Source organism: Girardinichthys multiradiatus, chromosome 8 (genome assembly GCF_021462225.1).
Source record: "Girardinichthys multiradiatus isolate DD_20200921_A chromosome 8, DD_fGirMul_XY1, whole genome shotgun sequence".
NCBI lineage: Eukaryota > Metazoa > Chordata > Actinopteri > Cyprinodontiformes > Goodeidae > Girardinichthys > Girardinichthys multiradiatus.
In genome coordinates, this window is record NC_061801.1 from 41,803,849 (window position 1) to 41,864,796 (window position 60,948).

The 60,948-nt window shown below is 39.9% G+C and overlaps 1 protein-coding gene across 1 annotated transcript; it reads left to right on the forward strand.

Moving 5' to 3' along the window:
- The first annotated feature begins 22,746 nt into the window (after positions 1-22,746).
- LOC124872348 lies at positions 22,747-57,894 on the forward strand. Its single transcript, XM_047372236.1, has 5 exons — positions 22,747-22,855; positions 29,814-29,951; positions 34,944-35,081; positions 40,936-41,073; positions 55,510-57,894. Exons 1-5 carry the CDS (start codon positions 22,845-22,847, stop codon positions 57,092-57,094), a joined length of 2,010 nt encoding a protein of 669 aa, XP_047228192.1. The 5' UTR covers positions 22,747-22,844; the 3' UTR covers positions 57,095-57,894.
- The last annotated feature ends 3,054 nt before the right edge of the window (positions 57,895-60,948 follow it).

Consider the following 60,948-nt stretch of genomic DNA (forward strand, 5'->3'; position numbering starts at 1 on the left):
ACAGAATGTTAGAGCTGTTAGCCATTGTGTATGGATGTGAAAAATTCCACCAGTATGTATATGGGAGACTTATCCAAGTAGAAACTGACCACAAACCATTGGAGAGCATCTTCAAGAAGCCGCTTAATCAAGCTCCTATGAGGATGGTGCCGCTTTTTTAAAAGTACCGCTTGTTTGTCACGTACAAGCCGAGGAAAGACCTTCACATAGCGGATGCATTAAGCTGTTGGGATTATGAATCTGAGAATATTATTTAATATTAATATTTTAATATTTTATCAAATAATATTTGGGTCTGTTAAGGGTTGTCCTGTGAATACCAGCCCAGTAAGGCGATGGTATTAGGACAAAATAGAAAGGTGTGAGACGAGCTCTGACATTATTGAACAGCAAAACTCTGCACACATGGAATGAATTCACACAATTTCTTAAAATACAACAATTTATTAACAAAAATAAGTCAACTCAAAGTCAAACATATTTCAATCAACAAACTCTTTACTTTGCTAAAACAATCCAACTAAACTACCAAGCAGAATTAAAGAATAATGAAGACTAATGGACTATGTACAATATAAACAAGTTGATTAAGATGATTAGAAATCATGACCGAAAGAGTGATGCAACATTACCATGCAATGTTTATGTTTGAGAACCAAGGATTATCTTGAAGAATCTGGAAATAAAGTTAAGTTAGTCTTGGAACCAACTTAGAAAATAATTAGCAAACATTTAGACAACCATTCACAATGCAAGATCAGATAAAATATTATTTTAATAAAATAATGTTTTAAATAATGATCTGCTGAATAAAACCAACCTTCTGGATGACTAATTCTCAACGGTGTCTAATTAACTGCCTTTATTTATTGAAATAATATTCCAAGAAATATTATTAAGGGAATATTTTTGGAAAAGAGCCAAATCTTTCTGGAAAAATGGGGCTTAATGGTGTTTACTTAGTTATCAAATTTAGTAAAATTATATTAGGGACACATTATTTACTGGATTGAAAACTAAACCTTTCTGGGTAAATATTCTTTAGCAGCAAGCACATGTCCTTAGCTGTTAGCCATTGAAGCTAACAAAGAAGCTGATAGCTTAGCACCAGAATTAAACACACACCTTTAAAATTACCGTTGATAAAAGGGTTAAAATGCATAAGCGCGGACGGCGCATTATGATCCATCTTCTGTTTAAAATCACCCTTTAATAAAGTGTGTCTTAACTTTAAAAACACACAAACAGAACATGTGTGCTGCAGACAGCTTGCAGCACCAAGATAGCTGAGTTCAACACAAACAAAACCAAACTTCATAAAATAAAAAACGTTTAGATCATTTTAATCTAAATTTTCTATATTATTCTGCTCAAACACTTAACCTCATGAACTGTGGTGAGGAATGTTGTCCAAGGCGGAGAAGTTTGAAGAAACGTCCACAGTCTTTAAACGGTTAGCTACAGCTAACCTCCTTAGCTGTGGGGTGTGGCGGCTGTTCTGTCGGCCGGTCTGTGAACAAACGGTTAGCTTCTAGCTAACCTCCGTGGCTGTGGATGAAAGACGGCCCGTTCTGTCCGCCAACCACTCTGCACGTTACCGTTACCACGGTGATGGGGTCTCTGCTGTCTTCCTTCCAGACTGGGAGACCGCTCTGCTCGGCTTCGTAGAGACCGCTTCTCCGGAGGGAACTTCTCTGGGACAGTTTGCTTCTGCAGGCCTCAGAGAGAAAGTAAGCAATTCTTACACCTTAATTTCCCCGTTCATGAATGAAAATACCGGATACACAGACAGTATTTCATTCGTACTTAACTTTGCATATGATCGATGATCGTATGACATCCTTGGAAGAGTTTATGTCTGTTTGCCAGCAAAGTGACATTAGCGCGCTGTTCCCCTCCTATCCCGATGAACACCGGTTGAAGGGATTGGCTTGTTGGAGAGGGGGTGCTCTTGTTCAGACAGTGGCATCATGGAAAGTCTGATGCTACGCCCCTTTCCTCAGCTGCTGGAAGTCAGTTAAATGCAATTTATTTTGAAAGTTCCAGAAAAGTGTGTACCGGAGTTTTAATGTTGTTTCCATGGGTGGGTCCCAACAAAGCCGTGCATTCCTTAAAGACCACTCCTCAAGAAAGAGCGGCAGATCACTTGGTTCAGTTACCTAACTCAGAAAGAAAAACTGGAAATGTTGAGAGAAGCAACATCACTTGACCCAGTTCTTCAGGAGCTAAAAAATATGTCATTATATGGGTGGCCAAGAGACAGATCCACTGTGCCAGCCTGTATTCAACTGTTTTGAATGTTCAGAGAAGAAGTCAGTTTTGCCTCAGGGTTGCTGTTTAAAGCAGAGAAGCTCATTGTACCACAGCAGCTGAGACCACTGTGATGGTAAACTTTGAAAGTGCCTTTGTTCTTCTTAGGTGACACTCTGTCTGGCCTGACAAATGTTTTTGCTCTCATTGTGGTTGAATGACGCTCTCCTAACTATTTAGTTAGAGGGAAGGCGCTTAGAGTGCCAGAAAGCTCTAAAGTCCTGTGGAAACATCTGCAGGTTTTAAGAAATATTCCCTCATTACCCAGACGTATAATAGGCCAGACAAGTTCTAAGGAAACATCTCCTCCTCCTCAGGGAAAAATGTTTGACTACATGGAAAAAAAAAATGGACTGAAAATGAATGGATTAAAGAATATAATTTTACCCCTAACTGTACTTTTGCAAAATCAGACACCCCTTCTTCTGTTTCTCACTCTTTATATCCTGATGTGGGAGCTTTGATGACTCTGGCAGCTATGGTGGATCAAGACCTGGACACCTGTGTCTTTGCCAGACCAACAGAGAATAGGCAGCAGCCTGACAGCACCTCCTCTGCTAGACCAGCAGCCTCCAGACTTCAAGCAGCAGGAACAGCCACACCTACAGACCCACAGCAACAACACTCACTGAAGGCAAGGCAAGTTTATTTATACAGCATTTTCAGTAGCAAGACAATTCAAAGTGCTTCACATGATGGAAAAAAAAAAAGAAAAACATAATAGGCAATGTACATTGCAGTGACAAAAATGCAATTAAAAAAATAAAGAGAATAGAATGATGGATAAGAAAATGAAAGGAAAGTTGGTTCTGGTTCTGCAGAGTAGATTTGAGCCAGAAGACCTGAGAGGTCCGGGTGGTTGATACACTGACAACAAGTCTGTAATGTATTTTGGTGCTAAGCCATTCAGTGATTTATAGACTAACAGAAATATTTTAAAGTCTATTCTCTGAGCTACAGGGAGCCAGTGTAGGGACTTTAGAACCGGGCCGATGTGCTCCACTTTCTTAGTTCTAGTGAGGACGTGGGCAGCAGCGTTCTGGATCAAATGCAGAAATGCATCAAATGTCTGATTGACTTTTTAGGCAGACCTGTGAAGACACCGTTACAGTAATCAATTCTACTAAAGATGAACGAATTAATTAGTTTTTCAAGGTCCTGCTGAGACATTAATCCTGGAGATGTTCTTTAGGTGATAGAAGGCCGACCTAGTTACTGTCTTTATGTTCCTCTGAAGGTTCAGGTCTGAGTCCATCTCTACACCCAGGTTTCCAGCCTGACTGGTGGTTTCTAGCTGTATTAACTGAAGTTGTGTGCTAACTTTTAAACGCTCTTCCTTTGGTCCAAAGATTATTACTTCAATTTTGTTTTGATTCAGCTGAAGAAAATGTAGGCCCATCCATGCATTGATTTCTTCTAAGCATTTACCCAGCGCTTGAATGGGTTCATGGTCACCTGGTGACATCGTAACGTATAGCTGTGTGTCGTCTGCATAGTTATGATAACTTACATTGTTGTTTATTAAAATCTGAGTTAGGGGGAGCATGTAGATATTGAATAGGAGGGGCCCTAAGATGGACCCTTGGGGAACGCCACATGTGATTTTTGTGCTCTCTGATGTAAAGTTACCTACTGACACAAAAAAGTCCCTGTACTTCAAGTAGGATTTAAACCAGTTGAGTGCTGTACCAGAAAGGCCGACCCAGTTTTCCAGGCGCTCTAATAAAATGGAGTGATCAACAGTGACGAATGCTGCACTAAGGTCCAATAATACCAGCACCGTGGTTCTTCCACAGTCTGCATTTATACGGATGTCATTGAACACCTTTACAAGAGCAGTCTCTGTACTGTGGTGAGCAGGAAGCCTGACTGGAAGACATCGAAGCAGTTGGTCGTTGTCAGGAAGTTGTTTAACTGCTGAAACACAGATTTTTCAATAATCTTACTGATGAAGAGGAGGTTTGATATAGGCCTGTAGTTCTGTAGTAGCAGCTTGTCCAAGTTGCTCTTTTTCAATAAAGGTTTGATAATTGCTGTTTTCAAGGCCTGGGGGAAAACACCTGACAAAAGGGACGTGTTTATTATTTGTGTTAAATCAGATGTTATTACGGGCAATACTTTCTGGAGGAAAGCTGTGGGTAAAACATCGAGACAGCAGGAAGAAGAACTTAGTTGCTGTACGATTTCTTCTAAGTTTTTGTAGTTTATTTGGTGAAATTGGGAAATTTGTCAAAATCAGTTCTAGTTGGAGACATCATTGGTCCTGGAGTTGATGTGGATGTGCTGACTGCCTCTCTGATCTTTTGGGTTTTTTCAGTGAAGAAGTTAACAAATTAATTGCAGGTCCTGGTAGAGTGGAGTTCAGATGCTACAGTTACAGGAGGGTTTGTTAACCTGTCGACCGTGGCAAATAATGCACCAGCATTGTTAATGTTTTTGCTGATGATCTCAGAAAAGAAAGATTCTCTTGCATTTTTCAGTTGTAGGTTATATCTGTATAGTCTCTCTTTATAGATAATATAGTGAACCTGGAGTCCAGTCTTTCGCCACCTGCATTCAGCTTTTCAACACTCCTTTTTTTCACTTCTGACTGGTGGAGCACTTCTCCATGGAGACATTTTCTTCCCAGAAACGACTTTCACTTTAATTGGAGCAATTGAATCGATGATGTCTGAGATTTTAGAATGAAAGTTATCTACCAGCTCATCTACAGTGTTACAGGGCAAAGTGGAGGTAGAAGAGTAAATCTGGTTAAAGGTTTCAGCAGCACCGTCCTTAAAGATGCGTTTTCTTATCATGTCTCTTTGGCAAACTGAGTCATTGCAGATGATGCTTTCAAAAATAACAGAAAAGTGGTCAGATAGAACAACATCAGTTACAGACACCTTGGAAATGTTTAGACCCTTAGTGATGATCAAGTCCAAAATATGTCCCTGTTTGTGCGTTTGCTGTTTAACATGTTGAGTCAAACCAACATTTCTAAGAGTGTCACATAGATCTATTGGACTTCTGTCTTCAGGATTGTCCATGTGAATGTTGAAGTCTCCCACAATAATTAAACAGTCATAATCAACACATATCACAGATAAAAGCTCATTAAAATCACTGATAAAGTTTGTTTTGGACTTAGGAGGCCTGTAAATATTGAAGAACATGGTTCGGACCGGGTTCTTTACCTGGAGAGCCAAATATTCAAAAGAGTCAAATCTGCCCAGAAATACTTTTTTACCCTGTAATAAATCTTTAAACAAAGTGGCCCCTCCACCTTTTCTTTGCTGTCTGCTCTCACAAAGAAAATTGTAGTTTGGAGGCGTCGCCTCTATCAGAATGGGAGCTTCATTAAATTCATGTAACCATGTTTCTGTTAAAAACAGAACATCAAGATCGTGGTCAGTAATGAAGTCAATGATTAAAAATGATTTTCCTGACAAAGATCTAATGTTCAATAAAGCCAGTTTATATGACTTAGTTGCTGCTATTAACTCTGTGTCTGGTTGTACCTGACGGTTTATGGCTTTTTTTGATTGTTTATTACTGTCTCATCCTTTTAGCTTTGTTCTGTCACATAAGCACAGAGATTTTACAACTATCTCCTATTAGGGGCCCAAGTTTTTCCTGGACATGATCATTTCTGATAGAGTTACCACTGGAGCCCAGACTGTATCACAGAGAAGTGATTTGTATCTCTGCTCTGTTCTCTCAAATCTCCAATCGGTCGTGGCAGATGGCCGCTCACACTGAGCCTGGTTCTGGTTCTGCTGGAGGTTTCTTCCTGTTAAAAGGGAGTTTTTCCTCTCCACTGTCGCTACATGCATGCTCAGTATGAGGGATTGCTGCAAAGTCAACGCCAGTGACTGTCCACTGTCTCTACATGCTCATCCAGGAGGAGTGAATGCTGCAAGTCACTGACTGGATGCAATCTGCTGGGTTTCCTTAGATAGAAAAACTTTTTATCCAATTTGAATAAAACTGAATCTGACTGAACTGTTCAATGGTTACGATTAATTGGAATGTATGAACCTGACTGTTGTGAAGTGCCTTGAGACGACATGTGTTGTGAATTGGAGCTATATAAATAAATTGAATTGAATTGAATTGAATTGATTTGAAGGTCCTGATTAGGAGGAGATAGATTAGGAGGTGGTGGGGCTCTGCGGCATTTGGAAGATTTTGGTTTAGTAGCAGGGCCTCGGCCATGGGGGGTGTTGAATGGAGAAGATGTCAGAGCCATTTGGGTCCCGATTGTAAGAGCTCCTTTCATGTTATCAGAATACAGTAAAGCAAAAGCCGGGCTCAGTGGGGAGATGGGAGAGTTCTGTGCGGTCTGGGTCGGGATCTGGGGTGAGGGGGGTTTAACGGGGAGATCGGTGTGGGTCTGGGTTTGGGGATGCAAAAACGAATGTGATTGGGCAGTGGTACTACACAATTCTAATCTTATGTTTTTTAAGACACTGTGCATTGTCAAAGAAATGTTCAATTGATCCCAGAAGGTGATCTTTTTTTCAAGCATGGCTCATTTGCTGAAATTGACATCACAACACACCCATTGTTGGCCCAGGTGCCTGCTGGCCTGTGGGCAAAAGCAAATACAATGTCGTACTAATAAAATGGTGTGAACCTGTTGCTGTGACTCCTAAATCTAATTACAGACCCTACGCAAAACAGCACCCACTCAAATCTGAAGCCATATTAGGGATCAACCCTGTTTTTGAATCACATTTGATAAAATGAATTATCATTCCTTGTGAAAGTTCTGCAAGAACTCCTCTTTTCCTTGTTAAAAATATCAAAAATAAAGGGGAACCTGATGAATGGAGTTATGTGCAAGATTTACAAGCTGTAAATACATCGGTCCAGCCCAGAGCACCTATAGTTCCAAATCCACACACAATTTTGTCACAAGTTCCTCCAGATGCAAAGTCTTTTTCTGTGGTTGATCTCTGAAATTTATTTTTAGTGTACCTGTTGATGAGAAGAGTCCATTTTGGTTTGCTTTTGAGTGTGAAGGGAAACCTTACACTTTCACTTGTCTGTGTCAAGGTTATTGTGAAAGCCCAACCATAAATAATGCCGCATCAAAGCTAATCTTGAGCCATTAGAGTTGACCCCTATGCTCTTCCTTGTTACAGTATGTTGATGACATCCAGTTTTGTTGTCTAACTAAGGAGCAATGTGAAAAAGACACTGTCAATCTACTAGGATATTTGCATTCAGAGGTGCATAAGGCCTTTCTCTCTCTAAACTTCAGTTTGTCCAGCCAAGTAACCTTTTTAGGTCATGTCATTTCTGCTTAAGTTAGAAGGCCTTTTTCAAAGCATGTGTCTGCAAAATATTCCTAAACCTGTTACAAAAAAACAGTTGATGTCTTCCCTGGGCTTGACCTCATATTGCAGGAATTTTAGGACTCCAACTTTAGGACTACCCGAATCCTAACAAACCTTTTGTTCATTCTGTTGATGAGAAGCATGGATGCCTGATATCAGTACTTCTCCAGGATCATGGGTGTTAACAGCGACCTGTTGCCTATTTTTCTGCTAAATTAGAACCTGTTGCTGCAGGACTTCCTGGCTGTCTTCGTGCTGTGGCAGCTCCAAAAAAAGCGGTGTTAGCTTCTCAAGACATTGTTGGGTACACAGACCTCACTGTTTTGGTTCTGTTGCTATTATTCTTGAACAAAAAAACATCTCACCTTTCTGCTGCTTGCTGGCTGAGCTACACATCAATTCTCCAGGAGATGCCAAATAGAACAGTTAAAAGGTGTACTGTACTTAACCCAGCAACACTTCTCCCCACTCCACATGATGGGGAGCCTCATAATGATACTGTGTATCAGTACTGGAAGAAGTTTGCACATCCCGACCTGACCTTTCTGAAGTATCTCTGGAGAATCCAGAGATGCTTTTATTTGCAGATGGTTCTGCTTTTTGAAATCCTGATGCTGGTGTGAATCAGGTGGGTTTTGCTGTGTGTTCTTTACATGAAACTCTTGTTTCTGGCTCATTGCCCAAACACTTCTCTGCCCAAGCTGCTGAGCTTGCTGCTTTAACTGAAGTGTGTAAATTAGGTGGAAGAAAGAGTGTAAACGTATTCACTGATTCCAAGTACGGATTCAGAGTTGCCCACGATTTCGGGGCATTGTGAAAGCACAGAGGGTTTCTTAAATCTGATGCAAAGCCTATTTTGAACTATGTTCAGGTTTCTAACCTGAATGAAGCAATTCTTCTACCAAAAGCTATCTCTGTGTGTAAATGCGCAGCACACACATCTTCTATAGACTTTGTTTCTTGCGGAAACAACAAAGCTGATTTAGCTGCTAATTTGGCAGCTTTCTCTGCTCCTCTCTTCACAGTTAGGGTTAGTTTTACACACACACACAAGGACACCTCCCCCTCTCCACCCCTGCATGATTTGAAAGCACTGCAGAGCTTTGCCTTTGCAATAGAGAACAATGGAGAGCACTGATGGAGTCTGGATCGGCCCTTTGAAGGAATATTCAAAGATTTCCAGCAACAATGGCACTCATATGTAAAGGAGGTGAGTAAGTTTGTGGGGTTTGACCTAAGAACACACTGTGCACATCACCCATAAAGTGGTGGCGCATTGGAGCATGAAAATGGGTCTGGCTTACCTTGGACAAAGGCCCTGCCTATTGTTCTCACTAACATGGGAATGTGACAAAGAGCATGAGTCAACCTTAGTCCTTTAGAAGTGACGTTTGGCAGGCCTCCTAATTTGGGCATGGGAATATTGCTAAAACCATTGCCCTCCGCATCTTTGCATGAAGATAGGATGTTGTCTTACTGTCAAAACCTCTCTATTGTGCTTTCTCACGTTTCAAACTGCATTCAATGTACAATTTAGCTTTTATAGTATTTTTATGAAATGTATTGTAATAGTTATTTTGTTTATGTAAATATGTAGTTTTACTCTTATTCTTTTATGGTGACTTTTACCAACTGTGGGAGTTGCAGGTGAAAAAGTGCCTTCTGGCCAACTCTGGCATATTGACAGAAATGTTATTAATATGCACTGTCCCTGTAATAAATAAATAAATAATGAGAGACTCATGGGAACACACAGGGAAGACCTCTACACATTGCACATAACCTTTATCCAACATGATGAACTGGCGACGTCTGCCGCGGAGAGAATGTCAAGCTTACACCACAATCCTTATTCTCTTTTTTTCATTTGGTGGCTACTAGGCGCTCCTTTGCCTCGACAAAATGGTTTGCGGCGGGAAGCAAAGAGTGTGTTCACCCCAGCAGTGACAATCCAGAAAATGTTTTACTGTTTCTGCTAGATTTGAACTATGTGATGTTGTGAAGTGTGGTAGTTTATCAAGAGGATCATCCTTGTATGATGTTTATATCTGTGTTTTTTCACTGGGTCAGCCTACATCTAACTGGTGCCCTTCCTGGCCGAATGTTAATTGGAACTAATTCTAAGGGTATACTTATCAACCTGGTTCCTCTAAATGGCAACAATTTATGCAACAGGTAGCAATCATCAAGGATCATTCAGGATGTCCTGAACTAGGAACTAAGCATAATCCTCTAATTCTTACATTTAAACCAATGTCTGCCAGCCCCTGGGATGGCTGTGATTTTATACTGGTTCTAGGTGTTGATGTACAAGGAGCAGCCCCACAAGCTCTCATAAAGGTGCAGCTCAGTCCCTCTTTTCCTACTGCACAATCTTCCACCCCATCTAATATTTCCTACTCTTCCTACTTTACAAAAGGCTTTAGTTACTTACCTATACCTATCAGCCCACAACAACCACTCCAAATTGAAACAGGTTATGCTGATACAAACACTTGGTTAGATTGTTGTCAGGATCTGTCTGGGTTAGGTTTTTGTGCTTGTTTACTTTCTGCTTTCCCAGGTACTTTTCTGTCTATTCAGGTTTGTTAGATTGCTTCTGTTTAGTTTTATTACTTCCTGGATTCTTGTGTTATGTGTTAGTTTATATTTCCTTATAGATTATATTTTCTCTTAGCTTTGTCATCTAGTTTGGTATCTTTGTTTACCTTTTGTTTAGTTAGTCCTCTCCCTGTTTTTCCCCTTCTCAATCAGGTCCAGTTAATCACTCCGTCTGCACTCTGTCCATTCCTAGAACTGATTTATTTTGGTATTGTGGAGGTAAAACCTTGTTAAATATCTTACCACCCTCGTGGAGTGGAGTTTGCACATTAGTGAGGTTAGTCATTTCCATCACTTTGCTTAGACCGCATTGAATTTCCTCCACTAGATTTCATCATCTCTTAAAGCATTTATCTGATTTTGATCTGACTTAAAATACTCCTACTAATAATGCCACTGATGGTTCTGTAACTCTAGATGACCTTTGAACTCTGTGAAGTCCTATGACTGAATATTCTGGCATGGAGGATCCACTTGGTGATTGGTTTACAGGTATGCTAGGTAAATACAAGGGTTTAGGTTTAGCAGCTCTAACTTCCCTTGAGGTGTTTGCAGCAACGTTAACCTGTTGAGGCTGCTGTCTCATTACTTGCTTGAGAAACGTGATTAATAAACTTATTATGACTGCTCTATCAAAAGAAAACTCCACCTTTTAGATGCTGTTGCTTATGGGCTCCCACTTTGACAGCAACACTGACTCTGAGGAGGAAACCACGGATGTACTTGTTTAACTTTTATGTTTCTCTTCTTAATTGACATTCATCCTTATGGCATTATTAAAAATGTGAAGCCTAACTTCCAAAATAATGGAGTACTTGTTTCTAAACATATTTATGAAGGTGGTTCCTTGGCCCTTATGACTCTGACAACTTCAATAACTCTCATAATGGTGATTATTTTTGATTATTTTACCACTGTTTAATCTCCATTTATTTAAATGATGATTTCCTTATTGTTTTGCGAACATTATATTCATCATTTATTCATTTAACATTTCTTGATTCTAATGATGCTTCTGTAGATGAGTAATGAACACAAAGTGTTGATGATTTGGTAATCGTGTTTCTTTGTTTTATTTCTTATTTCATTTTTGTTTTATTGTTGCTTTTTCTTTTATTTCTGGTCATTTCTTTACCATATAGGCGACCGCATTTACGGAAGGGTCATGTGAGTATTTTGAGCTGATTTTTTGTTAATGCACAAATGTGTTTTAAGGTCTGACTGACAGGTTTTTCGCTCATACAGATGATGACTATGTCATTTTTTTTTCTTTTATTATTGTAGGTATTTATCTAGTCAAAACTAGCTTTTTGTTGTTTTTTATTATTTTCTTTTTCCTTTAATCGATGTTGATCACACATAAAACAAGTTTCATTTATAATTGAAAGGGTGGTATGTGATGGTAAACTTTGAAAGTGCATTTTGTTCTTCTGAGTCTGTCTGGCCTGACAAATGTTTTCGCTTCCCCTTCTGCTCCCTCCTCCTGGACATACCTACTGTAAAATACAAGATGAAGGGAACATTTATTTGCTGAGGAGCTGGGGCGTCTGGGTGAGAATTGAATTAATTCCTACCTCTGTTCTTCCTGAGGGGGGCCATGCTACATGGGGCTTAACAATACTGATATAGGGTGGTGGTTTCCTTTGTCTGGTCAGAACAGATTCGGCTCAGCTCAGTAGCACGTCTGATGCTGGAAACTTTCTCCCTTATAAGGCGAAATTAATAAAGCAGATGTAGTAATGATCATTGATCTCTTTCTGTGGTAAATACAATTTTCCACAACACCACAAATGCTCACAAAAATACATGAGTCCCACTTGGGAGTCATCAAATGTAAGGACAGGACCAGAGATGTACTGTACTGGCCAGGCATGTCCACACAGATTGAACAGCTGGCTGCAATAAAAATAAAAACAGCAACCAAGAAGAGCAATAATCTCACATTCTTTACCAACAAGGCCATGACAGATGGTCGGCACTTATCTGTTTCACTGCGAGGGTTCAGAATTTCTTCTGTGTGTCGACTACTTCTCCAAATATCCTGAGATAATGAAGCTACTGGATACGACAAGCAAGGGTGTAATAAAAGCCATGAAGTCAATTTTCGCTAGACATGGAATCCCAGACATTGTTATCTCTGACAGTTGTTCTCAATATGCTAGTGAGAGGTTCAGGAACTATGCTTGAAACTGGGAGTTTGTGCATCTTACTTCCGTTACAGTTTGTAAAATAAGTCAATTGGAGCAGACAGCGTGTGTGATGCTTATTTTCATCCCAGATGTTATGTAATGATCATAAGCATTTTTTATGGAACTGTAACAAATCTCTTAGAAAGTTGAGATTGTGTTAAAATAAAAACATAAAACACACAGCCATTAAGAATCTCGAATCATAGCCAATGTCACCTAGAGACAAACTACATCCTCCACACCTTTGAAAAGCTCGCTACACCTCTGGAATAAAGTTTGGAGCTGATCCAAATAAAATGAAATGGGAAAGATGATATAGATGATACAAGGCACCCAGGGGAAAGTTTTGAGCAGAAAACAAAATCTCCCAGTCTTCCATTTGTTGTCTATAACATCCCAAGTTTGAAATTTCCTTATCTGGCTTCTGACTGATCCTTCTCATCCGCTTGAAAACTAAGGATTATCAGCAGGGCTGTCGTGGGGCTACAGATAAAACATGAGAAGCTGCTTTGCAAAAAAGAAAATTAGAAAAGCTATGATGTGCATGCTTGGTAACTGGACATCTTCATAAAAAACAGAATATATAGTTATACCCAAGCAGTTTGACGCTTGCCTCACTTAATGTAATAAGATCAACTTAAACAATACATGTTTTTTAATGAGTTTTGATTACGTCTTCTAGGAAATTCAGAAAAGTTAACAACTGTCAGTTCATCGTGTTGTGAGAGACTGTTTAGGCTTCAGATACTCAACTTAATAGGTATGCACAAGGGCTGACCAATATAGACCAAAAAAAAATCTCTGTATCTTACGTTGAATGGTGATACAGAGTACATATCTCCGTATTTTCAGCAGTTATATTTAGTTGAAAGTAAAAGCCAATGACATGTCAGAAACAATCTTATTAAAAAACAGATACCAAAATAGAATACCAAGATATGGTTTTCTTCCCTGTTTGAACATACTGTAATTGAAAAGTTATATAAATTAATTAGCCTATATATTAAAAAACAGGCCTGTCACTCAGAATTGTCATTCAGTTGTTTTCAACATAGACTGAAAAACAAGTGTGGAGCAGTCTTATCTATTTAGTTAAAGGATGCTCACATTGTTTTTTGTTTATGTGTTTTTTGCTCCTTTTGCGGCCACAATGAATGGAGTCATCACTCGCTATGAGAATGCCCTGAAGAGACTTACTAAGTTTGGATCCATGAAAAAGGCCCTCACCAATATTAACGTTGACTGCAACACCAATGCAAGAACAGCTGTGATCGCTGAACTAGCGATCACATTTCCAGACACTTTCAAGGAGCTGCTCCCGGGCAACAAAGATGATGAGAAGATCTCCCAGTTTGCAGAGCGCTGCAGGAAGGCTTTAACAAAGAAGATGGCTGAAACGATCATAGCAAAAAAATAAATAAAAAAACATAAGTAGGAAGCTCCCAATAATGTAAAAGTACACTTAGAATTAGGACTGTTGAAACAACTTTTTTTCAAGTTAAAGAACAAGTCAGACGAGATCAGGCGTGTTCAGGGTGGTATGGCTTACGGCCATACCACCCTGAACACGCCTATGAAGAATAAAATATCGAGCCACGTGACGTTGCCCGGTACGGCGGAGCCGGGGTCCCACCCTGGAGCCAGGCCTGGGGTCGGGACTCGTCGGAGAGCGCCTGGTGGCCGGGTTGCTCCTCGCGGGACCTGGCCGGGCCAAGCCCGCACGAGAGATGCGAGGCCATCCCCCAGTGGGCCCACCACCTGCAGGGGGAACTGTGAGGGACCGGTGCAAAGAGGATTGGGTGGCGGACGAAGGTGGAGACCTCAGCGGCCCGATCCCCGGATGCTTAGGCTGGCTCTAGGGACGTGGAATGTCACCTCGCTGGGGGTCAAGGAGCCTGAGCTTGTGCAGGAGGTCGAGAGATATCGACTAGAAATAGTCGGGCTCGCCTCCACGCACAGCGTGGGCTCTGGAACCCATCTCCTTGAGAGGGGTTGGACTCTGTTCTACTCTGGAGTGGCCCACGGGGAGAGGCGGCGGGCTGGTGTGGGTTTGCTTGTTGCCCCCCAGCTCAGCCGTCTCGTGTTGGGGTTTACCCCAGTGGATGAGAGGGTCGCATCCCTGCGCCTTCGGGTTGGGGAGAGGTCTCTGACTATCATTTCAGCCTACGGGCCGAGTGGCAGTGCAGAGTACCTGGCCTTCTTGGCGTCCCTGTCGGGGGTGCTGGATAGTGCCCCTCCCGGGGACTCCATTATTCTGCTGGGGGACTTCAACGCCCACGTGGGGAACGACAGTGACACCTGGAGAGGCGTGATCGGGAGGAATGGCCTCCCTGATCTGAATCCGAGTGGTGTTTTGTTATTGGACTTCTTTGCTAGTCACGGATTGTCCATAACGAACACCATGTTCAAACATAAGGGTGTCCATCAGTGCACTTGGCACCAGGACACCCTAGGCAGGAGGTCGATGATCGACTTTGTTGTCGTATCATCAGACCTTCGGCCGCATGTTTTGGACACTCGGGTGAAGAGAGGGGCTGAGCTGTCCACTGATCATCACCTGGTGGTGAGTTGGATCCGCTGGAGGAGGAGAAAGCCGGACAGACTCGGCAGGCCCAAGCGCATAGTGAGGGTCTGCTGGGAACGCCTGGCAGAGCCCTCGGCCAGGGATGTATTCAACTCCCACCTCCGGGAGAGCTTCGACCAGATCCCGGGGGATGTTGGAGACATAGAGTCTGAGTGGACCATGTTCTCCGCATCTATTGTCGATGCTGCTGCCCGTAGCTGCGGCCGTAAGGTCTGCGGTGCCTGTCGCGGCGGCAATCCCAGAACCCGGTGGTGGACACCGGCAGTAAGGGATGCTGTTAAGCTGAAGAAGGAGTCCTATCGGCTGTGGTTGGCTTGTGGGACTCCTGAGGCAGCTGACGGGTACCGTGGGGCCAAGCGTGCTGCGGCCCGGGCTGTGGCAGAGGCAAAAACTCGGACCTGGGAGGAGTTCGGTGAGGCCATGGAGTCTGCTGCCCCCGCGACCCGGTCCCGGATAAGCGGAAGACGACGAGTACGACGAGAACAAGTCATTCTCTTTAAAAAAAAATTTTTAATTAATTTTTCAAAAGTATAATATGCTGAACCGGATGTTGAACCTCTGTTTAAGGAAGAACAAGTAGTGCAAGTATTGTGCAAAACAAATAAAAGGAGTGTATCTTTTCAATTGCTGATTAGTTTGGTTCAGGTATTTAAAGGAATTTCTCAGTGTAATAACACTTCATGACATCTTTATGACAAGTCTAAATTGTTGTATTGTAACTGAGGTCAAAGAAGATATTAACGACACTGTTGTTAAAGCAAAATAATATCATTTTACCTAGGGAAAATATTAATGACACAATTATAATGTTCTCAGGACAGCCAAAGTTGAGACCAACCACATATGACATGTTAATGTTGACAAATTAAGCTAAATAACTTTTTAAAGTTTGATAATTAGACCTGTTATGACATATTTATGACAGGTTATGATTTCTTGTTTAATGTCAAGTTGTCATAAGAAAGACATTTTAAACATTGTCAACACTGCATTAAAAGTGTCATAATTTACCAAATGAAACTTAATGACAACAGTCAGAAACATTCATAAAGACGTCTTCATGCTTATGATAGTGACATGTCAGTTTGACACCAACCAGAACATGGTGTTTCAGTCCAGTGGTTCTGAATGAAACCACGGTCCTCTGACTCTGCACACAAACAAGATAATGTTGTCATGTTAAAACCAAGAGGGCAGCTGAAAATACTTTTAGTTTCTCTTTACTAAAGCGAAAATATGTTGTTACAGTGAGACAATAGATAAAAATCATAAATCTATGTGGATCAGAACCAGACATATAACATCTGATGTAAAGTTTGTGTGAATAAGTGTCTGCAGCTGCTTTATGAATCAATCTGCAGAATCAAGGCAACTTAAAGACAGAAGCAATGTCCTCTGCTGTTCTCTGACCGTCTGAAACCTGGACTCAAGTTCCAAAGACCATTGATTTGGACATGTCCTCAAAAGACTCACGACTGGAGACAGACACAAGGTTTGAGACGTTTTAACTACTCATCACAGAGAAGACAGACATAAGCAATGTTCTCTGTCTCAGGGACATTGCTGGAATATCTGCTGTACTACGGCAGCCCGAAACCTGGACTCAGGTAATGATTAGCTTTTCTCGTCACTTATAAGAATAAAGTTTTTGTACAACGACCAAAGTGGGAGATGAAGATGAAGTAAAACAAAGATAAACATCTCATGAAAACCAACACTCACTGGCAGAAATATTTCAGGACTGCATGTTTGAAGTGTCGGATAAAATAACACAATAAAACATTGGTTGTCAGCTACACCCTACTCAACCTGCTGAGTGGAACTACTCAACATTTCTCACACATTTCTGTCACATTTTGGTGCAACACGTCAGACTGCTGCTGGCGGCAGGACAAGAAACCCTGAAACCACCTTTAGAACATAACTGATAAATAATACAACTTACAGCAAGTCATCCAGGTGTTGAAATAGCAACACAACCCCACACCACCACACTTCCACCTCCATGCTTGACTGTTGATGTTATTCATCTGAAATGCTCTTAGTTTTTAATGTGTTCTGTTGAGTCAGCAGTGGTTCTGGCCTTGGAACTCTCTCATGGAGGTCATTGTGGCCCAGTCTCTCTTTTTTATTGTTGAATCCTGACCTCTGACCTTAACTGAGACAGTGAGACATGCAGAGCTTCAGATGTTGTTCTGGGTCCTTCTGGGACCTCTTGGAGGAGTTTTTGAAGAGCTCTTGGAGTGATTTTGGTAGGTCAGCCTCTCCTGGGATGGTGCTCCACTGTCCCATGTTTTCTCTATTTGTGGATAATGATTCTCACTGTGGTTCTCCAGAATCCAAATCCTTATAAAGAAACTAAACTATTTAGATCTTGTCTAAATTCTCTGGTTCGTTAGTGTGTAATGCAAAGCAGCGTGCCACTGCTGCCTAGTTAGTCAGTCACTCAGACAAAATGGCAGAAACTGAGTCATGTTTGTATCTATTTCAGCTTCACTAACAGCCGCAGATTGTGATGTTTGTGGAAAAACAGTGAGGAGCTGTGGCAACACAACAGACCTTGTGAAACACCTCAGGTTAAACCACAACATTTATGATGAGACGGACAGAAGAGGAGAGCTCAGTGTCAGGTGCTGCTTGGGTAAGACAGATGTCTCTGGTGGAGGCCTTCGGTACTGCATGCAGGACCTACCCAGGTACAGAGAGAGAAAATGTGGATAAGTGCAAGTGGAGCAAAAGACTGTTGCTGTTGTTCAAATTAATTATTATGTTTACAAAATAAGGAACAAAATAAATTCATGCTTAAGCAAATAGCTACACGAGTTTAGCTTGGAGTAATAATAGGTGTATAACTGAAATAATCTCATAGGCAAAAAAGGCTAGATTCAAGTAAGGTTTCCTAAAAAAATATTATTTAAAGTGTATTACATGAACTAGGTGTCATTAAATTATACAGAGCAATTACAAAAAAACAGCTATGGTGAACGTAAAGAAAATATATACAAGAAGAGACATCATTGCAGGTCATTGTGTTCATTCCAGTATGTCCTATCTGAATAAACCATTCCCAGTGCAGCACTGTTGAATGAAACCACAGTCTAGCAGACCAATGAGGTACGTTCTGTAAAAGGAGGGTTTAAAAATCTTCAGTTTCAGTTTACCGACCGGATCATGTTCGGTTGCATAGGAGGAAAAATCTTAGATTTTCCGCTGATCAACATACTAAAGTAAAATGTATTTATTTTCAGCTTTGTATGAAATAAAAACTATAAAGTTCTTCAGAATATACAAAAACGATAAAATCCATATGAACAAATGTGCATGTAGAAGATCCAACAGAAGTCATTTCTCCTCTTTGCTGAGCAAAGAAAAGCTTTTCTTGTTGGAAATCTCCTTCCACATAATCAGATCCTTGTCAGCAAGTTGGCTTTTCTTTCCAGTCGCCAGAAACACATTTCTGGAAGTTTGCATAATTTCTCACAGAAGAATAAAGAAAATAAAGATGATGATTTTAACATCTCAATATGTGCTAAGATCCCTAAATATAACAAATAAAGTGTTTTCATTGTAAGGTGTGTGTTTTAGCTCATTCATTCATTCATTCATTAAACTCACAAGGAAAAGGATGGTAATTAAAACGTTTTAATGATGCGTGATTTCATGGTTATTTCTTTTTTTCTTGACAGTCTTACAAGTTTATTTCAAATAAAACTAAAGTATGAGTTTACCGAACAGCTACAGGACAGGCTTCATCAATCAAACCAGGCAACAAACGGGGCAGAGGTCAAATAAAGGTTGAGTGAATCATGTGACCAAAGTTTTACCTCCTCCTCCCACAGAATATAAAACTCAGCCTTCTCAGCCTCACTGAACGTTGAGAAGTTTGACAACGCAGGTAGGAAAACTTCCTGATATCAGAACCTGAACTTAGGAGTTTAGATTAGAAACCTACGCTGACATATATGTTTTTATGCTGGTGCTTTAAAGAAATCAGTTAAATTACAGTGCTGGAAAAATAATTAGATCTAAATAATTAGTTGAACATTAATTTATGTTTTTACAGCTGATTTTGTCTCTGAAAACCCAACAAGAGCTTCAATGTGTCATGATCTGTTTGTGTTAAGTGTTTGTATTTTGAGTTTCTTGCCTATTTCTCTGCACTTTCCTGTTGAGTTGCTGTTATTCAGATTCATTGTTCATTCTTGTGTTTAGATTACTTCGTTGGATTCCTCTGTGTTAGGTGTTTTAGTTTCAATGTTGTTATAGACTTGTTTCTTTACTGTTCATGTTCTTTAGTTCATCTCATTGTTTACTGTCAAAATGAGGTGAGATCCTTCCATGTATCCATGCAGAAATTAATTAAACGCTTATAATTAGATCAATGAAATATACAGCAGTAAATGTTCACATTTTAAAGCTATGAAGTATGGCAGGCCCATTTGGTGTGTGTTTTAATTCTTCTTTCTTTTGCGGACGTGTATCACTATGATTGAGTTTAACAATAATCACATATGATGAAATAAGAGCCTAATCTTTAGAGTATCAAATAAATAATGATCATATTTCATGGATAAGATGTCAGGAAACAGTAAAATGAGTATATCTTCACACTCTAGAACTGAGGACTGAAGAGGCCTTTATGGAGTTACACATTAACTGTGACTGTCTTATCTTTTTCAGAAAACTATAAAAGTATAATCAAAGAAAAATGTAAGATGATTTTCAGTTTTTCTACATTAGCTGTTACTGACCCCTGCAAAAGCATAACGAAAGCATATAAAATTCTAGATTTATTGTGGACAGTCAATTATTTTTGGGTTTTTAAGTTGGTGGTAAAACGTCTTGTTGCCTGATTCCAAATGATTTTAGGAGGTTTTTATAGGTTGCCTTAAGCCAAATTTGTTAAAACAGCGCCCTTGGGCCTCGTGCCAAGCCACTAAAATCAACCTAACCCATATACCAATTGCAAGTTGTAAAATAGGGAATCAGCAGCTGTTAACAGAAGTGACTGTCGAGGTGTGAATGACAGCTGTGGGGTACTCGGTCGAACAGACCAACAGCTGAAGAAGGGCGAGACTTTTGGATGCAGGCTGTGAGGGTTTAGGCGTGTCATTTCCCAACACCAGCTTAAACAGATTTTCCAGTAAACCTGCTTATTAAGACCTTCCAGGTTTAGGGAAGTCCGGACCCGTTGGATGGAGAGCTGGATTGAGCAATCCCCTTAGAAATAGGGAAGTAGGAGGGAGGGGTTAGCTCATCGGACAACGAAATTACTTATTTAGAGTTCTGTTAGATTCCTTCTTGTATTTCTCCAAGTCCCTGCTCTTCTCTGTTAGTCCATCCTTCAGTCGCCTTGCATTCTCTCCTTCTCAGCTGCTCCTGTTTTCTACTGATTAGCTCCCATTGTTCATTGGTCCATAGTCCATCTTACATCTGTATTCACACCCTCTGCTTTTCATTGTTCTCCATTGGTTCCTCATGTTAACTACCCACTCCATGTCACCATTGGTTTTCCTGCTGTATGTCCATTACCTCCCTGTGTTCCTTATCCTGTATGTTATTTATTCATCCATTATTGTTAAAAGACTTTACTCAACATGCTCTTGTTCACATGTTGGTCCTGCACAACCTCTGCTGTTTATGACAGCCACTTGGGTCAAACGAGCAATAGAGCCACTGAGCTGGTCCGGTGAATACGGCAGCCAGAGGCCAGGGCTTTGAATGACAAGGAGATTCTGCTTTCTCCCCTGTTGCTGGAGGAGATGTAAGAGACTTCTGGGGGTTCCAAGCTTGTGCAGGAGCCATCGGGGTATGGACTGGGTAAGAACTGCTTCTCTCTGCCTCCACCATCTCCTGTCTCAGCATTTCCCACCTTGGTTCCTGCCTTAGTGGATCCGGTTGACGTTTCCTGCTGACCTGCCGCTGCTTCTTCCTCGTGCCATAGGTACCGCCGTCACCAGCTTTCCATGTCCACAGCAGAGCCTTCCACGTCAGCAGCTACAGAGCTGTCTAATCCACACCAAGACCAAGCAGACAACCTCATTTTGGACCAGCTTGGCAAAGCCTACAAATATGGCCAAGTCATCATGTCTTTATTCCAATGGCTACTCAACTCAAATAGTTCACCCTGGAGGAGATTGGATATGGCTAATCGTTTGAGGGCCTAGACAGAGGAATGGGGAAGTATTTTACCTCAAGACAAGCTTAACAAACTGGAGAATACACACCTCCATCTCCTTCGTGGGTTCAAGCCTGTATGTCTGCAGTTAAATCATCTTCATCACCTCTATCTACAATCCTGACTCAGTCATTATCTTCATCGCTGCCATGTGTTCCTCCTGACCAATCATCTTCGTCGCCATCTACACTTATGGCTCCGCCATATCATCATTATCATCATCACCGCCAATATCTTCTCCTGATAAGCCATCATCTTCTTCTGCTTACCCCACTGAAGGTCAGAGTGACTCCTCAGCTTCTGGATTTGAGGGTCAGCCTGACGCCTCAGCCTCGGCCTCAGCCTCTGCCTCTGAATGTCTGCCCGACACTTCAACCTCTACCTCTGAGGGTCTGCCTGATGTCTCTGAGGGGTTTGTGGACAAAGTACCTCCTACTCCTGGTCCAGAGTTTAAAAAGAAGGGAGTCCAGGTGGACCAGCCTCTGTTTACGGCACCAGGGCCTCGTCGAGGGTTCCATTGCAGGTCCTCAGTGTTCTGTCAATTGTTTGATCGGTTACTGCATTTCTCTCTTGAGCCTTGCCAAGAGTTCAATTGGCTTCCATGGCTTCTCCAAGACCTTGCCAAGGGTTCCACACTGCTCCACAGGGACTCGTTGAGGGTTAAACAGCGGGTTCCACAGCCGTTCTCCAAAGATCCATCGTGGTTTCCACAATCATTCTCCAGAGCACCATTGTGGCTTTCACGGCCGTTCTCCAGATTCCTTCGGGGATTCAAGTCTCCAGAGCCCCTCTGTGGGCTTTCGGTTGGCCACCTGACAGGGTTCTTCATGGGTCTTCCACGCCTCCTGGCAAGTTTTATTGCAGCCAACCGCAAGACAGGGTTACGAGAGGGTCCTGTATGCTCTGCGGCCGACCTCCAGAAATTGTGCCCAGAGGGTCCTCTACGCCACCCGGTCAGCCTCCGTAAAGCGCTGCCAGATGGTACTCCATACCTCTCGGTCAGCCTACTGACTCTTTGTATTGCCATTGACCTCCAAGGCTTCTACTCAGCCATCGACGACCTCCAAGGCTCCTTCTCAGCCTCCACTGACCTCCAAGGCATGTTCTCAACTACAGTAGACCTCCAAAGCACTTTCTCAGCCTCCACTGACCTCCAAGGCTCGGTTCCCTTTGCACTACCAACACAGCCAGCATTCAGACCTCCGTCTCTGCCACCGTCGGCCTTCAAGGCTCCGGCTCCTTCATCGTCCCCCTCCGAGCCATCCTCCTTAACTCTGTGCCTCCTTGTGATACCCTCAGAGCCGTTCGCCTGAACTCTGTGCATTCTCAGGACACCCTCACGGCCGTTCCCCTTAACTCTGTTTTGAGTTTGGTAAAAGACTTCCCTCACCATGCGGCCCTCACACTTGTTCACACGTGGTCGGGCACAACCTCAGCCAAATATGACACCATGATGTCACTCGTGTTTTCATCATTTTAATTCTTCCCTAAATATTACACAGTAATTACATTTTATATGACGAGGTGTATTATGTAATATACAGTGGGCATAATGTCTGACTTTAACTACACTTAGAGGCGTAAAAACAATAACTTTACTGTTTGTTTCTGATTAGTGACAAAGACCTGACTGGAGTGAACATCACAACTTCTTCATCATGCAGAAAACGTAAGTAACAAAAACATTTGTTTTTAACAAAACAAGTTTATTTAATCAGTATTGATTAAATCATAAAAACATGTTTTCAATGAGAATTTATCATTTATTTGTAGTAAAAGGAAACTAAATAACAGCAAATGACTAAATTAACTCAGTGTCATAAAGGCTCAAAGTTGGACAATATTCGGTGTTTGAGTTAAAGCAGGAGAAGATGTTTCTGAACATAAGGACCATTTTGTATAATATGGGGAATAACATTTTTTTCCATGGTGGTAAAGGCCACAGATAATCGAGACAACGATCACCTTTTGTTATGATTCTGGCACGTCTGCTCTACCGTCTCCCTAGCAGCAATCAGCAGATTAGATGCACCTGGTGGCTGCTGCAGTGTACTGCAATCTGTGTCATGCCAAGCACCTGTGTCTTCCCTGATATATACTGACTCTGACAAGCAGACGGTGCCAGATTTTTGAAAGCCATCGTGTGAGTAGATATCCAGCGTTCCTTCCTGTCTGATCATTGTTCTTGACCTTGCCTTGCCTTTTGGATTTATGCCTCTGCCTGCTCCCTGTCGGACTATTTGGATTTTGGTTGTCGACCTTGTTTCCTGCATCTGGTTTATGCCTCTGCCTGCCCCTTGCCCGACGCCTCTTGTTCCAATCGTTGACCCTGTTTCTGTCCTTGAATTATTGAGCCAGCCTAGCCCTCGGATTATTCAGCCTGGAGTCACTTCTTACCTGAGCTGTGGAGATCACCGCCTGCCGCCCAATGAGGTTTCCCCTCTGGGTTTCAAGTTCCACTCAAGACAAAAGCAGGTTAGTGGCTTTTCTGATCCCTGCAAAATCTGGAGAGACTACAAGTCACTAATCCCTCTTTCTGCCTCAGTGATTCCTGGAAGCTGTGAGGAGTGTTACTTGTGTGACGTTTTCCTGTGGCTGAATAAACCTTTTAAACTTTCAGTACTGCGTCTGGCTGAATCTTGGGTCCGCCTTTTTCTGATTCATAGCAGAAAAATCTGGCCAAAAATGGACCCATCGCCAGCACAACAGTGGCGCACCCATGTTGATGAGACCCTTTCCTGGTTGGGTTCTGGCATGGAGGAAATCATTTCCACATTACGTTCTGGCAATCTTGTCTCCGAGCCGCCACCATCACAAAGAAACCACGCCCAAGTGACACGGACAACAGCAGAGGTAAGGAAGCCACGCCTCTCTCCGCCTGAGATGTTCAGGGGAGACTCAGACCAGTGTCGAGCTTTTCTAACTCAGTGTGAAATTCATTTTGAGCTTCAGCCGTTATCCTTTCCCACTGAACGTTCCAAGGTGGCGTTTGTTATATCTCTGCTGGCAGAAAAGGCAAAACAGCGGGGAACTGCTGAATGGCATAACAGGTCTGCATCTTGTAATCTTTATGAAACTTTTTCCAAGGAACTCATTCGAGTTTTTGACCCTGTTCTTCCAAGTCGTGAGGCCGCAAGAAGATTACTGTCCCTCAAACAGCATGATCAACCTGTCTCGACCTATATAATTGACTTTCATTTGTTGGCAGCAGAGAGCCGTTGGAATGAGGCAGCACAAATGGATGCATTCATGAAAGGATTAAACGAAGACATCAAGGATGAGCTAGCGACCTGGGACTACCCTTCTTCCCTGCAACAACTCGAGGATCTGGCTGCTGGCATTGATGTTCGGCTGGCAGAGAGAAGGAAGGAGAAGCGACATGAGAAGGGTCGCTCATCATTAACTCAGGTTTCTGCACACCGGCATGAGAGAAGGAGTCGGTCATCTCTCACTGAGGAAAATGAGGATTGTGAGCCCATGCAATTGGGCAGAACCAAGATTACCCCTGAGGAGAAAGATCATCAGAGAAGATTCAAGCTCTGTTTTTATTGTGGAGAGAAGGGACATTTAGCACTCAGGTGTCCACTAAAAGGACAGGCTCAGCAGAGGAAGGGAGGTCTCTACTGAGCCGAAGTCAACTATCTGCCTCCTCCTTCTTGTTTCCTGCTCGTTTTCAAACCTCTTCCATGTCTCTCCAGGGGTCTGTGTTTATTGATTCAAGAGCAGACACTGAATTCATGGACGAAACATTTGCAAATAAGAACGGCATAAAACTTATTCCGTCAGCTGACACAAGAAACGTGCTAGCATTGGATGGTCACAGCATGAACAATTCACACCTCAGGACGGGGGAGATTACCTTAACAGTTGGAGTCAAATACTTTGTTTCTGAATGCACTCAATGTTGTCGAGCCAAGCCTTTTCGTCGCCCCCCTGCGGGGTTGTTGCACCCATTGCCCATTCCCCCTCGCCCATGGTCGCACATTGCGATGGATTTTGTGACAGGTCTACCGGTTTCAAATGGTCACTCTGTACTACTAACCATAATTGACAGATTTTCTAAGATGGTTCATCTGGTGCCCTTGGAGAAGCTTCCATCTGCAAAGGAGATGGGTGAGATATTGACCCGAGAAGTTTTCAGGCTCCATGGAATCCCTAATGACATTGTTTCCGATAGAGGACCCCAATTTGTGTCACGTTTCTGGAAGGAGTTTTGTTTGTTGTTGGGAATTTCTGTTAGTCTTTCCTCAGGGTTTCATCCTCAGTCTGATGGCCAAACTGAGAGAGCCAACCAAGAAGCTGAAACCAAACTTCGTATATTATGTGAGTCTGACCCGACCAAGTGATCACAAAATTTACCCTGGGTTATGCAATCAAGTGCCACTGGTTTGTCTCCTTTTCATGTTGTGTTTGGTTTCCAGCCACCCATGTTTTCGGTTCAGGAGAGAGAGGCTAATGTTCCGTCCGCCCAAGCGGCTGCCCTAAGGTGCCAAAGAATATGGAGAAAGGCCAGGAGGTCGATCAGAATGTCACTGGTTCAGTCAAGAACGGCCAACCGGAGATGGATCCCTGCCCCTAAGTACCAGGTGGGGCAGAAAGTTTGGCTCTCCGCCAAGGACCTCCCATTAAGGGTAGAATCCCAGAAATTGGCACCCTGATTTGTTGGACCTTTCCCAATCTCCAAGATCATCAACCCTGTCGCTGTATGACTGAGATTACCCAACTCCATGAGGATTCACCCCACGTTCCACGTTTCTCAGGTCAAGCCTTTCGTGGAGCCCCGACTTGCAATCAGCAGATTAGATGACAGGCTGGCAAGAGTGAATGCTGATGCGTTTTCAGCCGCTGCTCCCCAGCTTCTTTTAAGTAATCTACCTGGCACCCATCTCTGTTTTGTTTGAACGAAGATCATGAGCCTAGCCACTGCCATGTAGGCAACTTTTTGGACCTGCTGTGTGTGGCTTGTACTAGCCTGGACTGTCCAGTTTTTGGTCCATTACCCAGCGCTGCTTCAGTACTCTGCCACTGAGCTCTACAAGCTTCGTTGACATCTACATGGGCCACCACCAGCAGCTCTGTTCCAACACCCAGAAATCTTCCAACTGCCCTGTTGGAAATACACTCCCCGAGGCCCTCGTTGCATCTTTTGCTGTGATGGGCTGAACTCCATTAAATCTACCTGGTCTACTGTTTGTTGTACACCGAGGAACACCAGTCGCCGTGTTGATCACACTGTGTTGGCCCACTTGACTCGGTCATCAAACGCGGTTTTCAATCACAACAAAACCATCAACTTTGGTCTCTTCAACATCTGCTTGCTCACGAGTATGGGGCATCTTGTGCAGGATATCATCTCTGACATATGTTAGATTTTCTGTGCTGCATGCAGACTAAAGGGAAACAATTTCATAACCTCCAAAACAATCTTGCTCCACTTAAAACCAGATCTGTTTCATTCCCTCATACATGCACAACGGTTTACTATAAGGAAAAACATCAACTTGAAAGACTCTACAGGAAAACTGGTCTCACTGTGCACAAAGACATGTATTCAAACTACATTCTTCACTACAAGGACTCCATTTCTACAGCCAAATCCATATATTATTCCCGTTTAAACAGTTCAAATGAGGGTAACTCCAAGGCCCTCCCTATTCGCAAATATTACAAAACCATTAGATTTTCTTCCTCTGATTTTTGTAACACTCTGGTATCATCTTTCTCTTCAAAAATAGCACATATCCACAAACAACTTCTACCCACTGCTGCTTTAGTATCTTCTGTTCCAGTTCCGGTTGCCCCTACTAGTTCACTTTCAGTCTTCACCCTTCCTTCAGTCAATGACGTCTCCAAATTAATTCAAAAATCAAAATCTTCATCCTGCCAATTAGATCCTCTACAAACTGTTCTTGTTAAAGCTACCCTTCCTTCTCTGTCCCCTCTCATCACAGATATTATACATTCTTCCCTGACCATCTGGGTTGTTCCTCTTGCTCTCAAAACAGCTGCCGTAACCCCAGCTTTCGACAAACCTGGTTTAGATTCCAATAACCTCAATAATTTTCGCCCTATTTTAAATCTTCCAATCATTTCCAAAATTCTTGAAAAAACAGTTGCTGCTCAACTTTGTGCTCATCCGTCTTGCAATAATTTATATGAACAATTCCAATCCGGTTTTCGTCTGTTCCACAGCACCTCTTAAAATCACCAATGACCTCCTTGCTGCTGATTCTGGTTTATTATCTATACTTCTTCTGCTTGATATGACTGCGGCCTTTGATACAATTTCACACAACATCCTTCTTGACAGACTTTCCTCTCTTGGCATTGTAAATACACCTCAACTGGTTCCATTCATATCTTTCAGGCCGCACTCAGTTTGTTCAGTTAAAATCATTTATGTCTCAACCAGTTCCAATCACCTCAGGTGCTGGGGACCCTTGTTGTTCATCTTTTATTTTCTCCCCCTTGGTTATATTTTTCACAATCATCATATGTAGTTTCACTGCTACGCGGATGACACCGAGCTTTATCTCTTAACCAAACCTAACTTTACACTTCCACCTTCATCCCTCACTGATTGTCTCCTTGAAATAAAACACTGGTTCACCTTAAACTTTCTTAAATGAAATTACAATAAAACTGATCTTCTTTTAATTGGCACTAAGTAAACTTCATAACATTCTGGTTGATAACTCCCCTCCATCTTTACCTCCCATCAGGTCAAGAGTCTGGGTGTCATCCTCGATAGCATCCTCTCCTTTGCTTCCCATGTCAATAATATCACTCGGTCAGCCTACTTCCGTCTTCGAAATATTAATTGTCTTCGTCTTTGTCTCACTCCCCACTCCACTGCTGTTCTGGTCCACAATCTGGTCACCTCTCGCTTAGATTACTGTAATTCTCTTCTCTTTGGCCTACCATTGAAAGCTCTCCATTAATTACAGCTGGTTCAAAATATCATCACATGGACGCCCTCAATCCATCATGTCACACCTGTTCTACAGCAGCTTCATTGGCTTCTCATCCCATATAGCATCATCTACAAAATACTTCTCCAAACCTTCAAAAATGTCCTCCTTATCTGCCGGACCTCATTCACATTGCTACACCTGGCCGTATCCTCAGATCCTCTTCTTCTATTCATCTCATGTTCCCCCTGCCCATCTTGTTATTATGGGGAGCAGAGCATTCAGCTCCCCAGCTCTGGAACTCACTCACACCTGATCTATGTAACATAGAATTATTGCCACATTTCAAATCCAAAATCAAAACTCATCTGTTTAAAGTTAACTTTAGTTCAGTTTCAATAAAATAACCTCCCATCTGATCCTGGTAAAGGAAAGGATTTAATGATTGTTTAAGCTAATATACTGAGTTTGTTAAAGAAATATTTTAATCATAGATATACAACCGAAATACAATATATACAACATCAGAGAGAAGAGACTGCAGCTGAAACCAACAAATGTTTTCCAGCAGACATTTCTGTCTTTACTAAGAAACAGCTTCAAACAGCTGATTTAGTAGGAATGGGTTAATATGATTTATCATAAGAATTATGATTCATTGTGTGAATGATAAACTCCAACTGATTATGTTTGCACTCCTGATAAATTAACAGTATGTTGGGACTTTTAATATTTTCTTCCACTGTCGGTTCCAATGAAAGCATAAATAAATATGCAAATAATAAAAATATGATTGAATGCAGTTATATTTACCTTTCTAACATTAACTGCACTACTTAATTAAACTGGTGTGTTTTATAATGGGTTCATTTATGTTAGTTTGGAGAACTGAGTCCTGCTGAAATTTAAACACTTATTGTTACTTTTATTGTTGTTGCAAAAAATACCGAACATATTGTGATAATTTTAAGTACATGTTAACTATCCCTAGTTTTATAGAGAACTATTGAAAATTGTGTTTTTCTTTTAATTCCTGTAAATATTTAACTAAAATTAATCATTTGGGATGAAATTCAACTAAACTCCAAAACAGTGGTGCCTCATGACCATATTTTGATTATGTTGACGTGTGCAGTTTTGACTTTAGTGCGTTACTTTTAGCTCTATATTCGATACAGGTGGCTGTCTTTGTTTAACTCAATATTTGTTCCATAAATACATCTTCTGTGTTCCTCTGAGATGTGATGGATGATGGAGCTGGGACGTCCCACTGAGGGCTAACTGGGACACACACTGAGAGACTGAGTTTTATTATGGAAACAATATCTACCAAGTTACCTTTAATCCATGTTATACACTGTTCTGCTGTCTTCTGTGAATAAAATAGTTGATCGATAAAACCAGTTGGCTCCATGTGTGTTTTCTGAAGTTAGTGTACTTTCATGGTTCTCCTGGGTGTCTCTGAGTTGGACCTGTGGATGACAATGGATGGATGGAAAAAGCAATCAACAATTAATAAACTGATCAGTGATCAATAGTATTTCATTTCAGGTTATATTTTGATTGGTCTTTATATTAGACACCATTATTCTGGTATATTTGCATTCTATTTTTTTTTATTTCAATATGAATCCATACTGGTGCATTTTAAATAAAGCATGAAAATAAACCCAGATGGAGAGAAGATGGTCTTTATGCTTCTGTCCTATGTTCCAGTAAACCTCCAGGCAAGGTGATTGGAGCTAAGTTTCCACCTTCATCTTCTACACCACCAACGCGCACACCTGCTCCTCTGCCTCGTACCAAACCGACTCCAGAACCCCCCTCTCTGGTCATCAGCGATCCAACAGGGAGGTACGTAAGGAGCAGCCTGGCTGATTTCTCTGGTGATAAACATTATAATATTCATGGTGAGATTTCAGGTCTAGGAACTAAACTGACTCCAATGTAAAATTATTTTGGATCTAAAAACAAAATTAAAGATGTGTTCAAAATCCCTAACATTCTCACATGTTACTCAATTGATGTTTATTTGGTCTTTACTGATGTATTAGATTTTTAAAAATCATTTCATTAAACATTTTAATTCAGTTCAGTGTAATAAAGTTTATTTTAAACAATGGTGCAAACTAATAAAATGTTAACACTTTTAATAGACCAGATTTACACTAAAAGTCTTTAGATGAGTCCAATTGCTTGATATTTTTGAGAACTGGAAATAAGAAACCAATTTTACAAACTTCACTCTTTAAAACTAAAAGGTAACGATTGAAGAATATGATGACGTTCACTGTCACAGTTTGTACGTCACCATCCGTCTTTGTTTAGAAACAGAAATAACATAAAGAAACGGTCTCATCAACAGCAATACCAAGTAGAAAAGGTAAAATTCACAGCAATAAGATGTAGAAACTGTCTCATCAACAGCAATAGCATGTAGAAAAGGTTGAATCCACAGCAATAACATTCAGAAACTGTCTCATCAACAGCAATACCAAGTAGAAAAGGTTGAATCCACAGCAATAACATTCAGAAACTGTCTAATCAACAGCAATAGCATGTAGAAAAGGTTGAATCCACAGCAATAACATTCAGAAACTGTCTCATCAACAGCAATACCAAGTAGAAAAGGTCAAATCCACAGCAATAACATTCAGAAACTGTCTCATCAACAGCAATAGCATGTAGAAAAGGTTGAATCCACAGCAATAACATTCAGAAACTGTCGCATCAAAAGCATTAGCATGTAGAAAAGGTTCTCATCAACAGCAATAGCATGTAGAAACGGTTGAATCCACAGCGATAACATGCAGAAACTGTCTCATCAACAGCAAAAGCAAGTAGAAAAGGTAAATTCCACAGCAATAACATGCAGAAACTGTCTCATCAACAGCAATAGCATGTATAAACGGTTGAATCCACAGCGATAACATGCAGAAACTGTCTCATCAACAGCAAAAGCAAGTAGAAAAGGTCTAATCAACAGCAATAACATTCAGAAACTGTCTCATCAACAGCAATAGCAAGTAGAAAAGGTAAAATCCACAGCAATAACATGCAGAAACTGTCTAATCCACAGCAATAACATTCAGAAACTGTCTCATCAACAGCAATAGCATGTAGAAACGGTTGACTCCACAGCAATAACATGCAGAAACTGTCTAATCAACAGATATAACATTCAGAAACTGTCTCATCAACAGCAATAGCAAGTAGAAAAGGTCAAATCCACAGCAATAACATTCAGAAACGGTCTCATCAACAGCAATAGCATTCAGAAACTGTCTCATCAACAGCAATAGCAAGTAGAAAAGGTCAAATCCACAGCAATAACATTCAGAAACTGTCTCATCAACAGCAATAGCAAGTAGAAAAGGTAAAATCCACAGCAATAACTTGTAGAAAAGGTTGAATCCACAGCAATAACACAGAAAAGTTTTAATCCATGACAATAACATGTAGAAAAGGCCTAATAAACAGCAGTGACATGCAGAATATGCAGAAATGGGCTAATCAACAGCAATAACATGCAGAAACTGTCTCATCAACAGCAGTAGCATGTAGAAATGCTCTGATCGACAGCAATAACATACAGGAACTGCCTAATCAACAGCAATAACATGTAGAAAAGGTCTAATCAACAGCAATAACATGCAGAAATTGTCTAATCAACAGCAATAACATTCGGAAACTGTCGCATCAACAGCATTAGCATGTAGAAAAGGTTCTCATCAACAGCAATAGCATGTAGAAACGGATGAATCCACAGCGATAACATGCAGAAACTGTCTCATCAACAGCAAAGCAAGTAGAAAAGGTAAATTCCACAGCAATAACAGGCAGAAACTGTCTCATCAACAGCAATAGCATGTAGAAACGGTTGAATCCACAGCGATAACATGCAGAAACTGTCTCATCAAAAGAAAAAGCAAGTAGAAAAGGTCTAATCAACAGCAATAACATTCAGAAACTGTCTCATCAACAGCAATAGCAAGTAGAAAAGGTAAAATCCACAGCAATAACATGCAGAAACTGTCTAATCCACAGCAATAACATTCAGAAACTGTCTCATCAACAGCAATAGCATGTAGAAACGGTTGACTCCACAGCAATAACATGCAGAAACTGTCTAATCAACAGCAATAACATTCAGAAACTGTCTCATCAACAGCAATAGCAAGTAGAAAAGGTCAAATCCACAGCAATAACATTCAGAAACGGTCTCATCAACAGCAATAACATTCAGAAACTGTCTCATCAACAGCAATAGCAAGTAGAAAAGGTCAAATCCACAGCAATAACATTCAGAAACTGTCTCATCAACAGCAATAGCAAGTAGAAAAGGTAAAATCCACAGCAATAACTTGTAGAAAAGGTTGAATCCACAGCAATAACACAGAAAAGTTTTAATCCATGACAATAACATGTAGAAAAGGCATAATAAACAGCAGTGACATGCAGAATATGCAGAAATGGGCTAATCAACAGCAATAACATGCAGAAACTGTCTCATCAACAGCAGTAGCATGTAGAAATGCTCTGATCGACAGCAATAACATACAGGAACTGCCTAATCAACAGCAATAACATGTAGAAAAGGTCTAATCAACAGCAATAACATGCAGAAATTGTCTAATCAACAGCAATAACATTCGGAAACTGTCTCATCAAAAGCAATAGCAAGTAGAAAAGGTAAAATCCAAAGCAATAACATGTAGAAAAGGTTGAAGCCACAGCAATAACATTCAGAAACTGTCTCATCAACAGCAATAGCAAGTAGAAAAGGTAAAATCCACAGCAATAACATGTAGAAAAGGTCGAATCAACAGCAATAACATTCAGAAACTGTCTCATCAACAGCAATAGCAAGTAGAAAAGGTTGAATCCACAGCAATAACATGTAGAAATGGTCTAATATACAGCAATAACATGCAGAACATGCAGAAATTGTCTACTCAACAGCAATAAGATGTAGAAACGCACTGATCCACAGCAATAACATGCAGAAACTGCCTAATCAGCAGCAATAACATGTAGAAATAGTCTAATTAACAGCAACAAGACGTAGAAAAGGTCTAATCCACAGCAATAACACACAGAAAAGTTTTAATCCATGACAATAACATGCAGAAATGGTCTAATCAACAGCAATAACATGCAGAAACTGTCTCATCAACAGCAGTAGCATGTAGAAATGCTCTGATCGACAGCAATAACATACAAGAACTGCCTAATCAACAGCAATAACATGCAGAAATTGTCTAATCAACAGCAGTAACATGCAGAATATGCAGAAATGGTCTAATCAACAGCAATAACATGCAGAAACGGTTTAATTAACAGCAATAACATGCTGAAACTGTCTCATCAACAGCAATAGCAAGTAGAAAAGGTAAAATCCACAGCAATAACATGTAGAAATGGTCTAATATACAGCAATAACATGCAGAAACTGTCTCATCAACAGCAGTAGCATGTAGAAATGCTCTGATCGACAGCAATAACATGCAGAAACTGCCTAATCAGCAGCAATAACATGTAGAAATAGTCTAATTAACAGCAACAAGACGTAGAAAAGGTCTAATCCACAGCAATAACACACAGAAAAGTTTTAATCCATGACAATAACATGTAGAAAAGGCCTAATAAACAGCAGTAACATGCAGAATATGCAGAAATGGTCTAATCAACAGCAATAACATGCAGAAACTGTCTCATCAACAGCAGTAGCATGTAGAAATGCTCTGATCGACAGCAATAACATGCAGAAACTGCCTAATCAGCAGCAATAACATGTAGAAATAGTCTAATTAACAGCAACAAGACGTAGAAAAGGTCCAATCCACAGCAATAACACACAGAAAAGTTTTAATCCATGACAATAACATGCAGAAATGGTCTAATCAACAGCAATAACATGCAGAAACTGTCTCATCAACAGCAGTAGCATGTAGAAATGCTCTGATCGACAGCAATAACATACAAGAACTGCCTAATCAACAGCAATAACATGCAGAAATGGTCTAATCAACAGCAATAACATGCTGAAACTGTCTCATCAACAGTAATAGCATGTAGAAATGTTCTGATTGACAGCCATAACATACAGAAATGGTCTAATAAACAGCGATAACATGTAGAAATGGCCTGAATAACATCAATAATAATCAGAAATGGCCAGATTAAAAGCAATGCAATGAAATTCAACTAAACTCCAAAACAGTGGTGCCTCATGACCATATTTTGATTATGTTGACGTGTGCAGTTTTGACTTTAGTGCGTTACTTTTAGCTCTATATTCGATACAGGTGGCTGTCTTTGTTTAACTCAATATTTGTTCCATAAATACATCTTCTGCGTTCCTCTGAGATGTGATGGATGATGGAGCTGGGACATCCCACTGAGGGCTAACTGGGACACACACTGAGAGACTGAGTTTTATTATGGAAACAATATCTACCAAGTTACCTTTAATCCATGTTATACATTGTTCTGCTGTCTTCTTTGAATAAAATAGTTGATCGATAAAACCAGTTGGCTCCATGTGTGTTTTCTGAAGTTAGTGTACTTTCATGGTTCTCCTGGGTGTCTCTGAGTTGGACCTGTGGATGACAATGGATGGATGGAAAAAGCAATCAACAATTAATAAACTGATCAGTGATCAATAGTATTTCATTTCAGGTTATATTTTGATTGGTCTTTATATTAGACACCATTATTCTGGTATATTTGCATTCTATTTTTTTTTATTTCAATATGAATCCATACTGGTGCATTTTAAATAAAGCATGAAAATAAACCCAGATGGAGAGAAGATGGTCTTTATGCTTCTGTCCTATGTTCCAGTAAACCTCCAGGCAAGGTGATTGGAGCTAAGTTTCCACCTTCATCTTCTACACCACCAACGCGCACACCTGCTCCTCTGCCTCGTACCAAACCGACTCCAGAACCCCCCTCTCTGGTCATCAGCGATCCAACAGGGAGGTACGTAAGGAGCAGCCTGGCTGATTTCTCTGGTGATAAACATTATAATATTCATGGTGAGATTTCAGGTCTAGGAACTAAACTGACTCCAATGTAAAATTATTTTGGATCTAAAAACAAAATTAAAGATGTGTTCAAAATCCCTAACATTCTCACATGTTACTCAATTGATGTTTATTTGGTCTTTACTGATTTATTAGATATTTAAAAATAATTTCATTAAACATTTTAATTCAGTTCAGTGTAATAAAGTTTATTTTAAACAATGGTGCAAACTAATAAAATGTTAACACTTTTAATAGACCAGATTTACACTAAAAGTCTTTAGATGAGTCCAATTGCTTGATATTTTTGAGAACTGGAAATAAGAAACCAATTTTACAAACTTCACTCTTTAAAACTAAAAGGTAACGATTGAAGAATATGATGACGTTCACTGTCACAGTTTGTACGTCACCATCCGTCTTTGTTTAGAAACAGAAATAACATTCAGAAACTGTCTCATCAACAGCAATAGCATGTAGAAAAGGTTGAATCCACAGCAACAACATGCAGAAATGGTCTAATACACAGCAAGAACATGCAGAAATTGTCTACTCAACAGCAATAAGATGTAGAAATAGTCTACTTAACAGCAACAAGACGTAGAAAAGGTATAATCCACAGCAATAACATGCAGAACATACAGAAATTGTCTACTCAACAGCAATAAAATGGAGAAATGGTCTCATCAACAGCAAGAACATGCTGAAACTGCCTAATTAACAGCAATAACATGTAGAAATATTCCAATAAACAACAATAACATGCAGGAAAGCTTTATTCCAAAGCAATAACTTCAGAAATGGTCTCATCAGCAGCAATAACATGCAGGATTGGTCTCATCGACAGCAACAACATATAGAAACGCTTTGATCGACAGCAATGACAAACAAGAACTGCCTAATCGACAGCAATAACATGCAGAAATGGTCTAATAAACAGCAATAACATGCAGAAGATACAGAAATTGTCTACGCAACAGCAATAAAATGGAGAAATGGTCTCATCAACAGCAATAACCTGTAGAAACGCTCTGATCAACAGCAATAACATGCGGAAACTGCCTAATCCACAGCAATAACACGCAGAAATGGTCTCATCAGCAGAAATAACATGCAGGAACTGCCTAATCAACAGCAATAACATGTAGAATAGGTCTAATCAACAGCAATAACATGCAGAAATTGTCTAATCAACAGCAATACCATGCAGACATGGTCTAATAAACAGCAATAACATTCAGAAACTGTCTCATCAACAGCAATAGCATATAGCAAAAGTAGAATCCACAGCAATAACATGCAGAACATACAGAAATTGTCTACTCAACAGCAATAAAATGGAGAAATGGTCTCATCAACAGCAATAACATGCTGAAACTGCCTAATTAACAGCAATAACATGTAGAAATAGTCTAATAAACAACAATAACATGCAGGAAAGCTTTATTCCAAAGCAATAACTTCCCAAATGGTCTCATCAGCAGCAATAACATGCAGGATTGGTCTAATCAACAGCAATAACATATAGAAACGCTTTGATCGACAGCAATGACATAGAAGAACTGCCTAATCGACAGCAATAGCATGTAGAAAAGGTCAAATCCACAGAAATAACATGTAGAAACGCACTGATCAATAGCAATAACATGCAGAAACGGTTTAATTAACAGCAATAACATGCCGAACATACAGAAATTGTCTACTCAACAACAATAAAATGGAGAAATGGTCTCATCAACAGCAATAACATGTAGAAACGCTCTGATCGACAGCAATAACATGCAGAAACTGCCTAATCCACAGCAATAACACGCAGAAATGGTCTCATCAGCAGAAATAACATGCAGGAACTGCCTAATCAACAGCAATAACATGTAGAATAGGTCTAATCAACAGCAATAACATGCAGAAATTGTCTAATCAACAGCAATACCATGCAGACATGGTCTAATCAACAGCAATAACATTCAGAAACTGTCTCATCAACAGCAATAGCATATAGAAAAAGTAGAATCCACAGCAATAACATGCAGAAACTGCCTAATCAGCAGCAATAACATGTAGAAATAGTCTAATTAACAGCAACAAGACGTAGAAAAGGTCTAATCCACAGCAATAACACACAGAAAAGTTTTAATCCATGACAATAACATGTAGAAAAGGCCTAATAAACAGCAATAACATACAGGAACTGCCTAATCAACAGCAATAACATGCAGAAATGGTCTAATAAACAGCAATAACATGGAGAAATGGTCTCATCAACAGCAATAAAATGGAGAAATGGTCTCATCAACAGCAAGAACATGCTGAAACTGCCTAATTAACAGCAATAACATGTAGAAATATTCCAATAAACAACAATAACATGCAGGAAAGCTTTATTCCAAAGCAATAACTTCAGAAATGGTCTCATCAGCAGCAATAACATGCAGGATTGGTCTCATCGACAGCAACAACATATAGAAACGCTTTGATCGACAGCAATGACAAACAAGAACTGCCTAATCGACAGCAATAACATGCAGAAATGGTCTAATAAACAGCAATAACATGCAGAAGATACAGAAATTGTCTACGCAACAGCAATAAAATGGAGAAATGGTCTCATCAACAGCAATAACCTGTAGAAACGCTCTGATCAACAGCAATAACATGCAGAAACTGCCTACTCCACAGCAATAACACGCAGAAATGGTCTCATCAGCAGAAATAACATGTAGAAACGGATGAATCCACAGCGATAACATGCAGAAACTGTCTCATCAACAGCAAAAGCAAGTAGAAAAGGTAAATTCCACAGCAATAACAGGCAGAAACTGTCTCATCAACAGCAATAGCATGTAGAAACGGTTGAATCCACAGCGATAACATGCAGAAACTGTCTCATCAACAGCAAAAGCAAGTAGAAAAGGTCTAATCAACAGCAATAACATTCAGAAACTGTCTCATCAACAGCAATAGCAAGTAGAAAAGGTAAAATCCACAGCAATAACATGCAGAAACTGTCTAATCCACAGCAATAACATTCAGAAACTGTCTCATCAACAGCAATAGCATATAGAAAAAGTAGAATCCACAGCAATAACATGCAGAAACTGCCTAATCAGCAGCAATAACATGTAGAAATAGTCTAATTAACAGCAACAAGACGTAGAAAAGGTCTAATCCACAGCAATAACACACAGAAAAGTTTTAATCCATGACAATAACATGTAGAAAAGGCCTAATAAACAGCAGTAACATGCAGAATATGCAGAAATGGTCTAATCAACAGCAATAACATGCAGAAACTGTCTCATCAACAGCAGTAGCATGTAGAAATGCTCTGATCGACAGCAATAACATGCAGAAACTGCCTAATCAGCAGCAATAACATGTAGAAATAGTCTAATTAACAGCAACAAGACGTAGAAAAGGTCCAATCCACAGCAATAACACACAGAAAAGTTTTAATCCATGACAATAACATGCAGAAATGGTCTAATCAACAGCAATAACATGCAGAAACTGTCTCATCAACAGCAGTAGCATGTAGAAATGCTCTGATCGACAGCAATAACATACAAGAACTGCCTAATCAACAGCAATAACATGCAGAAATGGTCTAATCAACAGCAATAACATGCGGAAACGGTTTAATTAACAGCAATAACATGCTGAAACTGTCTCATCAACAGTAATAGCATGTAGAAATGTTCCAATAAACAACAATAACATGCAGGAAAGCTTTATTCCAAAGCAATAACTTCAGAAATGGTCTCATCAGCAGCAATAACATGCAGGATTGGTCTCATCGACAGCAACAACATATAGAAACGCTTTGATCGACAGCAATGACAAACAAGAACTGCCTAATCGACAGCAATAACATGCAGAAATGGTCTAATAAACAGCAATAACATGCAGAAGATACAGAAATTGTCTACGCAACAGCAATAAAATGGAGAAATGGTCTCATCAACAGCAATAACCTGTAGAAACGCTCTGATCAACAGCAATAACATGCAGAAACTGCCTACTCCACAGCAATAACACGCAGAAATGGTCTCATCAGCAGAAATAACATGTAGAAACGGATGAATCCACAGCGATAACATGCAGAAACTGTCTCATCAACAGCAAAAGCAAGTAGAAAAGGTAAATTCCACAGCAATAACAGGCAGAAACTGTCTCATCAACAGCAATAGCATGTAGAAACGGTTGAATCCACAGCGATAACATGCAGAAACTGTCTCATCAACAGCAAAAGCAAGTGGAAAAGGTCTAATCAACAGCAATAACATTCAGAAACTGTCTCATCAACAGCAATAGCAAGTAGAAAAGGTAAAATCCACAGCAATAACATGCAGAAACTGTCTAATCCACAGCAATAACATTCAGAAACTGTCTCATCAACAGCAATAGCATATAGAAAAAGTAGAATCCACAGCAATAACATGCAGAAACTGCCTAATCAGCAGCAATAACATGTAGAAATAGTCTAATTAACAGCAACAAGACGTAGAAAAGGTCTAATCCACAGCAATAACACACAGAAAAGTTTTAATCCATGACAATAACATGTAGAAAAGGCCTAATAAACAGCAGTAACATGCAGAATATGCAGAAATGGTCTAATCAACAGCAATAACATGCAGAAACTGTCTCATCAACAGCAGTAGCATGTAGAAATGCTCTGATCGACAGCAATAACATGCAGAAACTGCCTAATCAGCAGCAATAACATGTAGAAATAGTCTAATTAACAGCAACAAGACGTAGAAAAGGTCCAATCCACAGCAATAACACACAGAAAAGTTTTAATCCATGACAATAACATGCAGAAATGGTCTAATCAACAGCAATAACATGCAGAAACTGTCTCATCAACAGCAGTAGCATGTAGAAATGCTCTGATCGACAGCAATAACATACAAGAACTGCCTAATCAACAGCAATAACATGCAGAAATGGTCTAATCAACAGCAATAACATGCGGAAACGGTTTAATTAACAGCAATAACATGCTGAAACTGTCTCATCAACAGTAATAGCATGTAGAAATGTTCTGATTGACAGCCATAACATACAGAAATGGTCTAATAAACAGCGATAACATGTAGAAATGGCCTGAATAACATCAATAATAATCAGAAATGGCCAGATTAAAAGCAATGCAATGAAATTCAACTAAACTCCAAAACAGTGGTGCCTCATGACCATATTTTGATTATGTTGACGTGTGCAGTTTTGACTTTAGTGCGTTACTTTTAGCTCTATATTCGATACAGGTGGCTGTCTTTGTTTAACTCAATATTTGTTCCATAAATACATCTTCTGCGTTCCTCTGAGATGTGATGGATGATGGAGCTGGGACATCCCACTGAGGGCTAACTGGGACACACACTGAGAGACTGAGTTTTATTATGGAAACAATATCTACCAAGTGACCTTTAATCCATGTTATACATTGTTCTGCTGTCTTCTTTGAATAAAATAGTTGATCGATAAAACCAGTTGGCTCCATGTGTGTTTTCTGAAGTTAGTGTACTTTCATGGTTCTCCTGGGTGTCTCTGAGTTGGACCTGTGGATGACAATGGATGGATGGAAAAAGCAATCAACAATTAATAAACTGATCAGTGATCAATAGTTTTTCATTTCAGGTTATATTTTGATTGGTCTTTATATTAGACACCATTATTCTGGTATATTTGCATTCTATTTTTTTTATTTCAATATGAATCCATACTGGTGCATTTTAAATAAAGCATGAAAATAAACCCAGATGGAGAGAAGATGGTCTTTATGCTTCTGTCCTATGTTCCAGTAAACCTCCAGGCAAGGTGATTGGAGCTAAGTTTCCACCTTCATCTTCTACACCACCAACGCGCACACCTGCTCCTCTGCCTCGTACCAAACCGACTCCAGAACCCCCCTCTCTGGTCATCAGCGATCCAACAGGGAGGTACGTAAGGAGCAGCCTGGCTGATTTCTCTGGTGATAAACATTATAATATTCATGGTGAGATTTCAGGTCTAGGAACTAAACTGACTCCAATGTAAAATTATTTTGGATCTAAAAACAAAATTAAAGATGTGTTCAAAATCCCTAACATTCTCACATGTTACTCAATTGATGTTTATTTGGTCTTTACTGATTTATTAGATATTTAAAAATAATTTCATTAAACATTTTAATTCAGTTCAGTGTAATAAAGTTTATTTTAAACAATGGTGCAAACTAATAAAATGTTAACACTTTTAATAGACCAGATTTACACTAAAAGTCTTTAGATGAGTCCAATTGCTTGATATTTTTGAGAACTGGAAATAAGAAACCAATTTTACAAACTTCACTCTTTAAAACTAAAAGGTAACGATTGAAGAATATGATGACGTTCACTGTCACAGTTTGTACGTCACCATCCGTCTTTGTTTAGAAACAGAAATAACATTCAGAAACTGTCTCATCAACAGCAATAGCATGTAGAAAAGGTTGAATCCACAGCAACAACATGCAGAAATGGTCTAATACACAGCAAGAACATGCAGAAATTGTCTACTCAACAGCAATAAGATGTAGAAATAGTCTACTTAACAGCAACAAGACGTAGAAAAGGTATAATCCACAGCAATAACATGCAGAACATACAGAAATTGTCTACTCAACAGCAATAAAATGGAGAAATGGTCTCATCAACAGCAAGAACATGCTGAAACTGCCTAATTAACAGCAATAACATGTAGAAATATTCCAATAAACAACAATAACATGCAGGAAAGCTTTATTCCAAAGCAATAACTTCAGAAATGGTCTCATCAGCAGCAATAACATGCAGGATTGGTCTCATCGACAGCAACAACATATAGAAACGCTTTGATCGACAGCAATGACAAACAAGAACTGCCTAATCGACAGCAATAACATGCAGAAATGGTCTAATAAACAGCAATAACATGCAGAAGATACAGAAATTGTCTACGCAACAGCAATAAATTGGAGAAATGGTCTCATCAACAGCAATAACCTGTAGAAACGCTCTGATCAACAGCAATAACATGCAGAAACTTGCTAATCCACAGCAATAACACGCAGAAATGGTCTCATCAGCAGAAATAACATGCAGGAACTGCCTAATCAACAGCAATAACATGTAGAATAGGTCTAATCAACAGCAATAACATGCAGAAATTGTCTAATCAACAGCAATACCATGCAGACATGGTCTAATAAACAGCAATAACATTCAGAAACTGTCTCATCAACAGCAATAGCATATAGCAAAAGTAGAATCCACAGCAATAACATGCAGAACATACAGAAATTGTCTACTCAACAGCAATAAAATGGAGAAATGGTCTCATCAACAGCAATAACATGCTGAAACTGCCTAATTAACAGCAATAACATGTAGAAATAGTCTAATAAACAACAATAACATGCAGGAAAGCTTTATTCCAAAGCAATAACTTCCCAAATGGTCTCATCAGCAGCAATAACATGCAGGATTGGTCTAATCAACAGCAATAACATATAGAAACGCTTTGATCGACAGCAATGACATAGAAGAACTGCCTAATCGACAGCAATAGCATGTAGAAAAGGTCAAATCCACAGAAATAACATGTAGAAACCCACTGATCAATAGCAATAACATGCAGAAACGGTTTAATTAACAGCAATAACATGCCGAACATACAGAAATTGTCTACTCAACAACAATAAAATGGAGAAATGGTCTCATCAACAGCAATAACATGTAGAAACGCTCTGATCGACAGCAATAACATGCAGAAACTGCCTAATCCACAGCAATAACACGCAGAAATGGTCTCATCAGCAGAAATAACATGCAGGAACTGCCTAATCAACAGCAATAACATGTAGAATAGGTCTAATCAACAGCAATAACATGCAGAAATTGTCTAATCAACAGCAATACCATGCAGACATGGTCTAATCAACAGCAATAACATTCAGAAACTGTCTCATCAACAGCAATAGCATATAGAAAAAGTAGAATCCACAGCAATAACATGTAGAAACTGCCTAATCAACAGCAATAACATGTAGAATAGGTCTAATCAACAGCAATAAGATGCAGAAATTGTCTAATCAACAGCAATACCATGCAGACATGGTCTAATCAACAGCAATAACATTTAGAAACTGTCTCATCAACAGCAATAGCATATAGAAAAAGTAGAATCAACAGCAATAACATGCAGAACATACAGAAATTGTCTACTCAACAGCAATAAAATGGAGAAATGGTCTCATCAACAGCAATAACCTGTAGAAACGCTCTGATCAACAACAATAACATGCAGAAACTGCCTAATCAACAGCAATAACATGTAGAATAGGTCTAATCAACAGCAATAACATGCAGAAATTGTCTAATCAACAGCAATACCATGCAGACATGGTCTAATCAACAGCAATAACATTCAGAAACTGTCTCATCAACAGCAATAGCATATAGAAAAAGTAGAATCCACAGCAATAACATGTAGAGTAGGTCTAATCAACAGCAATAACATGCAGAAATTGTCTAATCAACAGCAATACCATGCAGGAAAGCTTTATTCCAAAGCAATAACTTCACAAATGGTCTCATCAGCAGCAATAACATGCAGGATTGATCTCATCAACAGCAATAACATATAGAAACGCTTTGATCGACAGCAATGACATACAAGAACTGCCTAATCAACAGCAATAGCATGTAGAAAAGGTCAAATCCACAGAAATAACATGTAGAAACGCACTGATCAATAGCAATAACATGCAGACATGGTCTCATCAACAGCAATAGCATATAGAAAAAGTAGAATCCACAGCAATAACATGCAGAACATACAGAAATTGTCTACTCAACAGCAATAAAATGGAGAAATGGTCTCATCAACAGCAATAACCTGTAGAAACGCTCTGATCAACAGCAATAACATGCAGAAACTGCCTAATCAACAGCAATAACATGTAGAATAGGTCTAATCAACAGCAATAACATGCGGAAATTGTCTAATCAACAGCAATACCATGCAGACATGGTCTAATCAACAGCAATAACATTCAGAAACTGTCTCATCAACAGCAATAGCATATAGCAAAAGTAGAATCCACAGCAATAACATGCAGAACATACAGAAATTGTCTACTCAACAGCAATAAAATGGAGAAATGGTCTCATCAACAGCAATAACCTGTAGAAACGCTCTGATCAACAGCAATAACATGCAGAAACTGCCTAATCAACAGCAATAACATGTAGAATAGGTCTAATCAACAGCAATAACATATAGAAATAGTCTAATAAACAACAATAACATGCAGGAAAGCTTTATTCCAAAGCAATAACTTCAGAAAGTGTCTCATCAGCAGCAATAACATGCAGGATTGGTCTCATCAACAGCAATAACATATAGAAAAGTTCAAATCCACAGAAATAACATGTAGAAACGCACTGATCAATAGCAATAACATGCAGAAACGGTTTAATTAGCAGCAATAACATGCCGAACATACAGAAATTGTCTACTAAACAGCAATAAAATGGAGAAATGGTCTCATCAACAGCAATAACATTTAAAAACGCTCTGATCGACAACAATAACATGCAGAAACTGCCTAATCCACAGCAATAACACGCAGAAATGGTCTCATCAGCAGAAATAACATGCAGGAACTGCCTAATCAACAGCAATAACATGTAGAATAGGTCTAATCAACAGCAATAACATGCAGAAATTGTCTAATCAACAGCAATACCATGCAGACATGGTCTAATAAACAGCAATAACATTCAGAAACTGTCTTACCAACAGCAATAGCATATAGTAAAAGTAGAATCCACAGCAATAACATGCAGAACATACAGAAATTGTCTACTCAACAGCAATAAGATGTAGAAATAGTCTACTTAACAGCAACAAGACGTAGAAAAGGTATAATCCACAGCAATAACACACAGAAAAAATTTTAATCCATGACAATAACATGTAGAAAAGGCCTAATAAACAGTAGTAACATGCAGAATATGCAGAAATGGTCTATTTAACAGCAATAACATGCAGAAACGGTTTAATTAACAGCAATAGCATGTAGAAATGCTCTGATCGACAGCAATAACAAACAGGAACTGCCTAATCAACAGCAATAACATGCAGAAATGGTCTAATAAACAGCAATAACATGGAGAAATGGTCTCATCAACAGCAATAGCATATAGCAAAAGTAGAATCCACAGCAATAACATGCAGAACATACAGAAATTGTCTACTCAACAGCAATAAAATGGAGAAATGGTCTCATCAACAGCAAGAACATGCTGAAACTGCCTAATTAACAGCAATAACATGTAGAAATATTCCAATAAACAACAATAACATGCAGGAAAGCTTTATTCCAAAGCAATAACTTCAGAAATGGTCTCATCAGCAGCAATAACATGCAGGATTGGTCTCATCGACAGCAACAACATATAGAAACGCTTTGATCGACAGCAATGACAAACAAGAACTGCCTAATCGACAGCAATAACATGCAGAAATGGTCTAATAAACAGCAATAACATGCAGAAGATACAGAAATTGTCTACGCAACAGCAATAAAATGGAGAAATGGACTCATCAACTGCAATAACCTGTAGAAACGCTCTGATCAACAGCAATAACATGCAGAAACTGCCTAATCCACAGCAATAACACGCAGAAATGGTCTCATCAGCAGAAATAACATGCAGGAACTGCCTAATCAACAGCAATAACATGTAGAATAGGTCTAATCAACAGCAACATGCAGAAATTGTCTAATCAACAGCAATACCATGCAGACATGGTCTAATAAACAGCAATAACATTCAGAAACTGTCTCATCAACAGCAATAGCATATAGCAAAAGTAGAATCCACAGCAATAACATGCAGAACATACAGAAATTGTCTACTCAACAGCAATAAAATGGAGAAATGGTCTCATCAACAGCAATAACATGCTGAAACTGCCTAATTAACAGCAATAACATGTAGAAATAGTCTAATAAACAACAATAACATGCAGGAAAGCTTTATTCCAAAGCAATAACTTCCCAAATGGTCTCATCAGAAGCAATAACATGCAGGATTGGTCTAATCAACAGCAATAACATATAGAAACGCTTTGATCGACAGCAATGACATACAAGAACTGCCTAATCAACAGCAATAGCATGTAGAAAAGGTCAAATCCACAGAAATAACATGTAGAAACGCACTGATCAATAGCAATAACATGCAGACATGGTCTAATCAACAGCAATAACATTCAGAAACTGTCTCATCAACAGCAATAGCATATAGAAAAAGTAGAATCCACAGCAATAACATGCAGAACATACAGAAATTGTCTACTCAACAGCAATAAAATGGAGAAATGGTCTCATCAACAGCAATAACCTGTAGAAACGCTCTGATCAACAGCAATAACATGCAGAAACTGCCTAATCAACAGCAATAACATGTAGAATAGGTCTAATCAACAGCAATAACATGCAGAAATTGTCTAATCAACAGCAATACCATGCAGACATGGTCTAATCAACAGCAATAACATTCAGAAACTGTCTCATCAACAGCAATAGCATATAGAAAAAGTAGAATCCACAGCAATAACATGCAGAACATACAGAAATTGTCTACTCAACAGCAATAAAATTGAGAAATGGTCTCATCAACAGCAATAACCTGTAGAAACGCTCTGATCAACAGCAATAACATGCAGAAACTGCCTAATCAACAGCAATAACATGTAGAATAGGTCTAATCAACAGCAATAACATGCAGAAATTGTCTAATCAACAGCAATACCATGCAGGAAAGCTTTATTCCAAAGCAATAACTTCACAAATGGTCTCATCAGCAGCAATAACATGCAGGATTGATCTCATCAACAGCAATAACATATAGAAACGCTTTGATCGACAGCAATGACATACAAGAACTGCCTAATCAACAGCAATAGCATGTAGAAAAGGTCAAATCCACAGAAATAACATGTAGAAACGCACTGATCAATAGCAATAACATGCAGACATGGTCTAATCAACAGCAATAACATTCAGAAACTGTCTCATCAACAGCAATAGCATATAGAAAAAGTAGAATCCACAGCAATAACATGCAGAACATACAGAAATTGTCTACTCAACAGCAATAAAATGGAGAAATGGTCTCATCAACAGCAATAACCTGTAGAAACGCTCTGATCAACAGCAATAACATGCAGAAACTGCCTAATCAACAGCAATAACATGTAGAATAGGTCTAATCAACAGCAATAACATGCAGAAATTGTCTAATCAACAGCAATACCATGCAGACATGGTCTAATCAACAGCAATAACATTCAGAAACTGTCTCATCAACAGCAATAGCATATAGAAAAAGTAGAATCCACAGCAATAACATGCAGAACATACAGAAATTGTCTACTCAACAGCAATAAAATGGAGAAATGGTCTCATCAACAGCAATAACATGCTGAAACTGCCTAATTAACAGCAATAACATATAGAAATAGTCTAATAAACAACAATAACATGCAGGAAAGCTTTATTCCAAAGCAATAACTTCAGAAAGTGTCTCATCAGCAGCAATAACATGCAGGATTGGTCTCATCAACAGCAATAACATATAGAAACACTTTGATCGACAGCAATGGCAAACAAGAACTGCCTAATCGACAGCAATAGCATGTAGAAAAGTTCAAATCCACAGAAATAACATGTAGAAACGCACTGATCAATAGCAATAACATGCAGAAACGGTTTAATTAGCAGCAATAACATGCCGAACATACAGAAATTGTCTACTCAACAGCAATAAAATGGAGAAATTGTCTCATCAACAGCAATAACATTTAGAAACGCTCTGATCGACAACAATAACATGCAGAAACTGCCTAATCCAAAGCAATAACACGCAGAAATTGTCTCATCAGCAGAAATAACATGCAGGAACTGCCTAATCAACAGCAATAACATGTAGAATAGGTCTAATCAACAGCAATAACATGCAGAAATTGTCTAATCAACAGCAATACCATGCAGACATGGTCTAATCAACAGCAATAACATTCAGAAACTGTCTCATCAACTGCAATAGCATATAGAAAAAGTAGAATCCACAGCAATAACATGCAGAACATACAGAAACTGTCTACTCAACAGCAATAAAATGGAGAAATGGTCTCATCAACAGCAATAACATTTAGAAACGCTCTGATCGACAACAATAACATGCAGAAACTGCCTAATCCACAGCAATAACACACAGAAATGGTCTCATCAGCAGAAATAACATGCAGAAATGATTAAATCAACAGCAATAGCATGTAGAAACGCCATAGTCAGCAGCAATAAAATGCAGAAATTGCCTGATTAACAGCAATACCATGCACAAACTCTCTCATCAAAAGTAATAACATGTAATAACAGTCTAATCAACAGCAATAACATGCAGAAATGGCCTGAATAACATCGATAGTATTCAGAAATGGCCAAATTAAAAGCAATGCAATGCAGAAACTGTCTCATCAACAGCAATAACATGCAGAAACTGTCTAATCAATAACATGTATAAACTACTTTACAGCAATATGCAGGGTTTTATTATTATTTTATTAGAAGTATTTATCAGAAATTTGAATAAAAAATCTTTATTCATAAAATTCTGACCATAAAATCATTCCTTACGATTAGATATTAGAGATACACTCTGGGGTTGTGATTATTGGGCTAACAACACCTAATTATCATGATTAATTCATTGTTATTAATAACTATAAACCAAAACCACGCTAAATGTCACTGTCTTATCAACTGTTTATGAAAAGGAGTAAATGGAGAACTTAGTTGACAGAAAATTCCTCTTATGCACAAATGCACAAAGTCTCTTTATCTATGTGAAAATTTATTAAACAAATAGTTTCCTCATATAATCAACTATTCAGGTCCAATAAACTTGTCATCTAACTAAGACATGCACTGTTCTACAAAAGAGGAAAATTTATCATCAAAAATAAGAATGCACACTGAGTATAGAAGGACATCAAACCAGCAGTTTATGGACAGAAGTGGAAATAAATGAACGCTTTGTATTGACTTGGAATATGGAATAATTGGGAACAGTGGAGAGTTTATCCACATAGGCAACGCAACACAGGGGTAGCTTAGCTCAAGCATCTGAGAGTGAGCTGGCTGAAACAAATCATTATAAACTCAATGTGGAAATCAGTGGAAAAAAACAAAGGCCATAATGGTGCGTTCAGACCGAACGCAAATGACTTCACAGGAGTGAGTGATTTACTTGTTAACCGTATGTAAAGGTGTGTTCAGGAGCGGAGTGACGCAAAGCGAAGCGGCACAAGGCGGAGCCACACAAAGCGAAGCGACGCAAGGTGAAGCGACGCAAGGCGAAGCGACGCAAGGCGAAGCGACGCAAGGCGAAGCCACTCAAAGCGAAGCCACGCAAAGCGAAGCCACGCAAAACGAAGCCACGCAAAGCGAAGAACGCAACACGGTTGCCGCGATTAATGTGAATAGAGCAAAGTAAGAGAGAAGCAAAATATGCGATGGACGCAAACGTATTTTGCTGGAGTTAAAAAATCTGAACTTTTCTGTCAATTCACTGCGATCAGACCAATTATTATTCCAGCAAATTTTTCGCTTCATTCATCTGCTGTCGCTCGCCTGACATTTTGCCAGCAATTTGTGTGGCCAACGGGCAACAACGCTCCACTCCCTTCATCACGTCATCAAATAGGAGGAGCTTCTATCTGCTGCTTGACGATTTCAACACAACATGGAGCGAGTCACGGTTATTTTGTGATGGAAAGCCGAACAATGCCGCCGGCGTCGATGTCCCTGGAGTCACCAAAGACGAAGCCAGTTTGGAGACTACGACCACCAACTCCAGGAGCAGCGTCTGGATCACGGTTGCTTTCAGCGGTACTTCCATCTATCCAGGACCCAGATTGAGGACCTGCTGTCCCGCGTTGGCGGACAAATCAGCCTCCGGGACACCAACTACAGGAGCTATATCCCTGCTGCAGTACACCTGTCCATCTGTCTTCGGTGAGTAAATAAATCTCACCTCAAAAGAAAAACAGCCAAATTGTACTATACAAACCTTCTACATATAATAAACATGTTTGTGTCTAAACATATTAGTGAGGACCGCTAAAATACACCAGGCAAGTGCTGATGTGACTACAGAATGTAGCATGGTAGCCGTAAGTATTGAATAATTATGTTATAACGGCTGATCGGCGACCTAGAAATCAGGCTTGCTGACATATGCATCTGAAAATTAAATACTATTGAATAAAATATAATTTCCTACATGACCATAGATGTACCTGAGTATCTGCTGTGAGTTTCATGGTTGTATGACAACTTTTGTGCTGAAGAGTGGGCTATAGATGCGACGCGAATTGACAGAAAAGTATAGATTTCTCAACTCCAGCTAAATTCGCTTCGCATCCATCTTGCGTTTCGCTTTGCTTTATTCATGCTATGAATGAAACAAGGTCGACAACCAAAATCCAAATAGTCCGACAGGGAGCAGGCAGAGGCATAAATCCAGCTCTTAAGAGGTTTGTGGGTGGCTTCGAAAAAAGCAGTTGAAATTTAGGCTTGAGAAGGACTGTTCAATAAGGCACGCATGAAGTTGTGAAGCACACATTTGGGCTTTACACAACTCTTTTGAGCTGAGATTTATTTACTCACCGAAGACAGATGGACAGGCATTCTGCTGCTGGGACACAGCGCCTGTAGTTGGTGTCCCAGAGGATGATTTGTCCCACAAAGCGGGACAGCGAGTCCTCAGACTCGGTCCTGGATAGATGGAAGTAACGCTGAAAGTCAACTTCTCCTCCAGCGACAGGGGAAAAAAATATGATGAACCGTTGGCAGTTGACTGGATCAAAACACTAAATGTCACTGTTATCAACCATTTTACCGAATGGTGGGGAACACTAACCGTAGTTGACAGATAATCACTATCTATGAAAATTTATTAAACCAATAGTCCATCTTACAATCAACTATTCGACTCCAACAAATTCACCTAATTAAGCATCCACTATTACGAGTACTTAGTGTAGATGGAGATTAAACCAGCGGTTTATGGACAGAATAGGAATAAATTAACAATTTAGATTGACTCAGAAAGTGGAGCAGAATTAATAAACGGTGAAGCCTGGTCCAGTGATGCGTCTCGATAGCGGCTGTCAGCTGTTATACCTAGCAGCCGGCCCCTTAGCCACTAACAGCTGATAGCAGACTAATCTCGAAACAAGGGGTCATAAAACCCAGTGGAAAAACACAAAGGGCCATAAACGATGAAACAATGGAGATGAACACGAGGCTCACTTCGCAGTCTCAGACTCCTTTAAAGTCCAATTTAAACTCCAACTGAGTCAACGCTCAGTTGATGAAAAACACAGTGAACACACCGACATTCACACTTTCCTGCACAGCCGCGCTTCAGAGTCCAACAATATGAAAAAGACGGGTTTAATTGGTGAATCCTCTAGGAAAAGGGGTGCAGGTGGTTGGGCTACCTTTGAGGAAGGGATGAAGTTGTGAGTGGCAAGTATTGCGTATCTGCAAACACTCTAAACGGTCACCCAACAAAGAGCAAGCAGAAAGAGTATAATAAACAGCAATAACATGCAGACATGGTGTAATCAACCGCAATACTGTGCAGAACCATGTAAGAGCAACTATTTGCTGTCTTCCTTTATGAGTGACTTTAAAACTGATCAGGGCCCCTTCTCTGAAAGCAGAGGGAAAAAAACAGTGCATAAGGATACAGGGGTTGCACAATGAAACTGAAACACCTGGTTTTAGACCACAATAATTTATTAGTATGGTGTAGGGCCTCCTTTTGCGGCCAATACAGTGTCAATTCGTCTTGGGAATGACATATACAAGTCCTGCACAGTGGTCAGAGGGATTTTAAGCCATTTTTCTTGCAGGATAGTGGCTAGGTCACTACGTGATACTGGTGGAGAAAAACGTTTCCTGACTCGCTCCTCCAAAACACCCCAAAGTGACTCAATAATATTTAGATCTGGTGACTGTGCAGGCCATGGGAGATGTTCAACTTAACTTTCATGTTCATCAAACCAATCTTTCACCAGTCTTGCTGTGTGTATTGGTGCATTGTCATCCTGATACACGGCACCGCCTTCAGGATACAATGTTTGAACCACTGGATGCACATGGTCCTCAAGAATGGTTCGGTAGTCCTTGGCAGTGACGCGCCCATCTAGCACAAGTATTGGGCCAAGGGAATGTCATGATATGACAGCCTAAACCATCACTGATCCACCCCCATGCTTCACTCTGGGCATGCAACAGTCTGGGTGGTACGCTTCTTTGGGGCTTCTCCACACCGTAACTCTCCCGGATGTGGGGAAAACAGTAAAGGTGGACTCATCAGAGAACAATACATGTTTCACATTGTCCACAGCCCAAGATTTGCGCTCCTTGCACCATTGAAACCGACGTTTGGCATTGGCATGAGTGACCAAAGGTTTGGTTATAGCAGCCAGGCGGTGTATATTGACCCTGTGGAGCTCCCGACGGACAGTTCTGGTGGAAACAGGAGAGTTGAGGTGCACATTTAATTCTGCCGTGATTTGGGCAGCCGTGGTTTTATGTTTTTTGGAAACAATCCAGGTTAGCACCCGAACATCCCTTTCAGACAGCTTCCTCTTGCGTCCACAATTAATCCTGTTGGATGTGGTTCGTCCTTCTTGGTGGTATGCTGACATTACCTTGGATACCGCGGCTCTTGATACATCACAAAGACTTGCTGTCTTGGTCACAGATGCGCCAGCAAGACGTGCACCAACAATTTGTCCTCTTTTAAACTCTGGTATGTCACCCATAATGTTGTGTGCATTTCAATATTTTGAGCAAAACTGTGCTCTTACCTTGTTAATTGAACCTTCACACTCTGCTCTTACTGGTGCAATGTGCAATCAATGAAGACTGGCTACCAGGCTGGTCCAATTTAGCCATGAAACCTCCCACACTAAAATGACAGCTGTTTCAATTTCATTGTCCAACCCTTGTATGTGCTACGTGTTAACACTAGAACTCCCAAGCCCATCAATTTGACGGCGAGCATTCTGGATGAGAGGGCGGTGATGAGGTCATCGCACTATATTGGTCAGAATGCCAAAGGTTTTCCTGCACGCTATTAAATTGTGGTTTTGACAAGATTTAATAATAGTATTTGATCAAAACCTATTCAGTTTTATTATTATTTATAAATAGTACTGGAAAAATACAGAGTAGTGGGTACATTTTTAAAAAAAAGCTTTACTTGTCATATTGTTTTTTTTTTACGGATTTGACCCACATGCAGAAAGCAATTCAGTAGACAGAGTTTTACGGTAAAGTGTTTATTTACAGTGTAGTGAAATGGGCAGGGGAACTGGAACCGGGAAATCAACTATAAAAATAAACAGAATGGTATGCAGGGAATACTCAAGGTCAAAACCAAAGAATAATAATTCAGCCTTACTGGGTTGATAGAATGATCCGGCAGAGGGTGGGGAGCGGAGAGACCAAATAGTTGTTTACCTGTGAGGCAGATGATGGTGGATAATGGTGTGCCAGGATGATAAGATGGTCCAGGGTTTTCAGAAGTTGGCGCGGTGGAAGGAGGAGGGTGGACAGGGTTCTTGAATGGTATACAAGGAGCGAAGAATTCAGGAGGCTGCCAACTGGTGTGGTCCAATGTAGTAATGAGAGGCTAGAGTCTTTGTTCATGGAGCTAGATAGCTTCTTTCCAGAAGTGGTTAATCCAGGCAGAGTTCCACACGAAAAGGCAAGGTCAGGTTCTGGTAATCCTGCAAGGTAACAAATTCAAATTACTAAAAGTCAAGGCAAGGAACAAGACAAGGTAATGTGGCTTGAGCTGCACCACTAAGGGACAACACTCTGGCAGTGAGTTGCTGGCAGCCTCCACCTAATATACTCCTCAGCAGGTAATCAAGGGAATGATGAACATCTGTCACCTCTCCTCCAGGTTCCACGCCATCTAGGGGCTAAGCACAGTAACAGCACCAAACAAACAGACAAAGCACAGATCCTGACATTACTAATCTGACCAAAAGCTGGACAGCTCCATGTTACGCCCCCCTTTCACTTCGCGGACATAAACTAGTGCTAAAACTGCCTTCAGCTCATCCACACTCGAGTCTGAGGAGGAATCATCTCCTAAAACTCTGCGGGCCTCAGCCAACCTGCAGCACTGAACGTGGATGAGCATTTCGGCGTCCAGAAACCAGAGGAACGCGATCTGGGCATCTTGGATCTGGCGCTCTGTCAAAGCGTTCTGGCTCTGACGCCTCCCTCTACTTTCTCCCTCCCCTACCACTGTCCACACAGCACCATCCTTTCCAATCTCCTCCTCCTTCCCAGCTGTGCGCTCGTCTTGCGATGAAAACGCTGTAAAGCGCAAAATAGATTGTTGTTACTGGGCTACTATATCTATGACCTAACTTATTGTTTCTTTGTCCATTATCAGTACCTTGTTTTTTAGTTTCTCTCCTGCCAGTGAGCTGGTTTGCTGGGTTTATAGCTGGGCACTGGGCACTGGCTCGTCTCCCTGTCTCTGAACCTGCGCTGATTGTGGCACTGTTTCTATAGTTTATATATTATTAGTTTACCAATCTGTAAACTATAGCCTAAAATGATAAAATCATTACATAGGCTAGTCTTTTGCTACCTTGAATGGGACGACTCATGTTTATTTAGCCGGAGGAGGTTCACTCTCTGACCCGCTGTCGCTGGAACTGAATGCCGACCAAGAATCGTCAGAATCCCTCTCGATCCCAGAATCACAATCATGTAATTTTTGAAGCATTTCCAATGCCTCTTGAGTAGAAAATATCCTTCTAGAAGCCATTTGTAGGACGCCAACAATTTCCTTCTCAGACTGCGTTAAAAATATTAATGTAAATAATAGGGCCGTCAAAATAGCGGCTGTGGTAGTTAGAGGTAGAAATACTTAGATCTTTTATTTACTTTGTTATTTTTTTAAAACAGAGACATAGGAACACACAAGACAGAGGTTTAGAAAAAGTCAGGATGCCAGGAAGATAAGAGTTTTAATAAACCAGGGTTATGGCATGTCAAACTTTCAAAACCGTCAAATTGATGGCCCTGCGAGTTCTAGTGTTAAGAGTATTATTATTTTTACACAATCATTCAATGATAAATATAATAAAGATTATGGCTTAATTTAAATATTTCAATCTAGCCCTTACAATATACCTAATATAGAAAGATTAACAGGAGAAATGAATTGAAACTAGTAAAATTTAAATTTTTCCTACAGGAATGTCTCATCTAAATTCAAGAACATCATCTCTAAAAGTCTCCTGATCCATTCAGGACCTCCAGCTGTGTACCAACTACAGACAAAAAAAGAGGACTTAGGACCTCTGACAAGACTAACGCTTGGAAAGAAAAACTTGAACAAGGCCAACAGAACTGTGTTGCTGGTGGGTGAAACAGGAGCAGGAAAGTCTACCGTCATCAACAGTCTGGTCAACCACGCTATGGGAGTGAAGTTTGAGGATGAAGTCTGGTTTCAGATCGTAAAAGACGAGAAGAAAGGGCAGACTGAAAGCCAGACTTCAGATGTGATTGTGTACGAGGTCTTTGGGTTTGAAGATCAAACTTTGCCTTTCTCCCTGACCATCATCGACACGCCTGGATTTGGAGACACCAGAGGGATTGAACGTGATCTTATTGTCAGTCAAAGATTGTTTGACTTGTTTCGATCAGATGATGGAATTAATGAGATTCATGCCGGGGGTCTGGTGGTGAAGGCCACAGATAATCGAGTCAATGATCGCCTTTCATATGTCTTCAACTCAGTCATGTCTCTGTTTGGGAAAAACCTGGAGAAAAGCATCGTGGCTCTCGTTACTCACTCAGATGGAAGAACACCCAAAAATGTTCTTCAAGCTCTTGCAGCTACAAACATAAAATGTGCCAAAAATGAAAAGAATCAACCTATTTACTTCCTTTTTGATAATTCCCAAACTGATGATCGATCAGAGGACATTGAATTCCTAAAAATTGCTACGGAAATTTCTGAGAAAGGAATGAAAGCCTTTACAGCCTTCTTGGAGAAGAAATCATCTCAAAAACTGATAACAACAACAGACGTCCTAAATGAACGCATCAGCCTGGCGGCCTGCATCCAGAACCTGCACGAGAGAATCCTGTTAACTGAGCAGAAACAACAGGAACTCAAACAAACTCACGACGCTCTGGTCAAACAAGTAGAAGACATGAAGAAATCTGAGACGGTCACTGTAGAAGTTGATGTTGTCTACAAAGAAAAGGAGCTTCTTAAAAGCAAAAAGCTTTTCGGCCGTGGTTTCTTTGAAAAAGCAATGGTCTGCACCATCTGTGAGGAGAACTGCCACTATCCTGGCTGTACTATCAGTTCCAGTCCTCAACATTGTGAGGTCATCAAAAAAGGCCGCTGCACAGTCTGCACAAAGAAATGTCCTGCATCAGCTCATGTGAAGGAAAACTGGAGATATGTCATAAAAACCAAGAAGGCTAAGAAGACTGTAGAAGTTAAAAAAGAGAAGCAGGTGGAGAAGGTTGACCCTGACATCAAGTTTAATATTTTAAAAAGTCTTGCAAATAAAATCCAGAACCTGAAAGCAGAGAAGATCCAGCTGGTTAATGAGTCCTACCAACATGTTATCACCCTGGAGGAGATCGCCCTCAAAGTGGATTCTGTGTCCACTTTTGTTCACCTGGATTTCTTGATTGAGAAGATGAAGGAAACAGGAGACATGAAGAAGGTCCAGAGATTGGAGGAGATGAGAAGCCGAATGGACGAAGGAACCAAGTTAGCCCTCCAGTACATGTGGGGCAGAACAATCGGAACCATGTAAGAACCAGAAGAACCAACACATCCATGACAGGATGAAGAAGAAAGCTTCATTAGGTGCATCAGCTCCTCTAAAGCCTCTTCTTGATTAACTTTAGTTCAGTTTCAATAAAATAACCTCCCATCTGATCCTGGTAAAGGAAAGGATTTAATGATTGTTTAAGCTAATATACTGAGTTTGTTAAAGAAATATTTTAATCATAGATATACAACCGAAATACAATATATACAACATCAGAGAGAAGAGACTGCAGCTGAAACCAACAAATGTTTTCCAGCAGACATTTCTGTCTTTACTAAGAAACAGCTTCAAACAGCTGATTTAGTAGGAATGGGTTAATATGATTTATCATAAGAATTAGGATTCATTGTGTGAATGATAAACTCCAACTGATTATGTTTGCACTCCTGATAAATTAACAGTATGTTGGGACTTTTAATATTTTCTTCCACTGTCGGTTCCAATGAAAGCATAAATAAATATGCAAATAATAAAAATATGATTGAATGCAGTTATTTTTACCTTTCTAACATTAACTGCACTACTTAATTAAACTGGTGTGTTTTATAATGGGTTCATTTGTGTTAGTTCGGAGAACTGAGTCCTGCTGAAATTTAAACACTTATTGTTACATTTATCGTTGTTGCAACAAATACCGAACATATTGTGATAATTTTAAGTACATGTTAACTATCCCTAGTTTTATAGAGAACTATTGAAAATTGTGTTTTTCTTTTAATTCCTGTAAATATTTAACTAAAATGAATCATTTGGAATGTGTTGTGATTTGAATATGAATATATTATTTATCATTTAATATTAATACTTTAATATTTTATTAAATAATAATTCGGTCTGTTAAGGGTTGTCCTGTGGATACCAGCCAACTAAGGCGGTGGTATTAAGACAAAATTGAAAGGGATGAGCCTAGCTCTGGCATCGTTGAATATCAAAACCACACAATTTCTTAAAAATACAATAATTTATTTACAAAAATAAGTCAACTCAGTCAAACATATTTCAATCAACATATTTCATATTTCAATCTTTGCTATGCTAAAACAACCCAACTAAACCACCAAGCAAAATGAAAGAATAAGGAAGACATTTCTCTCTTGCTCTCGGTGGAAGACACACATGTTTTCTCTCCCTCCCTCCCTGCTGATCCCTGCTTCTGCTTTTTGTCTGTATTTTTCTCAGAGCCTCACTTTACATATCCTCCAAACTTGTAAATTATGGATTTGGTCAGCTGTTCTCTCAACGTAATTGATCAAATTTGTTCGACAGCAAGACAGGGTAAAGGAGACCCCAGACGGGACGTTCTTCTTTGGAAACACAATGGATTCTTGGCAGCAGTGGAAGATTGTGTGCCTGACTACGATGTCGGTCGCAGACATAGAAAATGTGTACATATTTGGACTTTTGATAACAGGATTTCTGCTTTTTGGAGTTGGTGGTTACCTGGCTTATCAAGTGATTCGCAAAACGTAGGCGGTTGTTCCAGACATTTGGCTATTTGGATTCACAATTGAGACATACCAGTAAAACTCTTAAGGTGGTTGGAAATTCACAACTGCCTGAACCACAACATTTATTGTTTTTCTAAATCTGGCGCCCCAGTGTGGCCTTGGCAACTTCTGCTAACTGGCTATTGACAAAATTGTTGGAATAATTGTATATAGATTTATCTTATATTTTTCCTTTCCTATTAACTTTACTATTTGACCTTTATAACCTTTCATGTTGTATGTGTAAGTAAAGATGTGATGAGTTGTTTGCAGGCTAGGAGGAAAGGTGGAGCGGTGAAGGATGCAGTCACATTTGAAGACATCATAAAGATAGTGGCTGATTGTGCTGAACAAAAGACGCACAGATCTTAAGATTATGGAGACTGTGCAAGTGTGTTGGTACAAGATAATGATGTATATGACCTATGTTACGTTGCTGCTGTTTTTTCTACCATTCAGAGCAGCAACGTTTATTGCAACTAGGGAACTCCCTAAAGATAATAAAAAGAGAGGATTTGGAGAGATGTGTTTCAGAGCGGTAGGAGATTTGTAACTGAAGCACATCTCTGTCCGTTCTCCTCGCAGCGAGTAAGAAACAAATTATTTGTCTTTCTCTTCTTTTTGTGATGTTATAAGTATTTTAGGTTGTTTGAACCTTACATTTGCTGGTCCTTCGAGCCGGAATCCAATTACGCCTGAGGATTCCAGCGGGTTGGTGGAATCCAGTAAAGACCGTGCGCACAGCAGTCTTCATCAGGGAGACACTCAGACCCTTTCCGGGATTGGACCTCGGCCCGCCCGCTGGGGTCTGATGGCTGACGGAACTCCGAGAGAGAGGGGAAAGACAAGCGGTGAGTTGAGTTTGGATTAAAAAGTGTGACGAATGACTGTGGGTCATTGCGTGAAATAAAACACTGTGTATCCTAGAACCTAACAGGTAAAAGTAGGACGGCGGAGTCCTGGAAAAATTTTTAGATCAGTTTTCAGACCTTTTATCTGATTTAGTGTTAAATACAGATAAAGTTATTATAGTGGGGGATTTTAACATTCATGTAGACGCTGAAAGTGATAGCCTAAATATAGTGTTTAATGCTATCTTAGACTCAATTGGCTTTGCTCAAAACATTAACAAACCTACCCACCTTTGTCTTCATTCTCTGGACCTTGTGCTGACATATGGCATTGAGTGTAAAGACATAATATTCTCTCATAACCCTGTCCTGTCTGACCATTTCTTAATAACCTTTGAGTTTAATTTAACCAAGTACTCCACACCTGAAAGAAAATTTCATTATAGTAGATCATTATCAGACGATGCTGTAACAACCTTTAAAGAATCTTTTCCACTTTTAATTTCCTCATTATCACAGAAAAGCACAATGGAGGGCAATAATTCTGTTTCTGCCCCTTCACAAATTGATTATCTTGTTCATAGTGTTTCTTCATCATTGCGTGATGCATTAGACAATGCAGCCCCCTTGAAAAAGAAGGTAATCATTAATAGGAGGCTAGCTCCTTGGTTTAATTCAGAGCTGCATACTTTAAAGCACAATGTTAGAAAATTGGAGAGAAAATGGCGCTCTACACACCTAGAGGATTCCTACTTAATCTGGAAAAATAGCCTACTGTTGTATAAAAAGACACTTCGCCAAGCTAGAACAGTTTATTTCTCATCATTAATAGAAGAGAACAAGAATAATCCAAGGTTTCTCTTTAGTACAGTTGCTAAACTTACACAGAGTCATAGCTCTGTTGAACCATCCATTCCCTTAGCTCTTAGCAGTCATGACTTTAAGGGATTCTTCTTAAATAAAATTGATTCTATTAAAAAGAAAATCTTTGACATACTCCTGAAGATGATTACTTCATCCTCAGCAAGTGAGACAACATTGGAAATAACTGCAGAACCTGATCTGTGTTTGGACTGTTTTGATCCTGTGGAGCTTCCTGAGTTATCGGAAATATTAGCTTCATCTAAACCTTCAACTTGTATGTTAGACCCAATCCCAACCAAATTATTTAAGGAAGTGTTCCCTCTGATTACCAGACCCATTTTAGATATGATTAATCTATTTTTAGTAAATGGATCAGAACCACAAGCTTTTAAGTTAGCTGTAATTAAACCTTTACTTAAGAAACCTTCGCTTGATCGAGATGACTTGAAAAATTAAAGACCTATATCCAATCTTCCATTCTTATCTAAAATTCTTGAGAAAATAGTTGCTAATCAAATGTGTGAGCATTTACACAGCAATGACCTGATTGAAGAGTTTCAGTCAGGTTTCAGAGCTCATCATAGCACTGAAACAGCTCTGCTGAAAGTCACGAATGATATTCTTATGGCCTCAG

Bases quoted from the DNA above. Each gene is read 5' to 3' on its own strand.
- LOC124872348 (XM_047372236.1), top strand. The intron at 29,952-34,943 runs GTACGTAAGGAG...CCTATGTTCCAG, and splicing joins ATCAGCGATCCAACAGGGAG to TAAACCTCCAGGCAAGGTGA. The intron at 41,074-55,509 runs GTACGTAAGGAG...TTTTTCCTACAG, and splicing joins ATCAGCGATCCAACAGGGAG to GAATGTCTCATCTAAATTCA.